The sequence below is a fragment of the Nicotiana tomentosiformis genome, chromosome 5 (genome assembly GCF_000390325.3).
Source record: "Nicotiana tomentosiformis chromosome 5, ASM39032v3, whole genome shotgun sequence".
Taxonomy (NCBI): Eukaryota; Viridiplantae; Streptophyta; class Magnoliopsida; order Solanales; family Solanaceae; genus Nicotiana; species Nicotiana tomentosiformis.
Window position 1 is genome coordinate 45946979 of NC_090816.1, and position 72089 is coordinate 46019067.

Here is a 72089-nt window from a genome sequence, read left to right on the forward strand (position 1 = left end):
ATGGATCGTAGTGATGTGGAATCACCCGTGTGTATGTGTATGGTAAGTTTATACAGCGATTTTATGGCCTTGGAATGACTTTTGGCATATTCAAGGATGAACACTTATTTAAGAGGGGGAGAATGTAACGACCCGACCGGTCATTTTATGTATTTGAACCCCATTTTCTTTTTGGAAACTTTCCATGTGTGTATTTGTGGTTATGTGACTTGCGGGGATGATTGGTTTGGTCCCGGGGAGGTTTTGAATTGATTCGGAATATTTGGTTCTTTGTTTGAAAGCGTAAGTTGTAAATGTTGACCGAGATTTGACTTATGTGAAAACGATACCGGGAAGGTATTTTGATGGTTCCAACAGGTTCGTATGGTGATTTTAGACTTAGGTGTATGTCCGAAGAGGATTTGGAGGTTCCTAGGTTGATTTGGCTCTTTTTGCCGAAAGTTGGTAATTTGAAAGATTTAGAAATTTTCTAAGTTTGACCATAGGGATTACACTAGGTTTTTTTGTCGTTGTTGTTCTAAGTTTGACCATTGGTTCACTTTATTACTATTGGGTTCAGATTTTGGTTTCGGGACTTGGAATAGGTCTGTTTTTTTATTTGGAACTTGTGTGCAAAGTTCGGTGTTATTCCAAGTTGGTTTAATAGGAATCAGACGCTTGGTTGTGATTTTAGAAATTTTTGAGTTCTATATGTATTTTATGTGTTTTTGTGTATGATTCGTAATTCTGGATGTTAGTTTGGTGTTTCGAGTTCGCGAGCAAGTTCGTATGGTATTTTTAGTATTGTGGGGATGTTAGTGTGGAGCCCCGAGGGCTCGGGTGAGTTTTGGACGTGCTTCGGGCCATTGGAATTCAGTTTCAGGTTGCTAGTGTGCTCGTGTGTTGGTGATGCAGTTAGTTGCGAGCACCATTCGCAATTGCCAAGAGGGCAGGGGGTGTTAGGTGTCGCAAATATGACGCCTTGATCGCATTTGCGAAGATAGTACTGGGCTTGGGCAGGTGGCATTTGCAACCACTTGGTCGCTTTTGCAAGAGGTCTGCATCTTAAATGCGAAGCCCAAGTCGCAATTACGACATCTCCTTGGGCTGACAGGGTTCGTTTTTGTGATCCCTGTGTCGCATTTGCGACATCTGCATACACACGTCACCTCGATCTATATAAGCCCACAACCCAACCTAACTGAAGATTCTTCCTTTAGCCTTAGTCCATAAACCTATGTATTACTTATGGGTGGACTTTCACTTGGTTACGGATAGGCAAGTGATATTTTGGTGAAGCATTTAAAGAGACTAGAAGAGCAACTCCCTAGGCAATTTAGGTGCCCAATTATCTTTTTTCTTTTTCATATTTGTAATATTTTCTTATTGTTTTGGCATCTGTTCAGTGATTACTGCTAATTTATTTTTTTGTGTGAATATCTTGTTCAAGATTTATCTTTTTGAGGTAATTAAAAATCTACTGTCATATGGCTTTTGCCACTATCTTTGTCAGTATATTTGCTGCCTTATATTTCTAATGTGGAATGGTTTGTTCTTACAATTTTACTCTTATTAATATGCAAGTTATACTGACAGAATGGACCAAAGACTTACGATCAATGAAATTACACCATTGACTAAAGAATGGACTTTCAAAGTTCAGTCCGTATACAAATTTTGGCCGAGAGAAAGTAGGGATCATTGAGTTCATTCTCAGACAATAATTGTTCAAGATGAAAAGGTAAGTGAAATTACAACTTTAACTGTAACATACGATCTTCTAACTTGTACTCTTCCAATAATTAGAGTATTATCCGTCTTAATAAAATTGCAGGAGGAACAAATTTGTGTAATATTGTATGGTGATGACATTGGACGATGTGATAAGTTGTTCAAACGTTTCGAGACGTATCTCATTTCAACTGCCAAAGTTAGAGATCCATATCCTTATTCAATACATATCAGAAAAGTTTGAATGGGTCATCGACGGGTTCACTATTATGGATTCCAAAGAATAATCAAAATGGAGGCACCATTACCTCCTCCTCCAACAATAACAACAATATCAACAACGACCCAGTAAAATTTTACTAGTGGAGTCTGGGTGAGGATAGTGTGTACGCAGATCTTACCCATATCCCGAGGGATAGATAGGCCACCATTACCTCCTCCGAGGAGACAAAATACAATTTCTTTCCTCGATGTCGAAGAACAACCTTGAGATGTTGAATTTGGTTTGCTATTCTCACAGCAACTCTTCCATGCTTCACTGCCAAATGATTTAACTTCTATTCATCATCTTTAAAGTCCACATATGATAAGGTTGAGTTATCAGAAGACCAAATGCAAAATTAACAAAAGCGGCTATTACCGGAGCATGGAAAGAGATATCGAAACTGATGAATGGAAACTATGGGGGAAGGGAAAGTTTTTCTTTCTAAACTCTCCCTAGAAGAGAGTAGCACGATCACATCAACTATTAAAAGGTGGTTCCTTAGACATCTTTATTTGTTTCCATTTAGTCTATGTCTTACAACAGTTTAATCTTCTATCACATAAGAAAACATCTAGCTAACACTCATAGATGTACAGTAAGAAACCTCTTTTGTTCACTATATGGGAAGACTTGACAAGCAATGGAGGAATTGAGTTATTGAGGCAAGTGAGGCAACTACAAGAATATTCTGTTATTCTTGCAAAGCGAATAGCTACTGCCAAATACCGTGGTGGTAAGACCATGATCTTTATTTTTTCTAATAATACTTTCACTTTATTTATTAACAAATTTTGCATACACAGTTTCCCGTTTGGCAACAAGATATAACTCGACAATCTTAATCAATCCCCTCTATGTGCAAGCAACTGAATTACGGAGTTAGTACAATACAAATTGCATTTAAAATAAATCACATCATTATTTAACTATTGTTACATATAAAAAAATCATTTTATGATATTTATTATGTCAATTACGGGGAAAAGGACTACAAACAAATGCTAATGGCATACACTTTGAAAAGCCCATCGGAGTCACCTTCATCACTGAATCTTGTAGTCATTGATGATAAAATATTATCCGTTTCGGCTAATGATATACAAACCTCTACTGTAAGTTTATTAAATTATAAGATAAAATACTGATAGCTATCACGCCAGAGGTTGCCATTGTGCATCTTTTATACAATATAGCTAATTGTCCAACATGCTCTATAACAAATTCACGTGAACCCAGACAAAATGAGAACGCGTATAAGCCCACGCGAATGCGACTCACAAAATCTCAGACCTACGTGATCGCAAACATCATCACCCGATCGCGAATAACAAATTCGTGTGAACCCAAACTTCTCTTTTCCTCTTCGTGAACGCGACTAGACCCATGCATTCGCGATTCACTGCCTCTCCAACATACGCGATCGCAGACCCAAGCTAGCGAACGCATAGAAAACAAATCCCGGCTGCCACAACAATACTTCGCGATTGCGATCCTCCTCTCGCAATCGTGTACAAGAAAACCAACACCAGCAAAATCAAAAATCTTCCAAGGTTCAAAATGTGCCGAACGTGATCCGAATCACACCCGATGCTCCCGAGACCTCAACCAAATATACCAACCAATCGTAAGACATCATACGAACTCGCTCGAAGCGTCAAATCACATCAAACAACACTAAAACCATGAATCGCGCATCGTTTCAAGCCTAATAAACTTATGAACTTCTAACTTCTACATTCGATATCGAAACCTATCAAATCAACTCCGATTGACCTCAAATTTTGCACACAAGTCATAAATGACACAACAGACCTATTTCAACTTTTGAAACCAAAATTTGAGTCCGGTAACCACAAAGTCAACTCTCGGTCATACTTCTCAATTCTCCAAACTTTTAATTTTCTAACTTTCGCCATTTCAAGCCAAAATCACTTACAGACCTCCAAATCACTATCTGGACACACTACTAAGTCCAAAATCACCCTACGGAGCTACTAGAAACGTCAAAACTCCATTCCGAACCTATTTACACATAAGTCAATATCTGGTTAACTCTTTCAACTTAGGCTTGCAACCTTGGAACTAAGTGTCCCAATTCATTCCGAAATATCCCTGGATCCGACCACCCCGAAAGTCACATAACAACAATTGAGCACAGAATATGCAGCAAATGGAGGAATAGGGCTACAACACTCAAAATGACCGGCCGGTTCATTACATCCTCCCCCTCTTAAACAAACGTTCGTCCTCGTACGGGTCTAGAATCATACTTGGAGTCTCAAATAGGTGTGAATATCTGCTCCACATCTCCAGCTCGGTCTCCCAAGTAGCCTCCTCGGCTGGGTGACCTCTCCACTGCACCTTCACTGAAGCTATGTTCTTTGACCTCAATATTCGAACCTGCCGATCCAAAATGGCCATTGGCTCCACATCGTAAGTCAAGTCACCATCTAACTGAACTGTGCCGAAATGCAAAACATGAGACGAATCGCTGACATACTTCCGGAGAATGAAAACATAAAACACTGGATGACACTCGATAGACTAGGCGGCAATGCAAGCCTATAAGCCATCTCTCCAATCCTCTCAAGAACCTCAAATGGGCCAATGTACCGAGGGCTCAACTTACCCTTCTTCCCAAACCTCATAACACCCTTCATGGGTGAAACTCTGAGTAATACTTTCTCTCCTACCATGTAGGCAACATCGCAAACCTTCCGATTGGTGTAGCTCTTCTGTCTAGACTGCGCCGTATGAAGCTGATCCTGAATCAACTTAACCTTGTCCAAAGCATCCTGAACCAAGTCAATACCCAATAGCCTAGCCTCACCCGACTCAAACCAATCCACCGGAGATCGACACCGTCTCCCATACAAAGCCTCATATGGAGCCATCTGAATGCTCGATTGGTAGCTGTTGTTGTAGGCAAACTTGGCAAGCGACAGAAACTGATCCCAAGAACCCCCAAAATCCATGACACAAGTGCATAGAATATCCTCCAAAATATGAATAGTGCGCTCGGACTGTCTGTCCGTCTGAGGGTGGAATGGACACCGGCACATCGTAAAGGCAAACAATCTCGTGGATGTAGATCTCAACCAACCATTCTGAAGAATAAGTAGTCCCAACAGAAATGAAATGCGCGGACTTGGTCAACCAATCCACAATTACCCAAATAGCATCAAACTTCCTCGAAGTCCGTGGGAGCCCAACTACAAAGTCTATGGTGATACGCTCCTATTTCCACTCCTAAATCTCAAGCCTCTACAGCAACCTGCCCGGTCTCTGATGCTCGTACTTCACCTGCTGACAATTTAGGCACTGAGCTTCAAACCCCACTATATCATTCTTCATCCTCCTCCACCAATAGTGCTGCCTCAAGTCCTGATACATCTTTATGGCACCCGATGAATGGAATACCGCAAACTATGGGCCTCCTCAAGAATCACCTCACGTAGCCCATCCACATTGGACACACAAATCTGACCCTACATCTGCAACACCCCATCATCCCCGATAGTAACCTCCTTGGCATCACCGTGCTGAACCGTGTCCTTAAGGACAAACAAATGGGGATCATCATACTGACCCTCTCGGATGCGATCATATAAGGAAGACCGAGAAACCACACAAGCTAGAACCTAATCGGGCTCCGAAATATCTAATCTCATGAACTGATTGGCCAAGACCTGAACATTTTACGCAACCGACCTCTCACCAATAGGAATAAATTCAAGGCTACCCATACTCACCGCCTTTCTACTCAAGGCATCGGCCACCACATTGGCCTTTCCGGGATAATACAAAATGGTAATATCATAGTCCTTTAGCAACTCCAACCATCTCCGCTGCCTCAAGTTTAGATCCTTTTGTTTGAACAAGTGCTGGAGACTTTGATGATCCGTAAATACCTCACAAGATACACCATAGAGGTAATGCCTCCAAATCTTTAATGCATGAACGATGGCTACCAGCTCCAAATCATGAACATGGTAGTTCTTCTCATGGGGCTTCAACTGGCGCGAAGCAAAAGCAATCACTCTATCCTCCTGCATCAAGACACACCCAATACCAATCCGAGAAGCGTCAAAATACACAATATAAGAACCCAATACTGAAGGCAAAACTAGAACTGGAGTTGTGGTCAAGGTAGTCTTGAGCTTCTAATAGCTCTACTCACACTTATTTGACCACCTGAATGGAGCACACTTCTGGGTTAACCTGGTCAACGGTGCTGCAATGGACGAGAAACCCTCTACAAAGCGACGATAATATCTCGCCAAGCCGTGAAAATTCTAAATATCAGTAGCTGAAGACGGTCTGGGCCAATTCAGAATCGCCTCTAACTTCTTTGGATCTACCTTAATCCCCTCACTGGACACCACGTGCCCCAAGAACTCTACCGAACTGAGCCAAAACTCACACTTGGAGAACCTGGTATAAAACTTCTCCTCCCTCAACCTCTGTAGTACAACCCTCAAATGATGGGCATGCTCCTCTTGGCTACGTGAGTACACCAAGATATCATCAATGAATACTATGACAAACAAATCAGGATATGGATGAAATACACTATTCATCAGATGCATGAATGTTGTTGGGGAGTTGGTCAGCCCAAATGATATCACAAGTAACTTATAGTGACCATAGCGGGTCCTGAATGCCGTCTTCAGAATATCTTAGTCCCGAATCTTCAAGTGGTGATGCCCAGACCTCAAATCAATCTTAGAGAATACGCTCGCTCCCTGAAGCTGGTCAAATAGATCATCGATGCGCGCCAAAGGATACTTGTTCTTGATTGTAACTTTGTTCAACTGCCTATAATCGATGCATATCCGCATAGTACCATACTTCTTCTTCACAAACAGAACCAGTGCACCCCAAGGCGACACATTAGGCCTAATAAACCCCTTATTAAAAAGCTCCTGAAGCTGCTCTTTCAAATCCTTCAACTATACTGGTGCCATACGATACGCAGGAATAGAAATGGGCTGAGTGACCGGCATAAAGTTAATACCGAAATCAATATTCCTGTCAGGTGGTATGCCTGACAGGTCAGCAAGAAACACATTCGGAAAGTCTCGCACTACCAGAACATAATAAATATTAGGAGTATTAGCATCAACATCCCTCACAAAGGCCAAATATGACAGACACCCCTTCCCAACCATCCGTTGGGCCTTCAGATAAGAAATTACCCTGCTGGAAACATAATCTAGAGAACCTCTCCACTCGATCCTTGGAAACAACGGCATCGCCAACATCACGGTCTTAGCGTGATAATACAAAATAGCATGACATGGAGACAACCAATCCATACCCAAAATCACGTCAAAATCAACCATACTAAGCAATAAGAGATCAACCCTAGTCTCAAATCCCCCAATAGTCACTACACATGACCGATACACACGGTCTATAATAATAGTATCACCCACCAGCATAAATACATGAAGAGGTGAAACAAAGGACTCACGGGGTATATCCAAATAACGAGCAAAATATGATGATATATACGAATAAGTAAAACCAGGGACAAATAATATAAAAGCATCCCCGTGGCATACTGAGACAATACTTGTGATCACTATGTTTGAAGCAACAACCTCTAGCCTAGCAAGAATAGCATAGAATCAAGCCTGGCTGCTACCTGATCGGCCTCCCCCTCTAGGGCAACCTCTAGCTGCATGAGCCCCACTCCAAGCTGGCTGAGCGGATGGTGAGGTAACTGGTGCAAACGTTATGGCCTGACCCTCCTGCTGAGCTGGACCTCCCAAAAGACGAGGACAAAACTTCCTCACATGACCAAGCTCCCCACACTCGTAGAAACCCTGATCCGTCAATGGTAGTGGGGACTGAATCGGACCCCAAGAACCAGAATAACTGCTCGAAGAACCCAGCATTGATGAACCCTGAACTGATGGAGCACGAGATGAACTCTAAGATGGGAGGGCACTGAGAGATGACTGACCCGGGCGAGCACTATAAGAACCATGGTTGGCTGATGTGCCACGATGAACCAGATGAGCCAACTGAGCGGGCCTATAAGGATAACCCCTGTTGTGGTGGGATTGACCCCCAGAAGAAACAACACTAAAACCACCCGAACCACGAGGCCTCTTGGCCTCCCTCTCCTCACGCTCCTGACACGGACCAGATCTAGCCGCCTAGCAAGATCAACAACCTCATCGAACATAGCACCTGATACATTCTCTCAAGTCATAACAAAACGCAGTCCATCGTTGAGGCCGTCAATGAACCTCCTAATTATCTCCCTTTCTGTGGGAACCAACCAGATCACAAGAGAGCCAACTCTGAAAATCTCATCTCGTACTGGGTCACAAACATGCCCTCCTAGCATAGCTGATCAAACTGCCTACACAACTCCTCCATACGGGTCGGTGGCACAAACTTCTCCAAGAAGAAAACGGGGAACTCGTGCCATGAAAGTGGTGCAGCACCGGCTGGCCTGCTTCACTCATAAGTCTCCCACCATCTGAAGGTTGCCCCCATCATCTGGAAAGTAGTAAATAAGACTCCACTAGTCTCCAGAATACCCACCGCACAAAGAATTCGCTGGCACCTATCCAAGAAGTCCTAAGCATCCTCTGACTCATTCCCATTGAATGATGGAGGCTTGAGCCTCCCAAACCTCTCTAGTCTTTTCTGCTCCTCATCACTCATAATAGGACCCACCTGGGCCTGAGCAACTTTAACCGACTGGGCTGGTAGTACCCCCGGTGTTTGAAGTCCCTGTACCACCTGCTCTGGAGTACGGGCGGCAGGAGTCTGAGCACCTTCTCCGGCTTGAGAAGTGGTTGGTGCGGCCTGAACTGAAACCGCTTGAGCAAGGCTAGTGCAAACAGTCAATATCTGGGCCAGAGCCTTCTGAAGCCCTGGAATCACAATGGGCACAACTGGTGCATGAGCTGGTCCCACCGGCTCAACCACATCTGGAATCTGCTCCTAAGCTAGAATAACTAGTGGGTCTGTAGGTGCTGCTCTAGCTGCTGTACGAGCTGTACCTCGGCCTCCACCGCGACCTTGGCCTTTGGTGGCCCTAGCTAGTGGTACTAGTGGTCGTCCACCCGAACTGGTAGCACGTGTCTTCACCATCTGTGAGAGAATAGAATCACAGAAGTTTAGTTCCCGAAATCAACAAATCCGCACGACAAGAATACAAGAATGTGAAGTTTTCCTAAGGGTTCGGCAACCTCTCTAAGAAAAGTACAGACATCTCTGTATTGATCCGCAAGACTCTACTAAACCTGCTCATGACTCGTGAGACCTATGTAACTTAGGCTCTGATACCAACTTGTCACGACCCAAAATCACATGTGTCGTGATGGCACCTATCGCGTTACTAGGCAAACCGACAACTCACAAATACGGGCATCTTTAATTCAAAACATACTGAAATAGGTTTAAGTAAATGAAATCTCATAATAACAGTGTGAAAACACCGCAATTCAATACATAATTTTCCAAAATTCGGGTGTCGCTGAGTACATGAGAATCTATACAATAACACGGTCTAATAACTGAAACACTTTCTAGGAAGGTAGAACATTATTAATAAAACTAAGAGATAAAGGAGGAGAGTCAAGGTCTGCGGATGCCAAGACAACTACCTCGATAGTCTTCAAACTGAATAAGCTCCAACACTAGCAATCTCCGTGCTCGAAAGTACCTGGATCTGCACAAGAAGTGCAGAGTGTAGTATGAGCACAACCAACTTAATAAGTAACAAGACTAACCTTTGGGCTGAAAGTAGTGATGAGCTCAACCAATACAGTCCAAATATAGAGTTTAACAGTACGGAAATTACAGGAAATATGACAATAATATCTCATAGAAACTCATAATCTGTTAGTACACAGTACATGAATGTAGACATGCTTCAAGGTTTAACAGTTAAGCTCAATACAGATAAAATATGCCAAGTATGACTGATATGAGAAATATTACATCTATATATCTACATGCCAACGTGCATATCACATGTGATGCAACACAATGAAAACCTCGCGTACTCACACTCTCAGAGTACTCAATCTGATTGTCTCAATTCCCGCTCCTCACACTCAATCACTCAACATTGTACGGTACCTGCGCTCACTGTTGGTATGTCAAACTTCAGAGGGGCGAATCCTGCCAAGCACTAATAATAAGCCAATCTGGCCTGCTGCGGCATGCAGCCTGATCCCATAATGATAAAGCCTAAAAGGCCTGCTGCGGCATGCAACCCGATCCATATGTAAGCCATAAGGCCTGCTGCGGCATGCATCCCAATCCATAAATCTCACTCACAACACGACTCTCAGGCCCCAACTCAGTCATCAATCTCTCCAGTCTCTCGGGCTCACAAATCTCATGCCAGTTAGCCCAAACAATGATATATAACACAACAATAAATAGTAATAGAGGCTGAGATATGATATGCAAATGATGGATGTGACTAAGTACAAAATTGCCATCTAAGCAAATAATTCAACAGCAGAAATGACCGCAATGGGTCTCATCATGATGAACATAAAGCCTAACATGATTTCTAACATGAATTTGCAGCTCAATTACTCTAACACATAGAGATCACATGAATAGAAACAAGGTTTGATGACTACATAGTACCACGGAATTGAACGGATCACAATTTCTACTGTGCACGCCCACACGCCCGTCACCTAACATGTGCGTCACCTCAACACTAACTACATAACACGAAATTCAAGGGTTCATACCGTCGAAATAAAGTTTAGAAGTGTTACTTACCTCAAACCGTGCAAATCTCTACTCCAATAAGCCCTTACCTCGCGAATCGGCCTCCAAACGCCTCGAATCTAGCCACAAACAACTCGATACAATCAACTCAAACTATAGGAATCAATTTCATATGAAAAAGCTAAGTTCTTTAACAAAAATCAAAAAGTCTACTACAAAAGTCAACCCCGGGCTCACGTCTCGGAATCCAAAAAAGGTTAAAAAATCCAAACACCCCTTCAACCACGAGTCCAACCATACCAAAATTACTCAAATCCGATCACAACTCAACCTTCAATTCCTCAAATTAAAGCCTAGGAAGTTTCTACAATTTCCCCCCAAATTTTCAACCCAAAACACTAATTAAATGATGAAATCAATGATAAATTCATGTAATTTAACCAAATATGAGTTAGAATCACTTACCCCAATCACTCCCTTGAAAATCTCTCCAAGAATCGCCTCAATCCGAGCTCCCAAAATTAAATTGTGAAATATAACTCAAACCCTCATTGTTTATATTTAAGAGTATGCCCAGATGTCCTTCTTCGCGATCGCGGAAAATGCTTCGCGATTGCGAAGCACAAATCCTAAGCTGCCAAAAATTTACTCAACGTGAATGAGTATAAGCCCACGCGAACGCGACTCACAAAATCTCAGACCTACGTGATCGCAAATAAAACATTCGCGTTAACCCAGACTCCTCTTTTCTTCTTCGCGAACGCGATTAGACCCATGCGTTCATGATTCACTGCCTCTCCAACATATGCGATTGCAGACCCAAGCTCGCGAACGCATAGAAAAAAATCCCAGCTGCCACAACAACACTTTGCGATCACGATCGCGTACAAGAAAACCAGCACCAGCAAAATCAAAAATCTTCCAAGGTTCAAAATGCCCGAATATGATCTGAATCACACCCGAGACTCCCGGGACCTCAACCAAACATACCAACCAGTCCTAAAATATCATACAAACTCACTTTAAGCGTCAAATCAAATCAAACAATACTAAAATAATGAATCGTTCATCTATTCAAGCCTAATGAACTTATGAACTTCTAACTTCTACATTCGATGCCGAAACCTATCAAATCAACTCCGATTGACCTCAAAGTTTGCACACAAGTCATAAATAATACAGAAGATCTATTCTAACTTTCGGAACTAAAATATGAGTCCAGTAACAACAAAGTGAGCTCTCGATCAAACTTCTCAACTCTCCAAACTTCTAATTTTCCAACTTTCACCATTTCAAGCCAGAATTACCTACGTACCTCCAAATCGTTATCCGAACACACTCCTAAGTCCTAAATCAGCCCACAGAGCTACCGGAACTGTCAAAACTCAATTCCGGAGTCATTTACACATAAGTTAATATCTAGTCAACTCTTTCAACTTAAGTTTCCAACCTTGGGACTAAGTATCCTAATTCATTCCGAAACATCCCCAGAATCAAACCAACCACCCCAGCAAGTCACATAACAGTAATAGAGCACAAAATAAACAGTAAATGGGGGAACGGGGTAACAATACTCAAAATAACCGGCGGGGTCATTACAGTTAATTTATAATATACTTACTATTTTTTACTTCTTACACCTTAAATTTTATGGATCTTCTTTTTATTTAAGTATAAAAGGTTTATTGTAGATCTTTAACTATTCTATTCCCTGAGATTAGACCTAATATATAGTTTCATGTAATAAGTATGAACCTAATATTCACTATGGGAGTTTGAATATAAACTCCTATGGTATAACTTGCAACACTTTTGAATGATACTCTTGATGAATTTTTGCATGGACTAAAAAGGAAGAGGAAGAAATGATAGAGGAAGATATTCTTGCAAAATATGGCTGCTTTATTAATTGTTTTAGACCAAACTCTACTGCATCGTCTAGAAATATAATTGAATTCATCCTTTGATACAAAAAGATAGGAATATCTTAGTATCTAATCTTCCAAGTGCCTTTCTCTAGGTTTTTGAAGTAAGTGCATAGTCACTTTGTGTGGCTAGGAAGATAAAGATATCACTACCCAATATCCCACCTTAAAGATCGTGATGGCACCTAGTTCTAAGACTAGGTAAACCTATCACTCAACAATACCAGACATAATTTAACAACTCAATATTTAAATAAAATTGAGAAAATAAACCAAAACATAGCCAATATAATAATACCACAATCACATTCCCAAAATTGATAATACTGAGTCATAAACTCTACAAGAGGTATATAATGAATCTAAAAATACAGAACTGTTTGAGATAAAATAAACAGTAGAAGGTGACTCCGAGGCCTGCGATCGGAACAACATGTATACCTTGAAGTCTCTGTAGCAACGTAGAATCAGCTCACTAACGACCGACATGCACTGAGGTACTTAGATCTGCACAAAGAATGTGCAGAAGCATAGTATGAGTACACCACAGTCGATACCCAGTAAGTATCAAGACTAACCTTGACGGAGTAGTGACGAGGTTCAAGTCAAGACACCCACTAGTCAAATAATATATGCAAAATATCAAAGACGGGCAATAGGAAGAATAATAGAAGGCAATAACCGTAATTTTATCAGAACAAGTGATAAAAACTTAATACAAGTAAAGGCTCAGTTTCAACAATGAGACATCAAATAGAATCACGCGGATATGGCACCTTGTTCCCATATTACTAATCACCCTCGCATGGTAAAGACCTCGTGCCACAACATACGTCACACCACGCACGACAAAGACCCCGTACCACAATATAGATCCAATTCCATATCAATTACTCATAAAATATTCCATAGAACTATCTAGAATAAAATAAAGTAATGCATAATAACAACTTTCTCTTTATTTCAATCTCTTACGCTACCAACAACTCAACATAAAGCGAGATAACAACCCCACGTAAGTAAATCTATCTTGACAACTGAAATATCAAGTAATAAAAGAGGCACAAATTGTCAAGTTAGAAATCACACAACAAATCATATATAAATGTATGACACATGCAAAGAAGTCATAAGCACAAACAAGAATACCTCTTCTTCACCACCACACAAACATCATCAATAAACGCCCCCATGCCATTACATATCATCCCCACATAGCCACCCTTATCTCACCACGTGCGTAACAGTAAAGTAATTGCCTGCCTTATCTCGTCACACGCATTATAATAATCATCCCACCATCTCGCCACATGCGCAAACCCGATATAACCCACCTTGTCTCGCCACATGTACAATATCAATAATAATATTAGCATGGCAGAAATCCCGTGCAAATGCCCGAACAATCCGCCCAACAAGTCCACATGTACCATAATTATAACAATACAATATTTCAAAAAATATCATCAAGACATCAACTTATAATCTGCCAACATAGTGCACAAAGACAAACCAATAAAGGAAATGCGGATAGGTGTTCAACATATGATCATGAATTCAACTAACTCACTTTGGCAACAATCCCACAAATGCCCAACTTGGCTAATTAAGGAAATTATAATCCTACAACATGATCTCTAGCATGGAACATAAACTCAAGTAAACAACTAAAGTGAAAATACGTAATGCAGAGATCTCTCAAGCAAAACAAGGCAATAAAAGCAACCTCGGGTTAAATCTGGTCATAAATCACATATACGACCATGTACACACTGGTCACCTCGTATACACATCATTTACATATAACACAAATAAGAAATTAAGCCAAATTCTAAGGGATAATTCCCCCACAAAAAGCTAAGCAAGATACTTACCTCAATATCTCTCAGTCAATACTCTAAGTCTAGCCAAAAACGAATTCATAACATCAAACAACGTGAGAGAATTCAACCTCAATTAATAAAGTTAAGAACTTTACACATTTCCCAAAAAGTCAACAAAAGTTAACCCCAGGCCCGCCCGGTCAAAATCCGAGTTGAAGGGTACATCTTGACTACCCATAACCTCACGAGTCCAAATATATGTTTGGTTTTCAAATCCAAGTCTAAATCGACTCTCAAATCTCAAATTTTTATTTTTCAAAACATGGTAAAAAGTTCCAAAAATTCCTTTCAAATCTCATGATTTTGATGCTAAAATCCATAAGTTTAATAGGACTTGATAAATCATCAAAATCAGATCTTTAGTTTAATGTTCATAACACAAGCAATGAGATAAATTCTAACTAATTTCTTATGAATTTTAACATCAAAATCATGAGATTTGAAAGGAATATTTGGGGATTTTTTTACTATATTTTAAAAAATAAAAATTTGAGATTTGAGAGTCGATGGACTCGGATTTGTAAATCAAACACATATTTGGACTCGTGGTATATGGGTTGTCAAGATCTACCCTTCGACTCAGGTTTTGATCGGGTGGGTTCGGGGTTGAATTTTGTTAACTTTTTGAGAAATGTGTAAAGATTTTAACTTTATTAATTGAGGTTGAATTTTCTTTCATTGTTTGATGTTATGAAGTCATTTTTGGCTAGATTTGGGCCGAACAGAGGTGAACGTTTAAGGAAAATATTTTTAGAGTATTGATTGAGAGCTTTTGAGGTAAGTATCTTGCCTAACTTTGTGTAGGAGAATTAACCTTTAGGATTTGGCTTAATTGCTTAATTGTGTTATCTATAAACAATGTGTACATGAGGTGACGAGTGTGTACACGGTCTTATGTGTGATTTATAACCGGATTTGACCCGAAGTTGCTCTTATTGACTTGTTTTGCTTGAGAGATATCTGCACTACGTGTTTTCACTTTGGTTGTTTACTTGAGTTTATGTACCATGCTAGAGATCATGTTGTAGGATTGTAATTTTCTTAATTGACCAAGTTGGGAGTTTGTGAGATTGTTGCCAAAGTGAGTTAGTAATTCATGCTCATATGTTGAACACCTATTCGCATTTCCTTTATTGGTTTGTCCTTGGGCACTGTGTTGGCAGATTGTGAGTTTATGTCTTGATGACAATTGTTGGCATGTTATGTTATTATGATTATGGTACATATGGACTTTTTGGGCGGATTGTTCGGGTATTTGCATGAGGTTCCTTTCATGCTAATATTATTATTGATATTGCACATGTGGCGAGATAAGACGGATTATATCTAGTTTGAGCATGTGACGAGACAAGGTGGGATGATTATTAAAATATGTGTGGCGAGACAAGACGAGCAATTACTTTACTGTTGCGCACGCAGTGAGATAAGGGTAGCTATGTGGGGATGGTATGTAATGGTCTGGGGGCGTTTATTGATGATATTTATGTGGTGGTGAAGAATGGGTATTCTTGTTTGTGCTTATGACTTCTTTGTGTGTGTCATGCAATTATAAATAATTTGTTGTGTGAGTTCTAACATGCCAATATGTGCCTCTGTTATTTCTTGATGTTTTAGTTATTAAGATGGATTTACTTATATGGAGTTGTTATCTCACTTTCTGTTGAGTTGTTGGTAGCGTAAGGGGTTGAAATAAAAAGAAAGCTTTTATTATGCATTACTTTATTTTATTCTTGATAGTTATCTGGAACGTGTTATGAGTAATTGATACAAAATTTGATCTATATCGTGGCACGAGGTCCTTGCCGTGCAAGCGTAACTTATATTGTGGCACAAGGTTTTTTCCGTGCGAGGTGTAACGTATGTTGTGGCATGAGGTCTTTTACATGCGAGGGTGATTGGTAATGTGGGCACGATGTGCCAAATGTGTGCGATTCTATTTGATGAATCGTTGTTGAAATTGAGCCTTTACTTGTATTAAGTTATTATCACTTGTTCTGTTGAAATTACAATCATTTCCTTCTATTATTCTCTGTGTTGCCCGCCTTTGATATTTTGCACAGATTATTTGACTCGTGGGTGTCTTGACTTGAACCTCGTCACTACTCCGCCGAGGTTAGTCTTGATACTTATTAGGTACCGACTATGGTACTCATACTACGCTTCTGGAAATTCTTTGTGCAGATCCAGGTACCTCAGCGCGTGTCGGTCGTTAGTGAGATGATTGTGAGTTGCCATGGAGACTTCAAGATATATTTGATATTCCGCTAGCAGGTCGCGGAGTCACCTTCTATAGTTTCCTTTCTGTTGTTTATTTTATCTCAAATAGTTCTATATTTTTAGACTCATTATGTATCTCATGTAGAGCTTATGACACAGTATTATCGGTTTTGAGATTGTGATTGTGGTATTATCATATTGACTATGTTTTGGGCCATTTTCTTAGTTTTATTTAAATATTGAGTTATTTTATTTTGTCTGGTATTGTTGAGTGATAGGCTTACCTAGTTTTAGGGACTAGGTATCATCACGATCCTTAAGGTGGAATTTTTGGTCGTGCTATCTTTATTCTTCCTAGCCACACAAAGTGACTAAGCACTTACTTCAATAACCTAGATAAAGGCACCTGGAAGATTAGCTACTAAGATATCCCTAACTTTTTGTATCAAAGGTTAAATTCAATTATATTTCTAGACGATGCAGTTGAGTTTGGTCTAAAAATATTAATAAAGCAGCCATATTTTACAAGAATATCTTCCTCTGTCACTTCTTCCTCTTCCTTTTTAGTCCATACATAAATTCATCAATAGTATCATTTAAAAGTGTTGCAAGTTATAGACCATAGGAGTTTCTATTCAAACTTCCATGGTGAATATTAGGTTCAAACATATTATATGAAACTATATCTTAGGTCTAATCTCAGGGAATATAATGGTTAAAGACCTAAGATAAACCTATTATACTTAAAGAAAAGGAAGATCCATAAAATTTAAAGTGTAAAAAGTAAAAAATATTAAGTATACTATTAAACAACCAACGTCGCCTAAGAAAAAATGTAAAAATTAGTTAACTAACTTTATGTAAAACTCTCTAGAAAACACACTCGCGTATGATACCAGCAGATCTACGGGAGCACTTGCCCACTGACCCACCGCCAGCCTTACCTGACCCACTGAACAAAAATTCGACAATACATAGCTCCTCCATCATTCCACAACTAACAACACCCACAACCACCGGTACGCCACAAAACCAAACCGACTACACCTCAGAATCACTCGCAGATCACACCCAAACAACCGCCTAAACCGAAAAATACAACCAAATTTATACCAAGTTATTGCTATTGGGAAAATTTTTGACAATCCACAAATCTTGAATGCCCTTAAATTGGCTTTCTTCGAACAAAATGGGCAACCAAATCAAACAGAAAATGCAGCAAGTAAGAAAACTACACCACCAACACCCAATGTAGAGGGAAGCTCGAACCAAATGGGTGATAAAGAAGAAGACGTATCAGTCATCAAAACCCATGCCCATCCAAAGATAAGCTCAAATATTGACTAATTTAAACCTAAACACCAAACACAAACTATAACAACCCCTCCCCAAAACCAAAAAACAATCGACTCACTTAAAGTACTCAATCCCACACAAACTGAACCCAACAGTTAGAACCAAAAAGACCTCCATCTATACGGCTGAAAAATCCAAAAACATGGGCCATCCAAACCATTATTTTGCTGCTGCTGTCCAAACCACATTGAAGGCTATGACAAAGAAACCCTCACCCATTACGATTCAACATGGAGTCCACTTAGGTAAACCTCTTTTTTACTTTAGCACGGAAGATTACTTTATCAATTTATCTCAAGATTATAAATGGACCATAGTTGGAAGGCTCTTCAAGAATAAGCCAGAAATAGAAGAACTAAGGAAGCTATTTTTTAGTCAATTCTGAAAGGAACAGATAAAATAGCCTACTACGACTATAGGACTATTTATATTGACTTCACTAATGAAGTCGATTATAATCACATATACTTTAAGCCATTTATCAGTGTTGGATCATATACCATGAAGATTCTGAAGTGGACACAAGACTTCAAACCAGATCAAGAGACTTCTATTGTCCCAGTATGGATTCTAATACATAAGTTGCCGTGGAACTTATTTAGGTGGAATATAGTATCTAGAATGGTTCGGTCTATTGGGACAATTGTAGCCCCTGACCAAGCTACATACTCCAAATCTAGGGGAAATATGACTAAAGTCAAGATAAAAATTGATTTGATCAAGGCTAGGCAAGATAAGATATGGATGGGTTACAAAAGGCCATATGGTAATGATAATAGCGAATGGCTAACAGTAGAATACAAAGGAGCCCCTAGTTACTGTCAATATTGTTGAAGACATGGGCATGAAGAAGCGTAATATAGAAATAAAGTTGCTGATCAAATGTCCAAATCATCTAAGGAAGAGCAAAAAAGCATGAAAACTACTCAGAAAACTGGTGATGATGGGTTAAGGAGGTTACTGAAAAGAAAAATAAACAGACTTATCAAAAGGGGAAATGTATTGTTATCATAGAACTAATTCAACAAACTAGAACATGATGAATGATCTTGCTAAGTTGTCAGAAAAAGGCAAGATTAATGCTTAACAAGTTCAAAGGGAGGCAAATGCAAATGATAAGCAAAAAAAGGGAAGAGAGGAGTGCATCAGATAAGGGAAAAGAAATAGAGCAAAAGGAAAGAGACAACAAACAAAATGCAGAACCAAAAGTCAAGGCTAAAAGAAGAATGAACAAGAAGGGTAAGAAAACAGTCCACTGAGAGGATCAATTAGTAGCAAATGAGGAGTCTGTTGAATCCGTTTTTGTAGCTCAAACTCCAGAGTGTGACCAAATTCAAACTAGCTCCCCCTCTAGACACAACAAATACCAAGCATAAATCCAAAATATCAAGACCAACACAATCAACCATAACACACATACCTAGAAACAAAAAATAAAAAATAACCAGCCAAAAAACCTGATCCCGATCAAAATAATGCCCAGTCACCCAACTCTAACCATATAAATCCAATAATCACAATAAAGAACCAGCTAAAACAACCAACCACCAAACAAGGAGATACACAATCATCTACCCAAAAAGAATATGAGAAGGAGGTGTTAGGGGAAGAAATGTCAACTGATGAAAACATAGACACTGAAGAGGAGGATGAGGAAGACACAAGTGAAGAAGACTACGAAAATGTGGGGGAAAACTCCACCTCAAGTGATGAAGAAGCATAGCAGCTAATACAAGTTTTAAATCCTGTACTTAAGGTGGCAATGTCCTTTGGAGAAATTACTAAGAATATGAACCTTTCACCTAGAGGACTCCAATCTGCTAGAGGAGGAAAATCCACCAGAGGTAACAAAGGAGGAAGAACTAAAAGTCAGACAATTGTGACCACATCACAGTCCAAATCATCAGCATACATCCAGTTTTAATGATTAAGTCCATATTTTGGAATGTGAGAGGCATCAGATCACATGGTGCCTTTGATAGACTTAATCAGCTCAAGAGAAGACATAAACTTGTAATTATGGCTCTAATGGAATTATTTTGTAAGAGATAAAAAATAGGCAAGTTTAGAAGAGGGTTAGGGTATCACTCAGCATACTCTAATTGCAATAACATGATTTGGTTATTTTGGGATCAACAGTTTGACTGCAACATTATTTAAGACACAAAATAACAAATTACATGTTGTTTTAACATCCAAGATGATATTTTTTTGTCACAGTTGTGTATGCTAAGTGTAAAAGACACTTCAGAGAGACACTGTGGGAAGACCTTAGGGGTATTTCAGACAAGATCAACTTACCTTGGTTAATTGCTAGGGACTTCAACTACATTTTGGCACCTGAAGAAAAAAAGGGAGGTAGGACACACTCAATGGCAAAGAGCATTCCATTTCTAAATTGTATAATGGACTGCTCTCTCATTGATGTTGGTTACATTGGGTCTGGTCATACATGGTGTAATGGTTGGACTACAAGTGCAAGAGTTTGGAGAGACTTGATAGAGCATTCAAGAACAATGAGTGGTCACAAAGATTTGTAAACACTGATGTGACTCATTTAGTGAGAACAGGGTTAGACCACTCACCTCTATTGATTTCAGTTACAACATCACAGGCAGAAACACAAAGTTATTTCAAATTCTTAGACTTTTGGGTCCAAGAACCTGAATTCATAAATATAGTAAAGAAAGTATGGGATGAAGAGGTGGTAGGCTCTCCTATGTGAAAATTCCATCTAAATCTAAAGAACACGCGTAGGAGATTGTCATGGTGGTCCAAAATTGTGTTGGAAACATTTTTGATAACACAAGAAAATGAAAGTCAAAGTGGCGGAAGTAGAGGAGAAATGCATTGAGGACAATACAGATATGAATAGGATGGCATACAATGGGGCTAATTCACAACTAATTATGAACTTGAAGAAGGGGGAGGCATATTGGAGACAAAAATCTAGAATGCAGTGGTTCAAGGAAGGAGATGTCAACTCCAAATTCTTTCACACACTGATGAGTTATAGAAGAAGGAGACTATTTATTAAAAATATTAAAGTGGCTGACGATACTTGGGTAGAAGGAAATGATGCAATTGCAATGGAAGTTATTAAGCACTTTGAAGCTCAATTCTCTGAAGACAACTCTTTCAATGATTTTAGCTATCTGTAATGCCTACCTAATGTGATCACTGCAGAAGAAAATGATATGTTGTGTGCATACCAACAAGGGAAGAGTTGAAAGAAGTTATTTTTTCAATGAGCCCTGATAGTGCACTTGGGTTAGATGGAGTATCCGGGAGATTTTATCAACAATGCTGGGATGTCATCTCAGCGGACTTAACTAACATGGTTTGTGAATTTTTTGCAGGTTCTCAGTTATCTAAATCATTCACTCATACATACCTTATCGCGATTTCAAAAGTGACATGCCTACAAAGTTTCACAGAGATGAGACCAATTAATCTTAGCAATTTCAGTTGCAAGATCATCTACAAGCTCTTGAACACTAGATTGGATGCAGTGATACATAAGGTGGTATCACCCAATCAAACTGGCTTTTTGAAGGATAGGTCCATCACAGAAAATCTAATGCTCACTCAAGAGCTTGTTCGCAGTATCAAAAAGCCTAATGCAAATGGTAATATCATTATGAAGCTTGACATGGCCAAAGCTTTCTTTAGAGTTAACTAGATTACCTTTGCCAAGCTCGTAGGCAATTTGGATTCTCAGAAGAATGGACAAACATGATATGGAGACTGATTGCTAACAACTGGTACACAATCAATATAAATGGAGGCAGACATGATTTTTTCAAATCCAAAAGAGGCATTAAGCAGGGAGATCCACACTCCCCATCTCTATTTATTATTGGGGCATAATTATTGACCAAGCTCATGGAACAACCTAAAGAGGAAAGTTTCATTCCATATGCAGTTGATAGAGGCTGTCCTGTTATTACACATTTGAGCTATGCCGATAACACAATTCTTTTTTCATCTGGAGACCCACTGTCACTCATTGCTATGATGAAGAAGCTCTCAACTTATGAAAAATGCTCAGGACAGCTAGTGAACAAGTCAAAGTCCTATTTCCTACTAGCTCCTAACACTTCACAACCAATCAAAGATGACATCACTCAGCTAATAGGATTCACTCACTCCAAATCACCTTTTGGGATGCCCCATTTACTTTGGGAAAAAAAAGTCATATACTTTGGGGACCTGGTATCTAAAGTTTCAGCAAGGATGCATCGCAAGATATTATCATATGATGACAGAGCTATTTTAATTAAAGTTGTTCTTCAGTCCATACCACTCCACACTCTATCAGTAGTACAACTGCATAAGACAACAATATCGCAAATGGAAAAGATAATTACCAATTTTTTTCTGGAGTGATATAGGGGGAAAGAAGAAACATCATTGGGTGGCATGGAGCAAACTATGGTATCCCATAGAGTAAGGAGGTATAGGGATCCAATCAATACAAGACTATCGTGATATCCTTGGTACTAAGCTGTGGTGGAGTTTTAGAACAAAGAAGAGCTTGTGGAGAGATTTTATGGAAGTCAAATACCATCCAAGAACTCATCGAATAGCAAAGAAATGGATAAAGGTCAGTCTCATATATGGAAAAGACTCTTTGAAGCTAGGAAAGATTGTGAAAAATTCATTATATGAAAAATTGCATCTGGGAATCTCTCCTTTTGGTAGGATAATTGGGTTGGGATTGGACCTTTAGCTAAATCCTCTAATCACAGCTACAAATTCAAAAAAATTAGAGTTTCATAATTCATGGATGAAGACACATGGAATCGGGGCAAGCTACAGGAGGTCCTCCCTCTGTTAGTGGTCTTACAAGTTTTGAACATTGAGATCTTTGATGAGGACAAAGATTGTCCCATATGGACACCAGATCAACATGATCACTTTACTTGTCAATCTACTTGGAAAACTCTAAGGAAAACCAAAGTAGTTACCCTAACTGCAGTCAAAACTTGGCACTCTAAACTCCCTTTCAAAGTTTCTTTTTTCATAACCAGACTCCTGGCTAAGAAACTGATCACAGATGATGCATTGTATAAGTTTAATATCTATGGACCATTCAAATATTGTTGTTGTATAAATGGGGCCATAGAAACTATTGATCACATTTTCAGAAATGGAGAGCTAGCTAGGGATGTGTGGAACTATTTTTCTGGAACATGTGGAGTTGCTATCATGAATAAAAGTATTAGGAGCACACTGATGCATTGGTGGCTTACAAAAGATCTCAACATGGTACATCTATTTTTGCTTCAGTTCCTTCCTTCTGTTATTTGATGGGAATTATGGAAGGCAAGGTGTAATACTAAATATGAGGACATGAATACTACAACTGGGAGAGTCATAAACAAAATCACTTACCTAATAAGGCTATTGACCTCTTTTCAGTTTCCTTCACTCACTCTGAATCAACAATGGCATGTGGCATGTGAGCAAATTGAGAAGCTTAAGCCCAAAATTAACATTCAATGTATCAATTGGGTGAAGCCTAGTCCTGAAACTGTTAAATTGAATACTGATGGGTGCAACAAAGGGAATCCTGAAAGTGCAGGTGGAGGTGAAATTTTGAAAGATAATAGAGGCCAACTAATTATGGCTTTTGCAACTTTATTTGGGGTATGCTCTAACAATGTGGCTGAAGCTAGAACACTGCTTATTGGATTACAATGGTGTATTAACAATGGTCATCTTAACGTTGTAGTAGAGTCGGACTCCATGGTCATTATCAGAATGATTAATAGGAATTTCAAACCTTCATGGCAGGTTAAATTCATTATAAGGAAGATCAGAGATTTGAAGACTTGAGGCAATTTTTTATTTGAACATTATTTCAGGGAAGTCAATGGAATAGCGGACTACTTAGCCAATTTGGGTGAACACACAAAGCAGAGTTCGTTCTTCACACTGGATTTGGCTCTCCCTCTGGTAGCTAAAAACTTTTTGAAGAATGACATTAATGGTTGGTCAAGCTTTAGGATTAAAGCACGGACAAGACATTTTTCTTTTGATTATGGATAATTGTGATATAGTAGTAATTCAGTTTATAGATTTTTTGGTACAATATCATATAGTGCAAAATGTAAAGGAGTTGTACTCCTCAACATTACCTCTTCAGACGCATGTATATAGTAATCCTTATCATCAAGCATTGGAAGCTAAGGTTTATGTTCCCTTCCATGTACTCTTAGTGTGTTATATATACAGGCAGGGGTCCAGCCTAACCCCACACCGATAAGGTGACCTTTTATGAAGAAAAAAAACTTTACGTAAAACTAAATTGTGAAAAAAATTCCATTTGATATTAGAATAAATTTGTCAAGTCCAACAACTTCTTTCCCAAATATTAAGATGACATAGGATACCATCAACGTGTAATGTAGTCATCAAAACTTTTAAAAACCTCTCCAAAATAAATTTAATTATAAAGGGAGCGATATATAAGTTCAATGAACTAACATAGTTTGTCTGATATTTTTTTCTTTAGCATTTTTATAGTTGAACTCTAACACAAGAGTTTATTAAAAAAATTGTACTCCAATACTGTTTAGAGCATAGTGTTATTGGGCCGACATGAACAGTAGCATAATAGAGCATGTTGGATAATTAGCTATATGGTATAAAAGATGCACAACAACAACCTTTGACGTAACAACTCTCACCAATTTATCTTATAATTTAATAAACTTACAGTGGAGATTTGCATAGCAGTAACCGAAACGGATAATATTTCATCGTCAACAGCTGCAAGATTTAGCGATGAAGGTGACTCCGATGAGCTTTTCAAAGTGTATGTCATTAGCATTTGTTTGTTGTCCTTTGCCCCGTAATTGACACAATAAATATTATGAAATAATTTTTTCATATATGTAACAACAGTTAAATAATGATGTGATTCATTTTAAACGCAATTTGTGTTGTACCAACTCCATAATTCAGTTGTTTGCACATAGAGGGGATTTATTAAGATTGTCGAGTTGTATCTTGTTGCCAAACGGAAACTGTGTATGCAAAATTTGTTAATAATAAAGTGAAAGAATTATTCATATGTAGAAAAAGTAAAGATCACGATCTTACCACCACGGTATTTGGTGGTAGCTATTCGCTTCGCAAGAATAACATGATATTCTTGTAGTTACCTCACTTGCCTCAGTAACTCAATTCCTTCATTGCTTGCCAAGTCGTCCCATATAGCGAACAAAAGAGGTTTCTTCCTGTACATTTATGAGTATTAGCTAGATATTTTCTTAAGTGATACAAGATTAAATGACTTACATGTTGTCCATAACTATGACCTCTTGAAATCTCTTAGCCTAATTAGTGATGTATTACATTGCCCCACAGTTTGTCACCACAGTTAGTAGATTTCGTTGTTATGAACAAAAAGAAAATGTAGGTAAAATCAGCGTTTTAAGATCCACCATGAGTTCTAAGTAATCAAGTTGCTGTAAGACATAGACTAGTTGGAAACAAATAAATATGTCTAAGGAACCACCTTTAGAAAGAGAAACTTTTCCTTCTCCCATAGTTTCCATTCATCAGTTTCGGTATCTCTTTCCATGCTCCGAAAATAGCCGTTTTTGTTAATTTTGCATTTGGTCTTCTGATAACTCAACCTTAGCATATGTTGACTTTAAAGATGATGAATAGAAGTTAAATCAGTTGGAAGTGAAGCATGAAAGAGTTACAGTGAGAATAGCTGACAAAATTCAACATCGCAAGGTTGTTGTTCGACATCGAGGAAGGAAATCCTATTTAGTCTCCTCGGAGGAGGTAATAGTGCCTCCTTTTCATTATTCTTTGGAACAGACTCCACAATAGTAAATCTGTCGACGACCCATTCAAACTGGCTGATATGTATTGAATAGGGTTGTGGATCTCTAACTTTGGCAGTTGAAATGAGATACATCTTGAAATGTTCGAACAACTTATCACATCGTCCAATGTCATCACCATATAGTATTACACAAATTTGTTCCTTTTTATTAAGACGGATAATGCACCAATTATTGGAAGAGTACAAGTTAGAAGATCTTATGTTACAGTTATAGTTGTAACTCCACTTACGTTTTCATCTTGAACAATTATTGTGAAAATGAACTCGATGATCCCTGCTTTCTCTCGGCTGAAATTTGTCCACGGGCTAAACTATGAAAGTCTATATCTAGTGAATGGTGTAATTTCATTGATCATAAGTCTTTGTTCCATTCTATCAGTATAACTTGCATATTGATAAGAGTAAAATTATAAGAACAAACCATCCCACATTAAAAATATAATGCATCAAATATACCGACAAAGAAAGTGGCAAAAGCCATATGATAGTAGATTTTGCATTACTTCAAAAAGATAAATTTTGAACAAGAAATTCACACACAAATTAAATTAACAGTAATCACTGACTAGACGCCAACAATGAGAAAATATTACAAATGTGAAAGAAAAAAGATTATTGGGCACCTAAATTTCCCAGGGAGTTGCTCTTCTAGTCTCTTTAAATGCTTCACCAAAATATCTCCATCCTATCGGTGACCAAGTGAAAGCACACCCGTTGGTACTACATAACCTCACTTATGGTTGTCAACTTTTCAAAATAAATAAGTAAAAATTCATTTGCAAATTTTGTAGTAGTGTTGTACTTGTTAGAATTTTTAAGTTACGAAGTCTAAAAATCAATTTATGAAATTCAATCTTTTAGGCTTATTAAGAAACAGTATGAATAAAACAATTTGATAAATTTTTGGTTAGTATAAATCCATTAATCACTTCTGTTTACCCGAAAAACGGATAGAGTTGAATTTGTATGTAGTTATAAGGATATGTGATATAGCTTAATACAAATCGTAAGGATAGATAGAAATATCAAATATGGATTGCAAAGAATACAAAATAAACAAGGTTGGAAAGAAAATAATTTTTAGGACTTAGCAAGATAAATTAATTTATGAAACTTAAAAGAATAACTCTTGAATATAGGAGAATATGATGCTTGAATTATAATATAAGCAAAAAACTCAGGCTCTAAAGAAATATAGCCATCCTCTTTATAGTGGAGGATCCTACTTTTAGATATAATTAAAAATACATAGTGGGAGACCCATGATAAATCAGTTTTTTCATAATTCCTGCCAGGATTCTCTCCTCTAGTGGGATTGTAACGACTCTTGTCTGTGAGCTCGATATTGACTCGAGCTCTCAATCTTGACTCGAGCTCGATTCTGACTCGGAGTCTGGTATCGATTCAGGGTCGGTGTCGGTCGGTCTATGCATCTTAGGCTCGATAATCTCGCCTCGCCCCGTAGTTCGATTTGGATACGAGCTCGATAACGATGCCGAGCTTGTCATTGATCGTTCCTTGAACTCGAAGCTTGATGAACTGACTTCGGACCTCGACCTGGTATTAAGAAGTCACCCTTCGATCAAAGTATCACCATACCGATCAATCCGTACGACGGACTAATCGATTTTGACTATATACAGATAGTCCCCGCATTTTTCGGGAAGAATGTAACGAGAAACGATATGATTTTCCAATGGTACGATTAGATATATACTAACATGTGCATCGAATCCAATCATGACGTACACGATAGTTGTCCCATCGGTTTAGTTTACCGAGGCATTTAATGCATGTCAGACGGTGGTCGGCCATTACCTATATTGGACCGCCACTTCCCAACCTATAAATATCCCCTTCTTTCACCATTAATAACTTTTACATCTTCTAATCTCAAACTTCCCTAAGCATTTTCTCATATCTTCTGAATTAAGTGCGAAATTTTCCTTCTGTGGTTTTTACTGCAACACCTTTCTTTGAAAAATGACGAAAACATCAAAAATCGTCCCTCAAACAGAAGAGGCTTCTTCTTTATAGCCCGTCGCCGATAAAACACCGATGGAGCCACGGCCTGAGGAGTTTGCTCCTGGAACGTGTCTTCTCACCTCCGATTTTAAGGTCGATAAAGGCTTGTTGGTTCCCGGTCAGTGTGAGCCAGTATCGAGGTATTTGTGCTCGATAACCATAAAACAACTTGCACAGTTGAAGACAGATTGCAACTGGGATAACAAGGACGTGGTAATTCTGGCTCCCGATGAAGATATTACCACCCACGTGGAAGGGTTCCTTAGTGTGTATACTTACCCTTTTATGTTAGGACCTTTCGACCCTGTTATCATCGATTTTTGTCATCAATACCGAATAACTCTAGGTCAGATTCATCCTTCCTTTTGGCGGATCGTTATCCTGATCCGTTTCTTTGCAAGCAAGATCGAGGGGATGCCTTTCACCCTCGATCATCTTATTAGATTGTATAGTCTCCTCCTCTTTCGAGGTGGACTAATAAAAATTCAACGCCGGGCTACCAAGGTACTGTTCTCGAGCACAGATGAGGAAAAGGATCGGGGTTGGATGGGCAGGTTCGTTCGAGTGAAGACTTCGGACCTGATCCCAGCGGAAAAGATGCCATTCCCCGAAGAATGGAATATGAAGCGTAAGTGTAATTCTGTTGCTTACGCCTTGTCTCTTTGTTTCTTTCTTGCTGATATCTCTTTTGTGATACAGCGGTTCCTTGGATGTCCGGTGTCGTTCCCGATCTTAAGAGCTGGGTACGGGCCCTGGCTTCGACCTCTTCATACGCCGAACATTCGTGGCGTGATTTAGCAAAGGGCCGATGGGAGGCCAAGAATCATGGTTAGCCTATTTCTCATGTTTTGAGAGTTCGAACGAAATAATTTCCACATATTCAACCAATTTTCTTGTGTGTAGGCCTGGGCAGAGATACGGTTTTGAGTCCCCTGCCCGGCGAGGAAGAAGCCTCGGACCTGGTTTCTAAACCGGCGGAGGGAAATAAGAGAAAAAAGGCCTCTACTTACGAAAATCCAAAATCGAAGGCAAGGTCGACTCGTAAGTCGAGGAAGAATACCATCCCTTTGACCTTAGAATCGGTTCAATGTCTAAGGGATGAAGATGAGAAAGAGGAAGACGATGGGTCCATGGTGGCCCGATCGAAGAAGACCACCGATGTTTCACATGCAGCTGGATCGATGGTAGTTTATAAGGCCTCGCCTCGAACTGAGGATATATAGGAGAAAGATTCGAGCAGAGTCCCTGAGTCATTGGAGATCGAGGATGCTTCCCATCGAAGTCAGCGGATGGGGGATATGTCTGAAGGGGCTCTCCCCGAATTTCTTTGAACCGAAGAGAGTGCCCCAAGTGACTCACTTGGGGCAGTAGCAATCGAAAACTCGCCCACCTTCCCTGCTTTTTCCGAAGGGGTGATTCGGGAAGCCCAAGCTTTGGGGTCCCTCGAACTAGACAGGACTCATGAGGGAGAGGATCCTTTTTGTGACCTATTTACTGGTGTCGAAGACGCTGCCGGCACTAGTGATGCATTGGATCTTTTTCACGGAGTGCAGCAAGCTTTGAATCAGGTAAGCCTTAAATTATTTTGTTGGTATTATCTCTTGTGTATGTTTTTCTTTTCTTACTTTGTTTCTTCTTTCTTCGTAGGCCGTGGTAGCTCATCGAGAAGTATGTTCTCGATCCCGAGCCGAGCTGCGTCGATACGAGGCCGATCTCCAACGGGCCACGGAAGAGAGGAAGGCCCTTAAACTCCTCTTAGGGCAAAGGGGAAAAGACTTCAAGGACCTCCGAGCCGAGTTGGCCAAAGCTCACCAAGATCAGACCGATCTATCCGAGTAGGTAATGACACTATTAAAAGCCTATGGACTCGATACTGGAACGATGGCTAATCTTTCGGTCTAATAGCTGCAGCAGAAGCTTGAGATGATCGGGAAGCTTCGTGAGGAGGTCGATGTGATAAAGGCGGAGTCCTTGAAATGGAAAGAAAATATGGACCGCTTTGCTGCAGAGAAAGAGGCTGCTCAAGCCCAATTATCATTGGCCGAAAATCAACTTCAAAGTCTAAAGGAGAAAAGCTTGGTTCAAGCAAGGAAAACAGAGGAGCTCGAGGCTGGGTTGGCTTCTGAACTTGCCAAGGCTGAAAAGACAAAGGCCGATACATACACATTTTTGGCTGTTTATCGGGCCGATGCTAAGGCCGCTCAATCGCATGCGAAAGAAGTAGTCGAGACCACTCGAACTCGAGCACATTGGATTGCCGAATTTGCCAAATGCCAATCTCGGAGGGAAACCCTCGAGGAGATCCATGCTCGAGGCTTCAATCTTGCTGAAGAGATAATAAAGGCAAAAGAGCTTGAAGCCGATGCTGGGGCCTTGGTCTCCGATGATGATGATGGGAGCAAAAGCGGGTCTCAGAGTGGGGAGGAGCCCGATGGAGAAGAGACCGCCCCCGAGGATAACCAAGAAACTTAACCCTTAGTTTCCATTTCAGATTTTGAAAACAATCATGTAAACAATCTTGTAGATAAATACAAATATCTTTTCTTTTCCTGTCTTGCCTCTTTTTATTTTCTGTCTTGTGAAGATTTCATTTTATTCATGCCTTATGAATGTTTTCATAAGGCTTTAGGCAATTTGACTGAATTCGAACTTTGTAGTCTTTATATCCGAGTGAGCGTTTTCGAACTCGAAGTGACATAGCCCATAGGCTTAGTGATTTCGAACTTGAAGTATTGTAGCCTATAGGCTTAGTAGTCGAGTGAGTGATTTCGAACTCGAAGTAATGTAGCCCGTAGGCTTAATAGTCGAGTGAGAGATTTCGAACTCGAAGTAATGTAGCCCGTAGGCTTAATAGTCGAGTGAGTGATTTCGAACTCGAAGTAACATAGCCCGTAGGCTTAGTAGTCGAGTGAATGATTAGTAACGTAGCACGTAGGCTTAGTAGTCGAGTGAGTGATTAGTAACGTAGCACGTAGGCTTAGTAGTCGAGTGAGTGATTTCGAACTTGAAGTAATGTAGCCCGTAGGCTTAATAGTCGAGTGAGTGATTTCAAACTCGAAGTAATGTAGCCCGTAGGCTTAATAGTCGAGTGAGAGATTTTGAACTCGAAGTAATGTAGCCCGTAGGCTTAATAGTCGAGTGAGAGATTTCGAACTCGAAGTAATGTACCCCGTAGGCTTAATAGTCAAGTGAGTGATTTCGAACACGAAGTAATGTAGCCTGTAGGCTTAATAGTCGAGTGAGTGATTTTGAACTCGAAGTAATGTAGCCCGTAGGCTTAATAGTCGAGTGAGTGATTTCGAACTCGAAGTAATGTAGCCCGTAGGCTTAATAGTCGAGTGAGTGATTTCGAACTCGAAGTAATTTAGCCCGTATGCTTAATAGTCGAGTGAGTGATTTCGAACTCGAAGTAATGTAGCCCGTAGGCTTAATAGTCGAGCGAGTGATTTCGAACTCGAAGTAACGTAGCCCGTAGGCTTAATAGTCGAGTGAGTGATTTCGAACTCGAAGTAATGTAGCCCGTAGGCTTAATAGTCGAGTGAGTGATTTCGAACTCGAAGTAATGTAGCCCGTAGGCTTAGTAATCGAGTGAGTAATTTCGAACTCGAAGTAATGTAGCCTGTAGGCTTAGTAATCGAGTGAGTGATTTTGAACTCGAAGTAATGTAGCCCATAAGCTTAGTAGTTGAGTGAGTGATTTCGAACTCGAAGTAATGTAGCCCATAGACTTAGTAGTCGAGTGAGTGCTTGCTCGAACTCGAAATAAAAGTAGCCCATAGGCTTAGTAGTCGAGTGAATGATTTGAACTCGAAGTAATGTAGCATGTAGGCTTAGTAGTCGAGTGAGTGATTCAAACTCGAAGTATGGTAGCCCTTGGGTTTCGTAGGTAGTCCCCGAGTGAGAATGGTCGCTCGAACTCGAGTTGGTGTAGCCCTTGGGCTTCATAAGTAGTCCCCGAGTGAGAATGGCTGCTCAAACTCGAGTCGGTGTAGCCCTTGGGCTTTATAATCGAGTGAGTGTTGCTCGAAATTATCGACTTTTCGGTTGGCAGTCCCCGATTTTATGGGGTAATGGTCGGTCCTTAAGCTTGTTTGCGTAATAGATCTCAAAATAGAGGAATTTTTCTTGGATATAAGATATTAGTAAAGAAGAAATTTTTCTTTGTAAGTCATTGTACATGTGTTCATGTTTTGTGTCAGGGCTCGGGCCAACCACATGGGCATGGCTCGTTCAACCATTTTGGCCCTTACAATTTTTCCTGTCGAGACTCTTTTGCCATGAAATAACGAAGTAACTTCCTTTGCACCATACTTGATAATCATTGTTGATATGTTCAATGACAATGGTGTGCCCCCCAGTATTCGAGGTTGATTGTAAGGAGGCCTCGAATACTGTTGAACTGTTCCAGGTTAGCACGATCAATGGTTGCCTCATTAAAAACCTTGCCGAAAAACCTATTTGGGACAAAACCGGTCTCAAGGGAAAAAGATTGCAACGCGTGCTTTCGACCTAAGGCTTCGTGTTGAATAATCCATCTTTGTTCCTGATCGAATTTATTAATCCTCGTCTTTGGTCGAACACCTGCAAGGGTTAGTTTTGGAATATAATTGAACGGGGAAGGGGGGTTCATACCTTAGCACTAGTATCGTTTTAGCCGTTCATCACACCGAGCTTGTAGGATCTCCATTATACGGCCCAGTATCGGTATTTGATCAACCTCTGTTCTCGGTTGGCGTCCCTTTTAATAATGGACCCAAATCCCCATTGATCGTCTTCAACTCTTATTTTGGATTGATATCGGTTATGCACATCCGCCCAAGTAATAGTGGGGTATTCGATTAGGTTATGCTTCACCCGCCGTGAAGCCATCGAGCTTTGTTCGTTTAGACCTTGAGTGAAAGCTTGAACGGCACAATCGTCCGTGACTGGTGGTAGATCCATTCATTCCATTTGGATACGAGTTACAAATTCTCTTAGCATCTTGTTATCCTTATGTCTTACCTTGAATAGGTCCGACTTCCGAGGCTCGACTTTTATGGCCCCGACATGTGCTTTCACGAAACAATCTGCAAGCATAGCAAAAGAATCAGTAGAGTTAGATGGTAAATTATGATACCATACCATTGCTCCCTTTGACAGGGTTTCATCGAATTTCTTCAATAATACGGATTCAATCTCATCATCCTCTAGGTCGTTCCCTTTGATGGCGCATGTGTATGAGGTGGCACGTTCGTTGGGGTTGGTAGTTACATTATATTTAGGAATCTCGGGCATGCGGAATTTCTTTGGGATTGGTTTAGGAGCCGCGCTTGGGGGGAAAGGCTTTTGTACGAATTTTTTGGAATCAAAGCCCTTCAATATTGGTGGTGCCCCTGGTATTTGATGAACCCTGGAGTTATATGTTTTCACCTTTTTGTCATTTGCTTCGATCCTTCTTTCTCCCGATTCTATTCGTTTGGTCAGTTCTTCGAACATCTTAGCAATTTTGGTATTAGTCCTCGACTCCTGCTCATTTGATCTTACTATAGCTGGTTCCGTTGTATGGGCTATTTCTCGGGGTGGACTGGGCTCCGGTCTGCTCGGTACCTGTGTTTCACTCTGCAACTGAGCTATCGCTACCTGTTGAGCTTGCAACATTTTGAAAATCATGCGCAAGCTGATTCCGTTTTCCTCAACGTTATAGGTGTCTCGAGGTGCAGATACCACCATGAACGCTATTTTCAGGCTCAGAACGTTGGTTCTCCTCAATAGCTACATGCGAATTAATGTCTAATGGTACTTCGACTCGGGTCCCAATGGTATCGACAAGCGGCCTTTCGGCCCTGGTTGTTAGGTTGTTGTTTTCTCCTTGAAGGCCAGCTCCGTTGTCGATAGGTAAGGTCATTAATTGAGAGTTCGTTGTTGCTAATTCAAAATCAAATATACTTTCAACAACAAGCGTAAGAGGGTGCGTTTAGCAGATTCGTACCAAATAACCATTGTTATCCTTAGCCCCACGGTGGGCGCCAAACTGTTTACCCGAAAAATGGATAGAGTTGAATTTATACGTAGTTCTAAGGATATGTGATATAGCTTAATACAAATCGTAAGGATAGATACAAATATCAAATATGGATTGCAAAGAATGCAAAATAAACAAGGTTGGAAAGAAGATGATTTTTAGGACTAAGCAAGATGAATCAATTTATGAAGCTTAAAAGAATAACTCCTGAATATAGGAGAATATGGTGCTTGAATTACAATGTAAGCAAAAAACTCTGGCTCTACAGAAATGTAGTCATCCTCTTTATAGTGGAGGATCCTACTTTTAGATATAATTAAAAATACATAGTGGGAGACCCATAATAAATCAGTTTTTCCATAATTCATGCCAGGATTCTCTCCTCTAGTGGGATTGTAACGGCTCTTGTAAGTGAGCTTGATATTGACTCGAGCTCTCGATCTTGACTCGAGTTCAATTCTGACTCGGAGTCTGGTATCGATTCAGGGTCAGTGTCGGTTGGTCTATGCATCTTAGGCTCGATAATCTCGCCTCTCCCCGTAGTTCGATTTGGATACGAGCTCGATAATGATTCTGAGCTTGTCATTGATCGGTCCTTGAACTCGAAACTTGATGACCTGACTTCGGACCTCGACCTGGTATTACGAAGCCGCCCTTCGATCAAAGTATCACCATACCGACCAGTCTGTACGACGGACGAACCGGTTTTGACCGTATACAACTTCAATAAGCTGAACACATATTTTCTAAATTAGATCTAGTGAAAGATTCTATAAAACTCTCCCTGGATGAAAACTCGATTCATTGAAGCATTTTGTCGAGCACCTACCAGTCAAATGAAAAACATAGATGTCTTCTTCAAATTTACTGATACAACAAGGCAACACATATTAGGAATATCACAAAGATTCCAAGGCACTACAACCTCTCTATAATGTTGTAGAAACAATTTTGTTTTTATCTTATTTTGCCACGTTGCTTCTTCACTATGTTTTATGCTCCTTACTTTTCCAAGACATAACCCCACAGTATATGTCAGGAATGAAAATTAGAGGTTTTTTTTATAGGTAGGATATTAGTACTTTGTATTAACATAAAAAATATCCTAACCTACTAAAAGCCGACAAACCAATAGTTTTGTTCAGGTACCCATTAAAGAAGAGAAGATGTAGAAACATTTTTTCATGGTACAACTCTTCTCAATGAAAGCCCTTGCTACACAAATCTATGACAAGGAAGAACATTTACCAGAGTAAACCACCAAAGTGCAAAGAAGATGATAATAATAATAATAATAATAATAATAATAATAATAATAATAATAATAATAATAATAATAATAATAATAATAATAATAATAAGAAGAAGAAGAAGAAGAAGAAGAAGAAGAGTGGGGAAAAACAAACGTTCTTGGGAGGAGAGTATTCAGAGCCGTGTATAATTTTTGAGGTAGTGTGTAAGGGTAAAATCAAGGATAATGTTACTCCCTATTTCCCATTAAAGAAACAAGAAGGAAACATAATCTGATGCAACCTTGAGTAAAGCCGAAGGGTTCCTCGTTTTGGAGCCCGGGGAGAACGAATGGTACATCCGGGATCGGACACGGCTGAACATCGGATCCGGGCAGAATGAAGTTTCGAGACTAAAGAAAAAGAGAAACGGTTAAGAATGATAAACGGGGAGTCGTAATATCCGCCCTCAACTGAATATTATGGTGCAATTTCTGCCCGATATCAACTCCAGATTGACATTTACCGAAAAAAGAAGATTTTTTCACCTTATTTAGACTTGTACTAGGATTGAAACTCCCCTACTATATAAAGGGGAGAACTTTTTTATTTAAAACCGCCGTGGACACGCATATCAAAGCAATAAAAGTTTATTTTCATTCTCTAGCTACTGTTTATTGTGTTCTTCAGCTGCTTAATTATTCGGTTAAAATTGAGCCAGTCTCGAGGGCTCGACCGAGGTTAATTTTCAGTGTTCTTCTAAAAGGCCAGTCTTGATTGTTCATCACGTTTGGTTTGATTATTTTGCTTCCTTTTACCTAATTAATCCTTGTTCACGGATCATTCGTATTAAATTAAATTACGTATCCTTTAATCGCGTATAAAATTAATTGTTACTAATTTTAAGGGTAAACAATTTGGCGACCATCGTGGGGCAAAGGATAATAGTGGTGATATAATACGAATCTCCATAACATACCCTATTTTATACTTGTTCTTTGAAGTTTGATTTCAGGTTAATCTAAGAATGTCAAATTTTCAGTGTTCTCACTTGAACGTTGACGCCGAGTCACGCCACCACGGTGAAAACAATAATGTGGTACCTAGCAATGATGTAGCCCCTGTTGATCGCAATGGTATCCCAGTAGCTGACCCGGTCGAAGCTAACTCTGAGGTTGCCATCAACATCAACCTGCCAACTGACCCCGAAAATAGCATTCGTGGGGCACCTTGACCATCGGCTCGAGAAGCACACGAAAGGGAAGGTGATGGGGTTAGCTTGAGATTGAATTTCAAAATGTTGCAAGCCCATCAAGAGGCAATAGTGCAGTTGCAGACCCAAAGTCACATCCCTAACAAGATCGAGCCCGAGCGGGTCAGAGAAAACACTCGAAGGGATGAACAAATTATCGTGGAACCAGATGAATTTGGGCCCGGGGAAAATTCTGAGGTGATGAAGATGCTCGAAGCACTAACAAAGTGGGTGGAGTCTGGTGAGAAAGGTATAGAGGCAAACGACAAGAAGGTGGAAACTTACAATTCCAGGATTGATCAGATCCCGGGAGCGCCTCCAATATTGAAGGGGCCGGATTCTAAAACATTCATTCAGAAGCCTTTCCATCCGAGTGCAGCACCGAAGCCAATCCCAAAGAGATTCCGAATGCCCGACATTCTCATGTATAATGGGACCACATATCCAAACGAGCATGTAACCTCCTATACGTGCGCAATCAAGGGTAATAACCTGGAATACGACGAGATCGAATCAGTGTTATTGAAGAAATTTGGGGAAACCTTGTCTAAAGGAGCGATGATACGGTATCACAACTTGCCTCCAAATTCTATTGATTCATTTGCTATGCTTGCGGATGCTTTCATAAAAACCCATGCCGGCACCATCAAGGTCGAGACGATGAAATAAGACCTTTTCAAAATCAAGAAGAGACATAATGAGATGCTTAAGGAATTCATGTCGAGGTTCCAAATGGAGCGAATGGACCTACCCCCGGTCGCGGATGATTGGGCCGTTCAGGTGTTCACTCAAAGGCTCAACCTCCGAAGTTCCGTTGCTTTTCAACAATTGAAACAAAACTTGGTTGAATACCCGACGATTACTTGGGCCGACATCCATAACAGGTATCAGTCGAAGATCAGAGTCGAGGACGACCAGCTGGGGGCCCCTCGGGATTTGTTTACCCCAACAGAGCGAATGACAGATCTAAGAGGATTATCGATTAGGATCCAAGGCAGGTCCGAGATCGGTATCAGCCGTACAACTCAGACAGAAAGGGAAACAGATCCGGTCACCACCCAACTAGAAACGACAGGAGAAATGATCAAGGATCAAGCAACCGGGGTCTAGTGAGTAAAAATGGTTATGACAGGTCGCTCGGGGGTAGGGAAGCACCGAGATTATTAGAGTACAATTTCAACGTGGATGCTACAAGTATTCTGTCGGCCATAGGTCGCATCAAAGAGACCAAGTGGCCTAGACCACTTCAGTCCGGTCCCACATAGAGGTATCACAGCTTGGTGTGTAAGTACCACGGTACTCACAGTCATAGGACCGAAGATTGTCGACAACTAAGGGAAGAAGTGGCTCGACTATTCAACAACGGGCATCTTCGAGAATTCCTAAGTGAACGGGCCAAAAATCATTTCCAAAATAGGGACGCCTACAAACATGTTGAACAAGAGGAGACCCAACACAAGATCAACATGATCATTGGGGGAGTAGATATCCCCCAAGGGTCAATGATAAAACGCACCAAAGTTTCTATCACAAGGAAAAAGTGCACCTGGGCTTACGTCCTGGAAAGGTCACTCTTGTTCAACGATGAAGATACCAAGGGCATCATCCAGCCTCACAACAATGCACTGGTAATATTTGTGCTTATCAATAAATCTCGAGTTAAAAGTATGTTAATTGATCCAAGTAGCTCGGCCAACATCATCCGATGGAGGGTCATAGAACAACTGGGATTATTGGACCAAATCGTACCGGCGGTCCGGGTGTTGAACGTATTTAACATGGCATGTGAGACGACGAAGGGTGAAATAACCTTACCAGTGAACACTGCTGGGACCACCCAGGAAATAAAGTTCTACGTGATCGAGGGGAATATGAGGTACAACGCCTTGTTCGGAAGGCCATGGGTTCACAGCATGAGGGAGGTACCTTCAACCTTACATCAGGCGTTGAAATTTCCCACTCCGTGAAGAGTCAAAAAAGTCTACGGGGAACAACCGGCCGCAAAGGAGATGTTCGTTGTCGATGAAGTGATCCCGTGCCCGCGATTTTGACATCAAAAAATAGGGTACTGGTCAAAGAAAAGGAAACCAAATAGCAATCAACGATCTCGACCTCGACCGGGCCAGAAAAACAGGAGGAGCACACAACGAACGAGGAGGATGATACGGTGTCCCAAGATCTTTTATAGCACCTGATGACATTGATGCCCCTAAATCGATAATCGAGGAATTGGAGCAGGTTATACTGATCGAGCACCTACCAGATCGAAAGGTATACCTAGGCACGGGGTTAACTCCCGAGCTCAAGAAAAAACTTATTGATTTCCTTAAAGCTAATGACGATTGTTTTTCCTGGTTCCACTTAGATATGATAGGGATTCCACCGGAGGTGAAAACTCACAAATTGAACCTCGATCCAAAGTTCCACTCGGTCAAACAAAAGAGAAGGTCAAAGTCCGAGATCAAACACGCGTTCATCAAAGACGAGGTATCTAAACTTTTGAAAATAGGTTCCATCCAGGAAGTTAAGTACTCGGATTGGTTAGCTAACGTAGTAGTCGTACCTAAAAAAGGAAACAAACTTAGGATGTGTGTAGATTATAAGGACCTAAACAAGGCATGTCTGAAGGATTCATTCCTTTTGCCTAACATCGATTGAATGATCGATGCGACTGTCGGACACGAGATACTGAGTTTTCTCGATGATGCCTATTCCGGGTACAACCAAATTCATATGGACCCGGACGATCAATAAAAGACTTCTTTCATAACCAAATTCGGCACCTATTGTTATAATGTAATTCCGTTTGGGCTATAAAATGGTGGCGCCACATATCAATGCCTAGTTAATCGGATGTTCAAAGAACAAATAGGGAAATCAATGGAGGTTTATATTGACGATATGTTGGTTAAGTCCATGCGAGTAGAGGACTATTTGAAGCATTTGCAGGAGACCTTCGACATATTGAGGAAATACAACATGAAGCTAAACCCGGAGAAGTGTGCTTTCGGGGTCATCTCGGGTAAGTTCCTCGGGTTCATGGTATCCAACCGGGGAATAGAGATCAACCCGGACAAGATAAAAGATATAGAAGATATTACCATAATTGACAAAGTTAAGGCACTACAAAGACTAACCTGGCGGATAGCCGCGTTGGGTCGGCTTATTTCGAGGTCGTCAGATAAGAGCCACCAGTATTTATCATTACCAATAAAGAAGAACGACTTCTCTTGGACTCCAGAGTGCCAGCGAGCTTTAGAAGAACTCAAACGATACCTATCGAGACCTCCCTTGCTGCACACTCCGAAGGCAGATGAATAAATGTACCTCTAAATGGTAGCTTTCGAGGTAGCGGTAAGTGGTGTCCTGGTCCGGGAAGAAGAAGGTAAATTTATGCACAAACCCGAGGCGATGCCGAAACAAGGTATCCAAACTTAGAAAAATTAGCGCTCCCCTTATTAAGCGCATCTAGGAAATTAAAACCGTGCTTTCAGTGTCACCCCATATGTGTCGTGACCTCTTACCCGCTGAGGAATGTTATGCACAAACTCGAGCTCTCGGGCCGGCTGGCCAAATGAGCCATAGAGATTAGTGGGTATGATATCAATACAAACCCCGAACCGCCATAAAATCTCAGATGTTGGCGGACTTAGTAGACGACTTTACGCCGGGCTTGATCCCCGAGGTTGAGAAGGAATTACTGCTCACCTTAGGGACTAGCTCGGGGACTAGCCGAGATGATCGAGGACAAATGTGACTCCCTCCTTGTCGTCAACCAAGTCAATGGGACGTTTGAAGTAAAAGAGGAGCGGATGCGGAGATACTTGGATAAGTTACAGGTGACGTTATACCAATTCAAGGAATGGACTCTATAGCACGTACCACGGGATCAAAATAACGAGAATGGTGCGTTGGCTAATTTAGGGTCGCCGGTTGACTCCGACGCATTCGAATACGGAGCAGTAGTGCAATTGATAAACTCGGTGGTAGAAAAAGGTCATGCCGAGGTGAACTCGACAAGCTTGACTTGGGACTGGAGAATCAAATACATAGACTACCTTGAGAAAGGGAAATTGCTATCGAATCCCAAGGAATCAAGGAAAGAATACGTACTAAGCTGCCAGGTTCAGCTTGGTCGAGGGAAAATTATATAGAAGATCCTTTTTCAGGTAGTTAGCTAGGTGCTTGGGTCAGGGGGAGACTGACTACGCAATGAGGGAAGTACACGAGGGTACTTGTAGAAACCATTCAGGAGTGAAATCCTTGGTTCGTAAATTGATCAGAGCCGGTTATTACTGGAACGAGATGGAGAAGGACGCGAAAGACTTTGTTCGAAAATGTAATGAATGCCAAAGGCATGCCCCGATGATTTATCAACCAGGGGAAATGCTTCACCCGGTCCTATTTCCATGGCCGTTTCTGAAATTGGGGATGGACATCGTCGGTCCCTTGCCATTGGCACCCGGTAAAGCCCAATACATATTACTCATGACCGATTATTTCTCCAAGTGAGTCGAAGCACAGGCATTCGAGAAGGTTTGATAGAAAGAGGTCATCGACTTCATCTGGGATCACATAATATGTCAATTCAGAATATTGTATGAGATAGCTTGTGACAACAGGAAGCAGTTCATCGGCGGTAAGGTAAGTAAGTTTCTAGAAGATCACAAAATTAAAAAAATCTTTTCAACACCCTACCACCCTAGTGGGAACGGTCAAGCGGAGTCAACAAAAAAAACTATACTCCAAAACCTGAATAAGAGATTGACCGAGTCAAAGGGGAAGTGGAAAGAAATGTTTCCTAAGTTCTTTTGGGCATACCTAACGACTTCGAAGTCAAGTACCGGTGTGACCCCATTCTCTTTAGTCTACGACGCGGAAGCTATGATCCCGGTCGAAGTGGGAGAACTGAGCCTAAGTTTCCAGTATGCTACCGAGACATCAAATGATGAGGCCATGGCCACACGCCTAGACTTATTGGACAAAAGGCGAGAAGCCGCCCTGGTCCAGTTAGTAGCCCAAAAGCAGCTAATGGGGAGATACTACAACCGAAGGGCTAACCTTCGACACTTCTAAGTCGGGGACTTATTATTAAGGAAATTTACGCTACATACAAAGAACCCGAACGACGGGAAACTAGGCCCAAACTGGGAAGGCCCGTACAGAGTTATCGGTATTACCGGAAAAGGTTCATACAAGCTCGAGTCGGGGAACGGTGTACAACTACCGAACAACTGGAATGTGACACACTTAAAGCAGTACTACTGCTAAGGTACGAACACAATTTCCTTTGAAGTTTGCTATGCTTTGAACTAACCCGTGCAGGTATTCGACCGATTTTGACGATTAGGTTTAAAAGCACGTGTTGCACTCTTTTTTCCTTGGATCGATTTTTCCTGAAGTGGGTTTTACGGCAAGGTTTGTAACGAGGCAACAGTAAAACGTGCTACCCTAGTTTTGAAGACCGGCCTGAGGCCGGGATTGTTGATCACCCATATTGGATCGATAGTATTCGAGCCCTCACGAGCTCAATCTCGAATACTGGAAAAGCCATTACGTCTTAAGTCAGGATCCTTAGAAGGCATTTTTTATTTGATGTTAAAAGCCAAGGCTTGAATATTAAAATTAATTGTAAGGGTCAAACGGTCAAATAAATCGTGCTCGTGCAGCTCATTCTTGCCATGGCAGAAAGATTTTGTGCCTTCGATCATGTACTCTATATGCAAAGTAATAAAAGAAATTATCCCTCATTGTTTCATCACTTCACATTTGCACCAGCGATATTATCGTTAAGTTTCTTAGAATAAGTAATGGGTTCAAACGGAGGGCTTAGCAGGTGAGGATGGAGCCTCGTTCTTCTCTTTTTATCCCCCTCTTTCTTCTCTTTTTATCCTCCTTCTTCACAGCGGCCTCGGCGACAGGCTGTCTCAAAACGGAGGGCTTAGCAGGTGAGGATGGAGCCTCGTCCTCATCCACTACCCGAAGCTCAGTGGTCTTGGGCAAACTTATGGAAGGAAGTAAGGGACTTAGTAAAGATGACAATTTAATAGAAAAGGAAACTCAATCGGGGGGAGAACACTCACCATGGGAACGTGCATCCCACTTTCCCTTTGAGAGTTTGTGACATTCGCGCTTGAAGTACGATAACTATTTGCAGATCCCCTTGACCCACTCTTTGAAGCATGGAACTGCATCGGGGACTCGTTCCACCGCTGCACAATAGTAGAACCAGGCAATGAGAAAGAAGAACAAAACCCAAAAAGTATTCTAAATACACAAAAGGAGAAGAACTTACGTGTTAGGTTCCACTTTTCAGGGAATGGCGGGAACTCGGGGAGAATGAGATACTCGATCTTCACCCGAACAAATCTCCCCTGCCAGCCTCGATCCCTGTCTTCATCAATGCTCGAGAATAGAGATTTCTTTGCTCGACGAACGAGCTTGATTAATCTCCCTCGGAAGATTCGGGGACTGTAGAGGCGAAACAAATGGTCGATGGTAAACCGAGGATCCTCCGTATTATTAATGAAGTGACAGAGGAGGATCACAATCCTCCAAAAGGACAGGTGAATCTACCCAAGGCAGACCTCGTACCTTTTGCAAAAGTCGAGGAGTATAGTATCCACTGGGCCAAGCGTGAAGGGGCATGTTTAAGCACTTAAATACCCCTCCACATGTGTGGTGATGTCCTCATCAGGGCCAGGGACGACCACTTCCTTGCCCTCCCACTTACAGTCCTCCCGAACCGTCGAGATCGTGTCCTCAGTGATGGAGCATATGTACCTCCACACCTCGATCCCCTTGCTTGGAGGCTTTTTCGACCTTAAAGTCGTTGTCTATAGAGCAGCCTCCGGGGATAAGATTTTTTAGATGAGGTTCCGGGGCCGCTTCAGGTACGACCACCTCGACATCATGGCCAGGTTAGAAGTTGAAGGGGTGGTCTGTTGGGGCGGTCTGTTGGACTATCTGTGTACGGGTAAAATTGGGGATAATGTTACCCCCGATTTCCAGGTAAAGAAACAAGAGGGAAGCATGATCTGATGCAACCTCGAGTAAAACCGAAGGGTTCCTCATTTTGGAGCCCGGGGAGGACGAAAGGTGCATCCGGGATCGGACACGGCTGAATATCGGATCCGGACAGAGTGAAGTTTCGAGACTAAGGAAAAAGAGAAACGGTTAAGCACGATAAGCAGGGAGCCGTAATATTCGCCCTCAACCGGATATTACGGCGCAAATTCTGCCCGATATCAACTGCAGATCGACATTTACCGAAAAGAGAAGATGTTTTATTTTATTTAGACTTGTACTAGGATTGAAACTCCCCTACTATATAAAGGGGAGAACTTTTTCATTTAAAATCACTGTGGGCATGCATATCAAAGCAATAAAAGTTCATTTTCATTCTCTAGCTACTGTTCATTGTGTTCTTCAGCTGCCTAATTATTCGGTTACAATCGAGCCAGTCTCGAAGGTTTGACCGAGGTTAATTTTCAGTGTTCTTTTAAAAGGCCAGTCTTGATGTTCATCACGTTTGGTTTGATTATTTTGCTTCCTTTTACCTTAATTAATCCTTGTTCATAGATCATTCGTGTTAAATTAAATCACGTATTCTTTAACCGCATATAAATTTAATTATTACTCATTTTAAAGGTAAACATGTAGATTAGCAATGGAATTACTTCCCAGTTGTCAAAAGTAAAAGTCTACGTGTTGCGCTGTCAATACAGTGAGTCAGCAGAAAATATAAACCATGTAACTTTTAGAGCTGTAATATGAAGTAGCAGTAAAAGCTTGACTGTCAATTGTAGCAGTAATAGCAATCTAAACAGTGGAATTCCTATGTTACCCTAAATTCTATACAGACGCATCTTGACAAAGTGGGCTTTGAAAATGCCTCAAAAGTAGGGCTGCTTATCGGGCGGATTGGACAATTATTTACTCTTAACGGTTTGGCTTATCAGTTATCGGCTTTTAAATGTATTAATCCGCTAACCACCCGATAAGATATCGGGCGGATTGGTATCGGTTTAGTTCTTATCGGGCGGTTTATCGGCATAATTCAATCTATATTGCGTGCATTAATTGTTTGCTGACCATTGCGACTCAAACTAAAATTCTTATGCTCAGCAGACTATATTCCAGTCTATAAAATACAATAGATGAGTCCATTACATCCCAAAGCAAACTACATTACAGATGAGTCCAGAATACATATGTCTTTCCTCCGCCCACAACTGCAAAGGAAAAGTCAATGCTCCCTGATTAATTCTGAAATAATAAAATTTCAGTCTATATTCAAAGTGAGTCCAAAATACATACTTCAAAATGATTAATCCATAAGTGAGCAGACTACACAAAAATGTTTGTCATGCAGCTAACGCCTAACAGTGCTTGAATTTCTGCAGCTTCAAAGTTCAAACAACAGCTTAATCCATAAGTGAGTATATCCCTGTAAAAAATATGCATACATCAAATTTCAGTATTAAGCAACGAAGTAGAGACTATGATAAATACTACTGTTAACTAGTATGCATACACCTAAAGCCCATTAACAACTCCGGAAAATAAAAAAAACTAATCTCAATTAACTAATATTTAACAAGACTCCAACGGTCTAAACTTAATTGAAATGGGCAGTCATCCCTTTGGTTCGTTAACAAAATCATATATAAGTCTAATGAGCAATTTATTAAGAAAAACAGTCACATAAATGGAGATGGAACATCAGAAACAAATTCATTCATAATTTCAGCCATTTTTATGGAGAAATAGTACAGATTCAGGAATGTGTACCTAAAATACTTGACAAATAGAGTTTGAAACAGCTGATAAAGGGCAGAAATGGAGATGAAGGAAGTTCGGCTATGATTTTGATAGCAAACAGCAGAAGAACAGCAATGTCGACCTCAACTTCAATCCAAAAACAAATGAGAAACCCATAAATTCTCCAAGTAACACAACAGAAATCAGAAAACCTTTTTAATCTTTTTTTTCGTTTTTCTTCTTCAGATCCGGATGTAGAAAAATGGGAATTCATGAATTTTGTTTTAACTTTTTTCATAAGTGAGTTGTGTGTGCATGATGGCGAATTCTCGGCTTCGCGTGAAAGGGAATGGGTGAGTGAGGAAGGAGACCAGGCGGCTAGGGTTTTCAAAGGGGGATCCGTCTGTCTTTTTCTTAGGGTTTGGAAAAATGAGTGTTTTAAAGAGAGGGGAGATCCGGTTGGGCCAGGCGGGTCATGAAAATTGGGCTTCTAAAGGGATGGGCTTGAAACAATTACAAAATTAGTCACTTTGGATTCAAATTTTAATTAAAACCAATTTGTGTGGCTAAACTATTATATATATTTTTGGCGTTAGATAGAGTACTGAAAGTCGACGAGATAGAGTGTTGGTGGCTACTGGTTGAAATTTAGGCGTTAGGATTTCTTAATGTCTAATAGTAAATTAGTAATAGAGAATAGAGATAGAGTACTGGAAGTGGAAGAAGGGTTTTTGATTATTTAATATATATATATATACTGGAAGTCGACGAGAAATATATATATATATATATGTGGATAAAAATAAAAATTATATATATTCTTAACGGGTTAACGGATTATCCGTTAAGAAAATTGAATAATCCGCCCCCAAACCGATAAGCCGTTAATAAAAAATTTTCAATCTGTTCCCCGTCCGTTAAACCGTTAACCCGATACCAATAAGCCATTAAGCTTCGATTTCGGTTCGGTTTTGAATACCCCTGCTCAAAAGATTGCTTTATATACTAAATTGGGTGATGGCAATTAACGTAATAATATTGAAAAATAGAGGTAAATATATTATGAATGAAGCTGGCATGTCAACGAAGACTAGTCCGCTTTGACTGATGCACTCACTCTTCTATATATGTAGAATGTGACCTCAACAAAGATTATTGTTTTCCCGAAATAAAAAGAAACTATAATTAGCAATACTTATCTTGAAAAAACTATCAATCGAACCTCACGTTTATTAACCCAATTACTTTATGTAGACATTATAACATTATTCTTAAAGTAACTACGCTTTAGATACAGACATACATTTCCTTTGGTAAGTAAAGAAGAATTTTTATTTACCACAAAACTGACATACATTATGACATTAAGCTTAAAGCAATCTGCATTGCACTTGTTAACAAACAGAAAATCCGAAACAGGAGGCTAAAGAGTCATGAGTTTCTTTGGAGTGCATTGTTGCCTGGAAGAAGAAAGAGAGGATTGGGAACTCATATGAGTCTGGGCGTGCAACCATAACCACCACGGCTGAAAAGTCTTCATCTATCCTTTGAATGATTGATGGAGGAAGTAATGTTAGTGGATCCATTGGACGTTCCAAACTTAACTCCCAAGTCAAACTTAGCCGCAAATGCTAAAGTTGACTGAAGAGCCTTTTGAATTGAGCTTGGTTGTGTATTTGCAAGGAACGGTGTCTTTGAGGAGCTAGCGATACCCACACTGCACTTTTGTGCAGACTGATTTAAAGTCTGCCCAGCTGGAAATAGGGAACTCGACTGCCTAAACGGCATTTCGTCAGAAGTTTTTTCTGCTGCACTTGGTCTCCTTTGAATGGGCGATGAAGCACGGTTGAACTCATTAGGACGCGAGATGTCTTGTGCCGCTTTCTCCGCCGAGAGGAAGCTTATACCCCGAGGTGCAGAAGCATGGGGAGTTCTAGTCGACATTTGATTCATGCTCCATAATGAGGCACTTAGGTTGGCTTGATTATCATCCTTGACACTGCCATCCCTCTTGGCACATGTTGCAGCTTCTTTACTATTGTTCATGCCACCAGGCAGCAACTTCTTAACTCCATAATCCATATTAAACAAGCCTGAATATGTGTCACCACCACTGGGCTCAGCTGAAGTTGCTTGACCAAAGGACAGGAAGTTTATTCCTTGTGGTGTCCTCGTGGAAACTCCTTTCATTAACCCATTTGGCTTCTGAACATTATTTGACTTACTATGGATCATTTGACAACTAAGTTTTCCAACATCATCTGCCTTGGAAGATAACCCAGCCTTTTCATGCTTTCTGGCATCACCTTGCATAGACTTACCATGAGATAAGAACGTTACACCTTTAGGTGTACATGAAGCTGGCTTTTGCACAGGCTCTAATACAGTCCGGTCAGTGCGCTTACCAGGAACAAGCCCAGCTGAACCAGATGAGGAGTTAACGTCTTTATGCAACACCCCATATGTGTTTATTTGCATCAAAGAGTTCGAGTTACTTGGAGCTGATGGTGACATCAGCTCAAGGTTTGAAGCAGTAGGACTTGTCACTGCTGCTATCTTAACAGTTATCTGAGACATGCCAGTGAGACAAGAAGTTAAATACCTTGAGACACAGAGGAAGAAGCCCTCCAAAGAGGTAAGAAAATGAAAAATTGTGACCTAAAAAACTAGAAAACATGAATCGCGGGCAGGAACATACCTCATGTGAAAATAAACAATCAGCACCTCTGCTGCAAAACCCGTTGGATGCATAGTTATTGCACGGATACTTGGAGAGTTGATGATCAAATGGGCAATCATCACCTTTCATGCAAGACTGACGTGCAAAATGACAACATGGCTGAAGAAAAAAAGATATTTACAAAAATTAGAAGCCAGAACAGGCTAGAAGCATGGATATTATTCCACATGATAGAAATAAACACTTGTAAAAGCAACAGTGAGTAAAGGAAAGGGGGTATTAAAATACTGTTTCTTTTCTGATCAATTTGATAGTGCAGCAAGTTACAAACCATAAATTGGAACTTAAACAAGCACACGACATTTTTTGTTGGACATTATGAAAGCAAGCAGTAGCCTCAAACTGCTGCAAACATTTTATGCCTTGGTGTGTTGCCTTCTCAATAAGAATCTAAGCATATAGTAGACATAAAATAGAAACTCAGTTCTATCTCTATAACCTGAAACTGTCCTGTGCCGATCCTACACAGACTAATTTTTGGTTAGATAATAGAAAATAGTTTTTAGGAAAATAATTTTTTATGCTATTCGCCTCACCCCCCTTCCCCCAAAATCCCCATTTTCCTGTGCTCCACCCCCCCCCCCCCCCCCAAATGCCCAATGTTTTCAGGACTGTATTTTCTTCGAGAATTTAATTATTCATTTAAAAATTCATACAAGCCCAAAGGAACTAATGTGCCGCTTTACTTTTTCACCCAAAAATAACGTTGAAATTTGTGCTCCATAACTAAAAAGAAAATATTCTTTTTTTGGTTGAAAAGGAAAGTACTCTTTCTATAACATAAAACGAAAGTACTCATTTTGTTGAAATGAAATAAAAACACTTTTTCTACATCATGAAAAGAAAATACTCATTTTGTAAAATATTTTTTTTACGTCATGAAAAGAAAATACTTATTTTGTTGAAATAAAAGAAAATACTTTTTACTACATCATTTTGTTGAAATAAAAGAAAATACTTTTTCTACATCATGAAAAGAAAGTACTTTTTTTGTTGAAATGAAAGAAAATACTTTTTTTACATCATGAAAAAAAATACTCATTTTCTACATTATTTTGTTGAAATGAAAGAAAATACTTATTCTACATCATGAAAAGAAAGTATTTTTTTTGGTTGAAATGAAAGAAAATAATTTTTTGACATTACGAATTAAAAAAAATACTCATTTTGTTGAAATGAAAAAGAAAGTCTATGGGGGAAGGGGTGGGGTAGAGTGTGGGGGTAGGGGTGGGTGGGGTGTGGGGATGGGGAATAGGGTGGGGAAGGTTGAAAAAGAGTTTTGGAAAATGCTTTCCCTTCTGTTGATGGGGAAAACATTTTCCAAAACATTTAAGCCAACCAAACATGGGAAAACTGGAAAACATTTTCCGGAAAATATTTTCCTTCATACCAAACACACCCTTTAAGTAAGGTTCTTTTCCTCCCGTTCCCTGACCTCCCCGCCCCACCCCCTTCCCTTTAAAGTTGTTAATAATATCCAGAAATAATTGAAAAACATTTTCCGGAAAATATTTTCCTTCATACCAAACACACCCTTTAAGTAAGGTTCTTTTCCTCCCGTTTTCAGACCTCCCCGCCCCGCCCCCTTCCCTTTTAAGTTGTTAATAATATCCAGAAAGAGCATATAAAAATTTACAGGTTTGACCCTCATGAATATTTCTAGTTCTGTATCTCATTATGACAAAGTAATTGATAGCAAAAAAGGTGTCAGCAAATGGTGATGATTGAAGTGCTAATAAACATTCAAACTCACCTGAGTGCTATTTCAAATAGGCTATAGCAATTCTCAACTAGGAAACAAGGTATTAATGCCACAATTTCACATCAAAGCCTTCAAATCTCCTAACGTGCCGACAGCTTACAACAATATGATAGAACAAAATAAAAGAAGCATAAGCAGACCTTTGACTTTGTCAAGGGGGTGGTATCATGAGAGAATTTACACTTCTCACCCTGTCAAAAGAAAAATGAACAAGGTTAAATCTCTAAAACATTGAAAGATCTGCTAAATTGAATTGCCTTTTTATATATGAAATTTTAAATTACCTCTGAGCATCTTCCTTTGAGATAATGGCGGCAATATGTCACAACTTTTGGTTTCACCACTGGTGGAAGCTTCAGCCTTTTAACTCCAAGCTTTCTGTTCTTTTCAGCTCGTTTAATTCTTTCTTTGGCCTACAAAATATATTAGATTCTTTAAATAAAGACAAACTAAAGAATGAGCAACTTGATCCTATGAAATCAGAGCATAAGCATATTACATTACCAGATTTAACATTCTTCTGTTAGAGAAGGGTAAAGGAAGATAAACTCATTTACAAATAAATGAAAATTAAGGGAGAATGGGTGACACCTTTTTCTTTGCTCTCTTTTCCTTGGTTAAAGGACCTCTCTTCTTTTTCTTTTTACCGATATCAGCATCCTGCCATAAGATGAACAGAATCAAATATAGCGATATTTGCAGCTAATAAGAAACATAGAAAGTGAGACTGCATGTCAGAAAAACTGCAAACTATACTTTATCCATCTATACCATCGTACTGACTTGGAGACACAAATACGACTTTGAATGTTCAATTAAGAGGCTATCAGAATATAAAATATTTCAATAACTCAATTTCTACTTTGTCCATTCCCTTCCCTCCTCAGCTCAAGCAAGATCATCAGGTAATGCACTACGTACAAAGTATGCAGATGCGGCATGCCAGAGCATCAGTAACTTTAGAAATCTGCTAAAGTCCTACTACTATTTCCTTCTTTCCTTTTTCAGGAGGAGAAAGGGAGGAGAATGAATTAGAGTCAAGTCTTGATGATTTTGCTAGAAGTCAACAAACATGGTAAATGGTCTGGATATTCTATGCATTTACGAACACCAGCTAGAGGTTCAGCTTTCTTTTGTTGAATTTGGGAATGTCTATAATAGGGAATAGTCACACCACAAGTGCAGATGGGCATATGTGAAGTTTATCTCTTTGGAACAGCAAGTGAATTTTGTTTACTTGGATCAATAGCAGATCGGAAGAGCTTCATAGAAGCATGAGAATGTACCGAGTCCAAGACAAGTGAAATTGCTGGACACTTATTGCACTAGCCATATCAAGCGACACTGACAACGTTTCATCTGATTATAAGAGAAGTCAAAATATTCCTAAGAAGGCATTCCCCTATTGCATTCTAACACCGGGCAAACTGAAAAGAAATCGAATTAACCAGAACAGACATGAAAGTTGCACATAGCGGAAAGTGCAATAGTTAGAATGTAAAATTAAGTGCAACAGTAAAAGATTGAAGGGAGTGATCATACCTCTGCAGCATCTATTAAGTGTTTATTTTCTTTTGCCTTTTCTGCGGAGGTTGCGCCAAATTGGAAACCAGCAAGATGTTCTAACTTCATGTCTCCACCAACTTGTTTAGCAACATTCCCACTATCCAAAATGCTGTCATACACACAGACCTTTCTGGTCTCAACATCCTTTGAGCAAAAAACTTTTTCAACATTATCTTTCGGCTCTTCTCCAAATTTTCTTATGAATTTTCCCCCCAAAGAGGTGTAATCCTCATCAACTGCATCAATGGATGAAGAGGCATATGCGTCCCTTTTTTGTGGTGGATTATCGCGAGCATCGAAAGCAAAATCTTCTAGATCAACAATGTCAGCAGGATATTTCTCTGCTTCAACCTTCTTCTCATCCCGAACATCATTAACTATGTCATAATCTGATTCATCAAAAACCATAAAATCCCCAGAAACCTCCCCTTCCTCTATTTCTTTACTCATGGGAACATGGACGGACAAATCTGTTGCTCCAGCAGAAGATATCAAAGTTTCCAATTCCATCTCTTTTAGACGCAAACCATGCTCCATTTCTTCCGTCAAACGTGTCTCAGGAACAGGGATTTCCTCTCCAGAGACCTCTGCAGGTTGTGACAACTCAGCAACTGTATCCGCACCAAAACATGACTCTATAGCTGCACAGACATCATCAATGCTGAGTTCTTTGTCTAATTCTACCGGTCCGACAGGATCAGACTCCTTCACTTCCGATTCATGAGTGCTACACCTATTCCCAGGTTCCTCGACCATTTGATCGTTAAAACTATGAGTTTTGTCTGCCAAACGATTCATATCATCAATATCATTTGTTCTAGCATGGCCTTTGTCGCCTTGTATTGCATCACTTGTACGATTTGAGAGATCTAAATCTACTTCCATTTGTGCACCGGTAAAATCTCTGTATCCAGAACGAGAGCTCCCTTCATTTCCATCACCCGAACCCTGTTGCACTACCAGATTGTCAGACTCCTTATGAGCAGGACCATTAACTAACAAATTATCAGACCTGATGAGATGATGATCAACCAATTCTTCGACTTCATTCTCTTTTCCCAATTTACTGTTGCCATTGTCATCTATACAAACATCTTTGACAAATTAAAAAATGGCTTTGTCAATACCAACATGTTACTATAAGTATAACTTGTATTTAGTATCTTCTCTAAAATTGAAGTCATGTCATATTTAAAAATTAGCGTCGGAACCATAGTTGTGCGTATATATTGTACATGTGTAATCACATGATTATCAAAAGCATATATAGCAGACACTAACACATATTGAGATACATCTGTTGCATGTAAGATACACACACACAAAAAAAAAAAAAATATATATATATATATATACTCCCTCCGTTTCAATTTATGTGAACTCATTTGACTGGGCACGAAGTTTAAGAAAAGAGAGAATACTTTTGAGCTTGTGGTGCAAAATGAGGCACACATATTTTGATATATGTAGGGCTATAAATAATTGCACGAAGTTAAATTATTTTCAAATAAGGAAAGAGTTCATTCTTTTTGGCACGGACTAAAAAGGAAATATGTTCACATAAATTAAAACGGAAGCAGTATATATATATATATATATATATATATATATATATATATATATATATAAAAGACTATCACAATCGGTCATTCGAATTTATTGCCATTTCAAATTCGAACAACCCAAACTTAAGGCATAGGGATGGCTGAGTGATTACCAAAAAAAAAAAAAAAGGAACCTACTAATAGTCACGCAACCACATAGATAAACAGGTAAACTTATACTCTGAGCTCTATTTTCTGTTAATTCAGGCAAAGAAAATAAAAGTTTAGTAATTTTACCTAGTTTTTGTATCTCCGTAGTAGAGTCGGTGGTGGGGCAATTATAGGATAGAATCTGAAGGAGTGTAGTGTAGGTTTGGCTCATTAGGGGTCGTCGGCGATGAGGAGGGAAAGGGAAAGGGTTTTGCAAGGGATTTAGGGCGCCGATATGCGAATTCTCCATTGTTGTTGCTGTAAGGAAGGTCGAAAAGTTTTGAGAAAATCGATTTGAAATTCGTCGGAATTTATGGAGGAGCCGTGAAATTGTGGCGGCTTAACTATGTCGGGAAAGGGGTCAGTTTTTGATTGTACACTTCAGCCCTCCTACATTTTGATTTTCTCACATAACTCCTTCAACTTCTAATAAGTGATAACCTTGTGCAAATGTTTTCTGCTTCTCAGTTCTCATACAAATTAACCGATCATTGCCACAAGAAAAAGCGCACACGCGCCCCCACACACACTTGGGAATTATGAAAGGAGGAGAGTAAATAACTTCTTTCTTTTCTTCTTCAGATTCGTCTTTCCCATTTTGACTAATCTAAGTTTTTTTAATATCAAATATACCACTAAGTTAGTTGCTTAGTGGTATTTTTTATTAATAATATCCAAATAAAAATACAAAATATCAGGAGGTCTCACAAAATGAAAAAAATTAACAAAAGAGGGTACATCAAACCTATTACCCAAGCTAAGTATTACACTCAACGTTGGTAGTACATAATGAACTATGAAGGCATGCATACTAGGAATCAAGCATAGCCAAACGACTACATGACCATTGTATGTCCAAAGTGAGCATCCCATGTTGCAAAGTTGCACAATCCAAACTGAGATTGAGTACTTCAATTCCACATGAATATGAATCTTCAATTGGCATTTGGAACTTGCATTCAACCATGATATAGCCCAGAAGTTAGCAAATCCATACGCAATCAAGTGCATTCTCAAGGTCCAGCTCAATGTCACCTTAGTGAACTTGTGGCTTTGCTCCTTTAATTCATGATTGTGCCAGTTAAATATGGATAAAAACCAACTGAATTTACCTTCCTCATGTCTGATACATGTAGCATGTGCCTGGCAGTTCCTCCAAATAATCGGCAAGCAGCCCGCAAATTGCTTCAAAATCTCATGCCCAGATTTTCCAAAACTGGACAGTGTATGTTTCATGCGTGTTGCTTTGAGCATTGTGCATTCCCAACTAGTGGTATTACCTGTTTGTAGAGCCTCCAGGATGCTTATGGTACTAAGGCAATCGCACCGTAAAAGGTATCGCAGTCCATCAATACCAAACCGGTACCCTATGCTAGTGTGCTTGTTTGGTCTGTTTTTGTGAGGCTTCGTCCGCATCTTGTTTTGTATTGGTTTTAGCTGGACTATGTGGTGGTTACAACTATAGGGGATAAGCATCAAAGATGCTAATACCATCTTAATAAGCTTGGCCATAACATAGAATCCAGCTTCATCAAAAGTACCTGCAAAACAAGGAATTAGGTTAGTAGAAAATGCATTCCTACTCTCCTCCAGAAGGATTGAGCAGAAAGTGAAGTGTATTCTCCAATGCCCGTGACCATCTCCTCTTCTCCAGTACACCTCATCCTCCTTCCCCTCACTACCATGTTTCCCCGCATCATCTTCTTTCCTTCACAATACATAATCATCTAGAGTTTGGCTTGGTTATTCTTACCCCTAATATATGGTATTTGTAGCTTGTCACTGTTCAAAATATTCCTTCCTTGAGTATCTAACCCCTCAAATGAATTCACTTGAACCATGACATGATGTTCTATAGTCTGATTGGCAAGGTGATCTGCCAGTTTACTCCCCTCTCTCATCACATGTACTATTTGGAATACACCTCTAGCCAGTAGTGTTTTGATCTCCTCTACCTGATTGAAAATGCTCCATGGTGGTTCCCAAACATCCTCCAACACATTTCTCATCAATAATGAGTTTGTTTCAATCAAACAAAGAGGAAACAGGGCATGAACTATATACCTTAGTGCCTCTAGAATTTCCTGAGCTTCTGCTATGTTATTGGCAGCATCTTCAAGTTCATCTACCCGTACATATATAAGATCTCTAACTCCATCCCTAATACAGAATGCATATGATGCTCCACCATTGTCCCATATACATGCACCACCTGTGTTAGATTTGATCCACCCTACCGGAGGAAGTTGCCACAACACTTTTATATACTTCAACTTAGGGAAATATTGCATAAGTTAGTCATGCAAATCCGGCCAGTTGGTTGTGACTCCTGAAAAGCTTGGTCTTCTCACCTTTAACAACATATGTATATCCATTGAGATTAGAAAAATCAACATGTTGATAGATATACTCTTCCCATCCATTCCTGAATTGCTTCTCTTCCAAAGATGTCATACAATCAGACATGGTATGGCATGGTACACTGCTTTCAAACTTGTATTCACTAGCCTTCTTCACCATTCATTAATAACTTGTACTAGCTATTTTCCTTCTATGTTGATCCATGCAGGTGAAGAGAAGTATTTCCAAAGAAATCTGGCTACTGGAGACTTGAAAAACACATAGGGAAGTGTTTCTTCTTTTAAAAATCTACAGCACCAACATTTGGAAGTTCTAAAATACCCTAGCCTTAAGAAGAAATCATCTAGAGGCAGTTTAGCTTTCCACAATCTTCACATAAAGAAGCAAACTTTAAATTGCAACCCTTCCGCCCAAATGAATTTATATAGCTTGCTTTCCTGCCTTCTTCTCATTGTATATTGCCAAGCAGATTTTACTGTAAATTGTCCCTTAGTTTATAGCTTCCACTATGGCATATCATTCAAATAATGACATGAAGGTGGTGCAATGGATTCAAGAACATGATCAGCTATCTCACCTGGCAGTAGCTCCCTCAGCAGTACTTAATTCCATTCCCCATTCTCCACAACCTCATCTACATGCACTATGGATTCATCACACCAATGTTCTAGCCCGGAAGAATCATAAAAAGCTCCAAGTCTAGTCCAATTGTCACAACAAAAGTGAGAATTACCACTTTTCAATTGCTACCAAATTTGATGCTCCACTTGATCTATCATTTGAAGCATCTTCCTCCATACATGACATCCATCTCTCCAAGGTACCAACACTTCATTAATATTTTTGCAGTACTTCTTCCTCATGAATGTAGTTCACAATGTATCCTTAGTTCTATAATTCCACCAAAGCTTTGCAAACAGTTCTTTGGATACATCATGTAGGTATCTAAAACCAAGACCACTCTCATCTTTATAGGTACGCACAAAGAATCCCAAGCAGCCCAATATCTTGACCTACCATTTCCAGAGTTACTCCAGTAGAACCTAGCAAACATCTTATGCAATTAAGTAATGACATATAAAGGTAGGTTCACAGCTGACATGAGGTGAATTGGCATGCTTTCAAGCACACGTGAGATTAAAATAGCCCTACCACCAATAGATAACAACTTGTATTTCCATGATTGTAATCTCTCATGTACTTTGAATATGATGGACTTATAAAAATCCTTCTGCCTCCTACTATAGAATATTGTAGAACCCAAATATGTGAAGGGGAATTGATGCCTTTGAAATTCAGTGGTGAGGTGCACTGTATTGGCTTCATCTTCAGGAGCATTTTCATGCATATAAAAATCTGACTTCTCTTTGTTAACTTTCTGACCTGAAGCTGCTTCATATTCCTCTAGTACATTCATGATCAACTGAGAGTTAATTGATGTTGTGACTCCATTTTGGCATTCCAAACCCTATGAAATTAGGGTTATCAAATAAAGCATCCAAGGCCCTACCAAGTACCTCAGCAGCCAATATAAATAATGTATGAGACAATGGATCTCCTTGCTTTACACCCCTTGAAGATTTAAAGAATCCATTTGGTTGACCATTTAACAGACTGAATACCAATTGTTTGAAACTAACCTGAATGCCATATCAATGAATATCTCCCCAAATTCTATCTGCATCAACACTTTTGTCAGAAACAACCATGAAACTCTATCGTATGCTTTGGCCATATCTAATTTTATCACCATATTGGACGGCTTGCCTATGTCAGTGACAATCTCCTGTATTAATAAGATGTTCTCCACTATACTCCTTCCCTTAACAAAACCTGCTTGATTTGAAAAAATAAGAGTAGGCAATAAGTCCACCAATCTCTCATGAATCACCCTAGAGATGATCTTGTTTGAGAAATTGCTCAAACTAATTGGCCTCATATCTGAGAAGGTTGCAACATTCTTCTTCTTAGGTAACAACACAAGATTTGTGTGTGTAATAAAATTTGGAAGCTCAGCACCACAAAATAATGCCCTAACCATATTCAACATATCATCACCAATAATATCCCGGCTAGAATGATAAAATTGTCCAGTGAATCCATCAGGACCACTAGCACTATCTCCATTTAAGCCAAAAATGACAAGCTTGACTTCCTCCAATGTTGGTTCTGCCCACAATCTGGAATTTTGTTCTTCAGTGACCATTTTAGGGTCATGATTCACTATATTAAAATCTATTGGAATCCTTTCCTTAGTGAATTGAGCCTAAAAGAAATCCACTACCTCATTAGCCATCTCTTCCTATGAATCAATCCAATTACCATTATTGTCAAGAATTCTGGACACCTGCAGCCTTTTCCTCTTTCCTTTGACATGAGAATGAAAGAACTTAGTGTTCCTATCACCATCTTTGAACCACTGCATGCCTGCTTTTTCCCTCCAAAATTCCTCTTCTAAATAGTAATACCTAGTGAGATCAGCCTCCACTTTGTGCAATTTAGCTCTATTTTGAGTTGTTGGATGAAGCTCAAACTCAATCTCATGAACTTTGATCACATCTTCTAAGGCTGCTATTTATTTGAAAATATCATCAAATGTTTCTTTGCTCCAAGCTGCCAATGCTATCTTCACCTTCTTCATCTTATTTTGAAACACTATAAATGGATTGCCCATACAATCAGTGTGCCAATTCTACTTAACCACCTTCAAGAAAGTATCGTGCTTTGTCCAAAAATTAAGAAACTTGAATGATTTCTTAACTTGGATAATGTTAACATTACAAAATAACAAGAGACGGGCATGATCTGACCCATACTTGATCAAATGCTCAACCTCCAGAGTTGGGAATAAATCTTGGAATTGTTGATTAGCCAAAGAACCTATCTAGCCTGTTGAATATACAGTCAATATCTGAATTCCCATTCCACCATGTATAAGGACTCCCTTTGAAGCTAAGATCATACAATGCACAAGTGTCTACATAATGAGCAAAGTCTTCAACTTTACTTAGGTAGACTGGAAGGCCACCATACTCCTCTTCCTCCGATAAGATGACATTGAAATCACCTCCTACAAGACAAGGAGATTCCATGTCTGAATTTAAATGGTACATAAAATCCCACAGTTCAATTCTCTCAACTGCATTACATTTAGCATATACAAGTGTAATAGTTAGTTCCTTGCCCAGGCTTCTATGAAACAACTTAAGAGTCATTTGTTGCTCCATATCCATAATAATATACACATCAATATCTTCATCAACAAAATCCCAAATCTTGCCATTCAAATTTGCATAAGCAGAATGGATCCCTAACTTTCTTCTATACTCTTCAAGCTTGTTAATATCTTGCCAAGGCTCCATTAATCTAATCAAATAAAAATTATACTTTTTGTGAAGTTTAATCAACCTTTGGAAATCTTTTTGTGTGTTAATAGACCTCACATTCCAAACTAAAGCATTATCCATAATATTATTTGTACATAGAGATCCCACTTCTCTTTGGTTGTGCCCTTACCGGTACAGTCTTTTCCTTTTGCTTTATGTTTTCCAGCTGATATGTTCTTATCAACACGCCTGGGAGATATGTCACCATCCCTAGCTGCTTGTTGAAAATTAGCATCCGTTGATTCTTCCTCAATATCCTCTCCTAGGTCTTCCTGCTCACCCTTATCATCATCAACCACCTAGAGGGCCAATAGATTTGGTTCATGATTTTTGGCTATCATTCCCAATTCCTTTTGACCCCTATTGTTAATAAGAATGCCTTTAGCCAATGTGCCACTTGTAACACCAAAAGTTTTCCTAGCTAAGATTCCAGGATCATCAACGGTAGGAGCAACAATTTGAATTGGATTGTTACTTTGCCCAGTTTCAAACGTACATGCCTTAGTAGCAAGTTCAATTTGATCATGTGTCTTCATTGTAGCCTCCTTTAACACCTCAACATTCAATTCCCTAACACTCATTGCCTCTTGTATTGCCTTGAACTGAAGATTGTAGACATCACACAAACTAGGGTTCACTATAGCAGGAAACACATAAGTTACTATTCCATTGCCTTTTGATACCTTACCTGCAGTTGTTTGATGAGGTGAATTCACTGTATTATCTAGTACCTCAACCTGAAAATCCCCAACTTGAACTCCACCTGAAAGCTCCATCGGATCACCTCCAACTTTGGCCATCAACTAGACAGTACCACTAGGGTTTACTGTTCCATTGGCCTTCTTCTCTGAAGACTCAACTACTGATCTGCCATTGAAACTAGCCTCTTTATGTGACCCTTTACCAACTCCAAGTGATAGTTTAGCTAGTAGTGTGCTAGCCCCTTCATAAACTTCAACCCTAGTTTGTGATACATTAGGGTTTACTGTAGCATTAAGGCTCAAAGTAGTTGCATGTTGGTCATACATGTTGCCTCTTTTCTCCTTGCTCCTGGGACTAAATTTTGTATTTGTATTACATCTTCTCTACTTCATCACTCCATAAAGCTCTACCAGAACTTACCTCATTATTTGCACCATTCTCCTTTGAATCATCATATGTTTGCGATGGAATCTCATGACATGAGTGATTAATAGTAACATTAAGTTCCTAATCCTAGTGCAACTTTGGGTTCAAGTTTTTTTAGCAAATATACCACTAGGCTAGCTGCCTAGTGGCTAATATATAAATAATAATCCAAAACCAAGGATCAAAATTTTACAATTTGTCCAACACCAAACCTAAAAGATGCTAAGCTAAAGCTAAGAAAACTATAAATGCTAACTATTACAAGTGATATCATAGACAACTCCCAACATATTATGGTGTGTGTATCCACAAGCCAAGGGCAAAACCTCAATATAGCAGCTCTAAAGCTCTCACCAGGCAATAAGATTTGCATTCCAAATTACAAGGCAAATGTGAATATCCAAGCAATACTATCAACTTCTGGGGCTAACCATGAATTCAAGCAGTATGCATATGCAATGAGGATGAGCATCCATACTCTGAACCGCAGTCTTCTCTTTCCTGTATCTATGAATGTCTGCAGAATAGGCCAAGAGATACATGTAGGTTGCAGCATGAGCTGCCAGCAGCAGTCTATATATAGGTACCATTTCTGCATTTCAATAAACCAATATGCCCTGCCATGACATCTCCAGACTGGGCATGAAAGCATGCCAATACCACTAGCTAATGTCAGAACAGTACACATATGCACAATAGCAGATAACAAACCTTGTGAAAACATTGGATCCCAACTTTGGAGCTTCAGACACCACTGATATAGTACAAAACTATGAACCAACTTAGTGTATAACATGTAGCTAATACATATCCAGTAACCAATATAATGACCTAAAGCTAGACATTAGGACATGTTGTGCCCTTATATGATGAACTATCCATTGCCTGCTTGTATAAAAACCTCCATATACCATTAGAACACCACCAGAATGAGCATGATAACATACTAATACTACTGGAAAACACTCTAATAATATACAGAATATAAGCATAACAAGATAACAAGCAAGAACATGTATTAACAAACCTAACATACTCATCAGTCAGGAGCTTTTCTTTTAGCAATCCTAACCCTAAGATTAAGAGTTTGTGACTTGTCAAATTTGATTAATCTCCTCCCTGCACTAGGCAGTTCAGAGAAGGAATAAAATTGAGTTGTACATGTAAAAGAGAAAACAATATTAGCTAAAAAGTTTGCGACAATGTTGCCCTCTCTAAACACATGTTGAAACATCATATTAAAATGATTCATCATCTTCTTAATCTTCTGTACTTCTGTCACTATACATCAATGTGGATCCCATTCCCCTTCAATAACCTTCTTCAATACCAAAGAATTAGTCTCTAATATGAGAGGATGAAGGTCATGTTCAATACAGTATTCCAACCCTTGTACAATAGCCTTTGCCTCAGCTACAATATTGGTAGTTACCCCTAAGTCCACTGCCCTTGCATACACCAAGTCTCCTGCATCATTTCTACCACAAAAGCCAAGTGAACTAGGTCCAGGATTCCCTTTTGAAGCACCGTAAGTGTTACACTTATACCACCCTTCATAAGAAGCCTGCCAAGTGACTTTTTTAGTGATCAGAATGGGTTTGTATCCTTCAAAGAATTTGATCATGTCAGGCCACATCACAAGTATATGAGATAACCATGGATACCTAAACCTTGCCAAGTAATGCAAAGTTTTGTTTACTTTATGAATGACTCTATTAGTAGAAATTGTTCCTATATTCCTGCTCGTGTTCCTTTTCTTCCTTAACTCCCATGTGATGATAGTTGGAGCTGCCTGAAACAAAGGCCTCAACTTTGGATAATACTTAGTATTCCACCATGCCCTTATCACTTGTTTCACTTGTACTAATGGCACATTAATCCCTGCATCCCCAAAGAATATCTTCCACACCTTTGATGCAGTAGGAGTAGTCAAGAAAATGTGATCAAATGTCTCCTCCCGTGGATGTTGACAACACCAATATCTTGAGACATGTATGTATCCTTGTCTTTTCCATAAATCATCTGTAGACAACTTATGCCTCCATAATATCCATAAGAAGAATGAGATTTTGAATGGCAAACCCTTAATCCACATGTGTTTGAACTTTGGATTAGGATTTGCACTATGTCTAAGAATCTGCCAGGCACTACTAACTATGAACTTATCTGATGAAGTTGGCATCCAGTATGGCCTGTCCCAGTATTCCTCACTGCCTTTATAATGGAAATTGTGTTTAATATGCTCAGTAATATCATCAGGAAAGCTTTGATCAAGAAACTACTCATTTCATGCTCCTCCTTGTCTCAATTCTATCACCTCATGCAAATTCTCATCAATGGGAAAATCTAGAGGCAAAACATGATAAAGTGCTCCTAATCTACTCCAGTTTTTATGCCATATGTTTTTTGTTCCACTCTTTATTTCCCACAAAAATTTCATGTTCCACTTCTTCCCTAGTATTCAACATCTGCCTCCACACATGAGAGCCTTCTCTAAATTGCACTACTATAGGCAGTTCCTTTTTGCAATACTTATTCCATATGAAGTTAGACTACAAAGATTTAGTAGTCCTAAATCTCCACCAAAGTTTAGCAAATAGAGCCCTTGATACATCATGTAATGATATGAAGCCTAGACCTCCTTCTTCTTTAGGAAGACATAAGTTCTGCCAGGAAGACCAATGCCTACTCCTACCTTCTTCCTTGGTGATCCAAAATAAACGTGCAAAGATCTTATGTAAGTGCTCAAGTATATTGTCAGGAGGGTCAAGAACCGATAAGAGATGCACTGGCATGCTTTGCAACACACCGGTGATGAGTGTTGCCTTTTCTCCAAATGATAGCAGTTTTCCTTTCCAAGAATGTAGCCTAGCCTTCACCTTCTTGACAAGATCATCATAGCAGTCCTTCCTTCTTCTAGTGTAGAAGACAGGGCACCCTAAGTATGTGAAAGCAAACTCTCCTCTAGCAAAACCTGTAATATCACTAACTGTCTGAAATAATACTTGTGCAACATTGGCATGCATATAGTAAGAGCTTTTGGCTTTGTTAATCAACTGACCTGATACCTACTCATATCTACCAAGAACTGCCATGATGTTGCTCAAAGAATTAGGGTGATCTGAAGCAAATATATTGGTATCATCAAGATATGCCAAGTGGTTCAAAGGATCAGACCACTTGGGCATATCAAATACAACAAATGACTTGTCTTCAAACAGCTTGTTCAAAGACCTAGATAGCACCTCAGCTGACAAAATAAATAAGGTAGGAGACAATGGATCTCCTCGCTTGACTCCCCTTGTAGACTTGAAAAAACTTGAAGACTGTCGATTCACCAACACTGAATATCAATTATTAGATAGTAAGTTCCATACCAATTGTGTGTCACTAGATCATGTAATGTTTGAATAGGTTTCTTCAATGGAACATTGAGATACGGTTGCATAACCTGATCAGTGCCTGATGCATAGGCCACTGGCATTGACTCTATAGCTCCAACTGCCTTTGGGACAATAGCCTGCTTATCCTGCCATCTGCTCACCATGCTAGCCTCCTCTATCACCTTAACATGCTTCTCCAAAGCACCCACAACCTCCTACATCATCCTAAATTGAAGTTCATATACATTACCCAGATTAGGGTTCATTGTAGCAACCTGCCTAGAAGTTACTGTTCCATTAAGATTAGAAGCCTTTCAAGCAGTTGTTTGTGGTTTGCCCTCACTATATCCTTTAAGACCTCCATAGTAACATTCCCAGCCTGTTCATTACCCAAAGTCTCCACCGGATCACCACTAGAATTGTCAAAAACCTAAACAGTTCCACTAGGGTTTACTGTTCCATTGAGGTTCTTCTTGCCAGATGCCTCCACAGCTAATCCACTAGTGATTCTAGGTTGTTCTTGTGTTCCTCTAGGACCGCCAGTTGGTTGCATAGGTTGCTGATCATTAGTCTTCTCCAAATTTTCAACCCTAGTTTTTTGCAACCTAGGGTTTACTGTAGCAGTAGTATCAACTTTGTCTGCCTGTTCCTCCTGTGTGTTGCCCCTATGATCATCGATTGCTAGGCTATTGTTTACCTCAGAATTATCTTCTATATCTTGCACTTCATCACTCCATAAAGATATACCATTTCTAGTTTCTCCAGTTGATTTAGGTGATTCAATAAAAGTCTGTGAAGGCACCTCCTGACAAGAATGATTCAGTGTAACATTGAGGGCTTCCTTTGGTGTACCAAATCTTCTATTTACCCAGTCCACCGTTCTTTCCTTAGCAACTACATCTCTAGTCCCAGTATCATTAGGATTAGGACTCCTTGCACCTACCGGATTTTCTTTTTCAAGATCCTTGCTTTCCTCCACCCTAATTCTAGTATTACTAGGATTAGTATTTATATCCTTTGCCGCTACAGTAATCCCAACTTCTTTAGGATTGGAGCTGGAATTTTCGGCATTCCTCAAATGCTTTTTCTCATGTGTCTTCTTGAATTCTTTGTCCAGCTGTTGCTTCTCCTTATCCTTGACATTACCATCTTCCTTGCCATTAGTGATCATCAATGTTGGTTGCTCAATTTGTTCAACTTCTAAAGCATCAAATTTGTTCTTTGTTGCTATTGCATCTTCAATGATCTTCCCTTTCACTTTGCCATCTTCCTTCTCCTTTACATTGTTAATTATGTGACCATTCTTATCTCTTTGATACCTATTCTTCCTCCTTTACATCCACTCTTGCCTTGCCGGATTAGGAATAGGATTTCCCAACACTTTTCCACTAGTTAACATATTTGTAGTGTTAGTTGCAATACCTACCAACTCTTTTTCATTATTACCATTCTCAGCAACTTCATCAAATATTTTGTGTAATTCTGGGTGAATTACCCAGCAATCAAGCTCATTGTGTCCTTACTTCTTGCAAGTCTTGCGATATTTAGGCATATTATCATATTTATTCTTGATCCACTTAAACTTCTCAGGCCCAGACTCGTCTTCCTCTTCTACTATTTTAATTCATTGAGGAAACATAGATAATAAATTAACCTCCACCTTCACTTTAGCACAGCTAGGTCTAGTGCCATTTTGAGTTGCAAGATCAATATGTAATAGATTAGCAACTGCACTTGCCAACGAAAAGACAAACTCCTTACCAAAGAAATTAGGTGGCAATTCTGGAAAACTGATCCAAGCTACTGCAATTGGTGTTTCTTCCTCAGGCTTCCACCACGGATTTCACTTCGTGCACCTCATCTACCACATCTTACCTTGAGCTTTCAAGTAGAATACAAGCTTCCATATAAGATGAACATAATCTTCCATTAATAACATTCATATCAACACATGATTATATTCAATTAAGCCTATAGAACAGGCTCCCTTCAGTTCATATTGAATGGGAATTACTTTACGTAGTTCATTAATCACAGGCTTCCCATAAGAAAGTTTTCCAAGAACTGCCAACTGTTAACCTTATTGCACGATCGATTGTTTAATTTTTTGTTTCTTCCACTTAATTATAGGGTCCCTATGTAGAAACTTGATAGGTTTGATTGGTATTTTGGCTAGGGTTTGCATGGGCGCATTTAATGTTGAGGGTTGTAGTAATTTAGCATAGTTTTGGATTGGATTATGGTTGGAATTTGTTATTTGGGACTATGGGGGTTGAAGATACGACTGACCAGCCTCAAGAGGAGACTGGCCAGTGGTCGGAGAGGCCATGGGAGGGCAGCAAAGCTCGTCGCCTTGAAGTAGATCGCCAAAATCGCCTCTCCTAGAGAGCTCTCAAGACTTGCCTCTCCTAGGAAATCCACTGGGGTTTAGGGTTCACGTTTAGGGTTTCTTTTATCAAATCCAATAGGCAGGGTGCCTAAGGCTAGTTTATATATATATATATATATTTTAAAAAAACAAAAACAAGTGTCATAAAGTCTTACATAGTGAAGCGAATCAGTAATGAAGGCTACATAGCTCCTATTATCAAAATTGAGATTAGTACTCAATAATGATAGTATAATTTGAATTAGGAAAGAATTAAGCCATGAAAATATAAAATTTATCCAATTGAACATAGAGACCTCCAATTTGCCTCCTGCCTGTGATTGAGGCAATTGAATATAAAAGTACTCACAAGCATATGACATTACAAAAAACAACGCAAAACCATGCGCAACAGCACCATTTTGAGTTGTCCGCAATTGTGCATTACACTTGAACATGCACATTTCCATATCAATTGCACGTGTGATCCCTACATGTAACCTTGGAAACCTAGCATATACAATATCTTCAAGCATCGTATATAGCATTGGTGGTTGGCAACTCTTCCCAAATGAACGTAAACTAACCGCAAAATCCTCCACAAAACCATGACCTAAAATGGCATTTCTGGGTAGTGTTTGATTTATCAGGGGAATGCCACTTCTTGTGAGTAGGTTCCTATGATTGTTTCTTGTTCTGATCTGTAGGATTAATTCGACACTACATAGGTCATATCCCATTAAGGTCCAACCTTTGTTGTTATAAAGTTTGCCTAGAATGTTGGCAAATCTGGGTAGTGTTGCTTGGAACTGGGTAGATGTTGTGTCCTTCCATTGAGCTTTAGCAGCCTTGTCAAATCTCCACATCCTCAGCTGCATACTAGGGCTGTGATTGGCATTAGAGACATGATGAATCATGCAAATCCAATAGACAGTTCCAAACCCTAGTGTACTAGCTTGATCCATTTCTTCCATGCTTGTGCCTAACTTTGCTTCCCCTCCAACGGAATGAGTGCCAAGTGCTAATACCACAAATTGAAAGTTAGTCAAGAGATAGGGCATGGATACAATAATGTTTCTTACAAAAAAGAAAACTATGTTAGTAAATAACACCATCATGCTCTCCTCCCAAAGGATTTGAACATAATGGTCATATGGATTTCACTTAGACTCTTCAGTCACCTTTGTAAACCCCTCATCCGCACCTCCTAATTCATCGCAACTCGTATTCTCAAGTATGGGCATTGGAGTTTGTCATTATTCATAATTTATTTTCCTTGTACATCCAATTGCATGAAACTATCACACTCAATAGAACCATAGTCAAGTGCATAATTGGCAAGATGATCTGCCAATTTATTCCCTTCCCTAAATATATGTGACACCCTAGTATTACATACATTCATGATCTCCATTAATTCCTCCACATATCCAACAATCATCCATAGTGGTTTCCAGTTTCCTTCTATAACATTTTTCAACATCATAGAATCAGTTTGCAACCAAATGTGAGTAAAGTGATGATGTGCACAATACCTTAGGGCCTCCAGAATAGCCAAAGCTTTAGCCACAGTATTTGTATTCTCCTGTATCTCCTTTCCACACGCATGTATCACATCTCCAAGCTCATTTCTAACACAAAAACCAATAGCACTCCAGTCAGGGTTCTCCCTCGATGCACCATCAATGTTGACCTTAACCCAACCATCACTAGGAAACTCCCATAGTACTTTATGAACCTTCAATTTAGGAGAGTAGTTCTCCATCATATGCAAAAGATCAGGCCACCTATGTGGCACACGTTGAAGCCCAGGTTTTCTAACTTTGACAAGATATTGAATAGTAGATGACACTTGATAAATGACCCTACTAATTGTAACAATGTCCCCATTCTTATAATTGTTCCTCCTTTTCCATAATTCCCAAATAATTATGCAAGGCAAAGCTTAAAATATTGGTTTGAGCCTCGGTATCACCTCGACTGTCCAGTAGTTCACCACTGCTTGGTGCGAGTTTAGACCCTCGAAAGATAATACTGCAAATGAAAAGAAGTAAGACCACACACTTGCATACGACTTAAAGAACACATGCCCTTATGTTTCCTCATCTGGATATACACAACACCAACACCTAGAGGGCATGAAGTAACCCCACCTTCTAAGTTTATCATCCAATGGTATTTTACCCTTCCAAACTTTCCACATGAAGAAAGATATCTTGAAAAGAAGTCCCTTCAACCATATGTTCTTATACACAATGCTAGAATCTCTTTTTCTTCTTCTTAAGTATTCCCAAGAAGACTTGACACTAAACTCACCCTTAGACTCCAAAATCCAGGTGGCTTTATCGAGGGTATCATGAAGTATTGGAGGCTTGACATTTTCCAGAATATGCATTGCTAAATCTTCAGGTAGTATCTCCCTTATTCTATCTTCATCCCAAGCATCATTCTGAACTACATCATATATGTTATGTACTGATTCATCACAATAAAAGTCTGGAGGAGTAACAAAATAAAGTGCACCCAATCCTGTCCATTTATCAAACCAAAATAGTGATGATCCCATCCTTGGTTGCCATACAATTTGGTGCTCAATCAAATCCCTATATTCAAGTATTCTTCTCCACACATGTGAGCCATCTCTCCAAGGAACCACCATGACATTCAATTTTTTACAATACTTTTGACTCATAAATGAACTCCATAGTGTAGGTTTTGTCCAAAAATTTCACCAAAGCTTACAAAATATAGCCTTGGAAACATCATGTAATGATCTAAAACCTACACCTCTTTCTTCAAATGGCAGACACAAATTGCTCCATGAAGCCTATTGCCTGCTCTTTCCTCCAACAACATTACTCCAAACGAATTGTGCAAACATCTTATGTAGCTTCGCAATAACATACTTTGGAGGATTTACAGAAGACAAAAGATTAATTGGCATACTTGGTAATACATGAGATATGAGGACTGCCCTACCTCCAATCGACAATAGTTTATCTTTCCAAGCTTGCAACTTATCAAGAATTTTGTTGATGAGTCCTTGATAATAGTCCATTTTTCTCCCAGTATGGAATATGGGGCAGACAAGATAAGTGAAAGGAAAATCTTAACTGCTTATGCCAGTGACCCTTTGAACTTTGTTAATCACCTCCAAGCTAGTAGAATGGTGCATATAGATAGCTGATTTTGCCTTGTTGATCAGCTGCCCAAAAGAAACTTCATAAGCACATAAAACCTCCATAACAAGCTATAAAGATGTAGCATATCAGGAGGAGAATATGATAAAATCATTCGCATAAGCCAAGCGATTTATCTTTGGACTCCATTTAGGTAATCCAAAGCCACAGAAGTATAGGTTCTAGGTTCATGTGAAGTGCATTAAGACCCCTAGATAAAGCTCCAACTGTCATAATGAACAATGTAGGAGATAGTAGATCTCCTTGCTTAGCACCTCTAGTAGATTTGAAGAATCCATAAAGCTGACCATAAAGGAGCACATAATACCAATTATTAGACATAATTTCATAGATAAAGCCAATGAACCTCTCACAGAATCCTATTTTCCTCAAAACCTTTGTCAAAAAAAAGCCAAGAAAGCCTATCATATGCTTTTGTCATATCAAGTTTGATCACCACATTAGGTCCTGCATTACTTCTCGATCTTATATCAATGATGATCTCTTGAGTAAGCAAAACATTCTCCACAATGCTTCTCCCTTTACAAATCTAGTCTGTTCATCCGAGATTAAAAGAGGAAGTAGATCAACCATCTTCTCGTGTTTAACCCTTGAAAACACTTTGTTGATGTTGCTTAAACTTATTGGCCTCATGTCTGAAAATGTTGTGACTTCCTTCTTCTTTGGCAGTAAGACTAAGTTTGTATAAGTCACAAACTTAGGTAGTTCTTGACCATTAAAGAAAGCTCTAACCATGTCAAATACATCATCCCCAATGATATCCCAACAAGCTTGAAAGAAACACCCATTTAAACCATCCAGACCTCCAGCACTCTCCCTATTAAGCCCAAATACAACCTTCTTAACCTCCTCTTTTGTTGGCTGCTTGATGAGCTCTTCATTGTGTCCTCTTTCCACCATGCTAGGAACATGATCAAGAATGCCAAAAGTTGTAAGAACTCTATCTTCGTGGAATTGTGCATGGAAACAATTCACTGCTTCCTCAGCCATTTGATCATTGTTTTCAAGCCACTGCCCTCCACTATTTTGAATTCTTCTTAGTTGCAACATCTTTCTTCTTCCATTAACTTTAGCATGGAAAAACTTAGTATTCCTATCACCATTATTGAACCAATTCATTCCAGCCTTCTGCTTCCAGAATTCCTCATCCAAGTGAAGATATCGAATGAAGTCAGCTTGCACCTTCAATAACCTCTCTCTATTGTGTGGTATTGGATTCAACTCAAATTGTGTTTCATGTACTATAACTAGCTCCCCCAAGCTAGCAACTTTCTGGAAAATGTTACCATAAGTGTCTTTGCTCCACAATGATAAATCTTTCTTCAACTTCTTCATCTTGTAATTAAACACTATAAATGGGTTGCCACTGAAATCCGCCCGCTAGTTTTCTTTGACAACATCAAGAAAGTATCATGTTTAATCCAGAATTTCAAAAATTGAAGGACTTCTTGATAGGTGCTAAACTAGGATCACAAGAAATGATTATAGGACAGTGATCTGGGCCTATTTTGGATAAGTGTGTGATCTCCAATCTAGGCAGCATTTGTTGGAACTCCATATTAGCTAAACACCTATCCAACCTCTTGAAAATACAATCATCATCAGTTCTACCATTCCATCATGTGTAAATACTACCCTTGAAACCCAATTTACAAGTGTTAATTCAATGTTTAAAGTCTTCAATTTCATTCATAGATATTGGTAGCCCCCCAAACTTCTCGTCATCATCAACTATAACATTGAAATCTCCTTCAACAAGCCATGGAAGGGTCATATCTTGAGCTAGTGCATATATTGAGTCCCACAATTTAATTCTCTCAATTGCATCATATCTGGCATACACAAGAGTGATTATAAAATCCTTTTGAGTGAGGATTAAATAGCCTAAGTGTAAGTTGTTGCTCCATGTCAAATAACACTTCAATCTCATAATCTTCCTCCAAAAATAACCATGCTTTGTTGGAAACATTAACAAAAGCATGATGCATTCCCAGCTTCCTTCTATATTCTTCCAATTTGTTTGCATTTTGCATTGGCTCTATCAACCGCAATAAAATTGAATTCATATTGTCTATGCATTGTGACAAGCCTTTCAAAAGATTTCTTAGTATCGACTGACCTTATATTCCAGATAATAGCATTCATGACTAATTACTGGATTTAGTAGGGGGCCTTCTTGTTTGTACTCCAATGCCCGTCACATTAGAGTTCTCCTTTTGTTGCTTCTTCCTCCCCCTACCCACTGATTTAACTTTGTCAATTTGTCTTGGAGATAAATCACTTTGCCTTGCAGCATTCATAAAATTCTGAGCAGTAGACTCTCTATCAAGATCTTTGCCTCCTCTTTCTTGTTGATCCTCATCTTCCAGTGCTACATTTTGATGCATAATTTGATTTGGCATAGGCTTAGGAATCACCAATTTATTAAAATTTTCTTTGTCCACCTTCAGAGGTTGATTCCTGGGGGAACTGGACACCACTGGTAATGTCTTCCCATCTCAAATTGCACCCTTAGCTTTAACAGTGATATTAGAGTTCACTGTAGCTAGGATTTCACCTACCGGGCTAGGGTTAGGGTTAGGTATCTCTACTGTTTCATTAGCTTTGGTTGCTCTTTCCTTCTTCTTTGAACTTCCTTCATGCATTACATGTTTGTTGATAATATCATCCCCTCTAACAGTCTCATGTAACGCCTCATTAGCTTTTGTAACATAATTTTGCATTCCTTGATCATCATCCTCATCAACATCAACCCTAGCATCATTGTCCACTGATTGATCATCATCTTCTACTTGTTCCTAATCGTCTTCATCTTGAATTCTTCTTCTGAAAATTCCTCTACTTGATCACTCTATAATTTGCCCAGCTGCACGTTACCAGTTTCTTGTGTTTGAGAAGGGACTTCCTGGCAAAACTAGTTTGTGGTGACAAATCTATCTAGGTCATCACATTGTAGATCCTTATTAATACTTGTAGCATTGCCTTCATTGGTAGTATTATTATTTGCACCAAAGGCTCGATTTACCCATTGAGCAGTAGACTCCCTTTCTTTTGCAACTTCCTTCTCCTTGTCCTTACCATTAATACTTGCATTTAACTCCTTCTTTAGATGCCCCATTCCCAGTAGAAGTGGGTTTAAACACAGGCGCAATTGGATTTAAATTTTTCCTAGCACTCGTAGGATTAGGATTAGGGTTGCGATGGACGGTATCCTCCTCTACCAAG

General features: G+C 39.5%; 3 protein-coding genes and 3 long non-coding RNA genes across 9 annotated transcripts; 3 read left to right on the plus strand and 3 right to left on the minus strand.

The window, feature by feature from the left end:
- The first annotated feature begins 1228 nt into the window (after positions 1-1228).
- Positions 1229-1888, plus strand: LOC108947700 (uncharacterized). Its single transcript, XR_004510780.2, has 2 exons — positions 1229-1720; positions 1814-1888. It is a non-coding gene; the product is annotated as an uncharacterized lncRNA (long non-coding RNA).
- Positions 1889-17646: 15758 nt separating this feature from the next.
- On the plus strand, positions 17647-24283 carry LOC104111139 (uncharacterized). The gene is made up of 2 exons (XR_689621.4): positions 17647-18322; positions 21437-24283. It is a non-coding gene; the product is annotated as an uncharacterized lncRNA (long non-coding RNA).
- A 588-nt stretch (positions 24284-24871) lies between these two features.
- Positions 24872-25493, minus strand: LOC117280276 (uncharacterized). Its single transcript, XR_004510781.2, has 3 exons — positions 25406-25493; positions 25188-25324; positions 24872-25111 (listed from the first exon to the last, which is right to left on the minus strand). It is a non-coding gene; the product is annotated as an uncharacterized lncRNA (long non-coding RNA).
- Positions 25494-28005: 2512 nt separating this feature from the next.
- LOC138892277 (uncharacterized) lies at positions 28006-30444 on the plus strand. The gene is made up of 6 exons (XM_070175982.1): positions 28006-28090; positions 28672-28800; positions 28876-29156; positions 29313-29540; positions 29620-29640; positions 29878-30444. The coding sequence occupies exons 1-6, from the start codon at positions 28006-28008 to the stop codon at positions 30442-30444; spliced, it is 1311 nt and encodes a 436-aa protein (XP_070032083.1).
- A 15967-nt stretch (positions 30445-46411) lies between these two features.
- On the minus strand, positions 46412-53548 carry LOC104111140 (zinc finger CCCH domain-containing protein 65). Of its 4 annotated transcripts, XM_070174854.1 has the most exons (8): positions 53126-53546; positions 52297-52378; positions 51261-52232; positions 50310-50378; positions 50003-50131; positions 49859-49909; positions 47915-48055; positions 46412-47784 (listed from the first exon to the last, which is right to left on the minus strand). In XM_070174854.1, the coding sequence occupies exons 3-8, from the start codon at positions 52167-52169 to the stop codon at positions 46753-46755; spliced, it is 2331 nt and encodes a 776-aa protein (XP_070030955.1). In that variant the 5' UTR covers positions 52170-52232; positions 52297-52378; positions 53126-53546; the 3' UTR covers positions 46412-46752. The 4 variants fall into 4 exon arrangements, with proteins under 4 accessions (XP_070030955.1, XP_009619049.1, XP_009619048.1 ...); XM_009620754.4 differs by having other exon boundaries at positions 51261-52366; positions 53126-53548; XM_009620753.4 differs by having other exon boundaries at positions 51261-52378; positions 53126-53548.
- Positions 53549-61201: 7653 nt separating this feature from the next.
- LOC138892278 (uncharacterized) lies at positions 61202-62939 on the minus strand. The gene is made up of 2 exons (XM_070175983.1): positions 62609-62939; positions 61202-62127 (listed from the first exon to the last, which is right to left on the minus strand). The coding sequence occupies exons 1-2, from the start codon at positions 62937-62939 to the stop codon at positions 61202-61204; spliced, it is 1257 nt and encodes a 418-aa protein (XP_070032084.1).
- Positions 62940-72089: the final 9150 nt, after the last annotated feature.

Coding starts and splice junctions, on each gene's coding strand:
- LOC138892278 (XM_070175983.1), bottom strand. CDS start 62,939: ATGCATGCCAATGTTGCACAAGTATTATTTCAGACAGTTAGTGATATT. Junction 62,128..62,608: donor TTGGATCACCAAGGAAGAAG/GTAGGAGTAGGC, acceptor TCCATTATAAAG/GCAGTGAGGAATACTGGGAC.
- LOC138892277 (XM_070175982.1), top strand. CDS start 28,006: ATGGAGCCACGGCCTGAGGAGTTTGCTCCTGGAACGTGTCTTCTCACC. Junction 29,157..29,312: donor CACATGCAGCTGGATCGATG/GTAGTTTATAAG, acceptor TGAACCGAAGAG/AGTGCCCCAAGTGACTCACT. Junction 29,541..29,619: donor TGCAGCAAGCTTTGAATCAG/GTAAGCCTTAAA, acceptor CTTTCTTCGTAG/GCCGTGGTAGCTCATCGAGA.
- LOC104111140 (XM_009620753.4), bottom strand. CDS start 53,288: ATGGAGAATTCGCATATCGGCGCCCTAAATCCCTTGCAAAACCCTTTC. Junction 49,910..50,002: donor TCAAAGGAAGATGCTCAGAG/GTAATTTAAAAT, acceptor TTCTTTTGACAG/GGTGAGAAGTGTAAATTCTC. Junction 47,785..47,914: donor ATTGTTTATTTTCACATGAG/GTATGTTCCTGC, acceptor GGCATGTCTCAG/ATAACTGTTAAGATAGCAGC.